The sequence below is a fragment of the Pinus tabuliformis genome, chromosome Q (genome assembly GCF_031772625.1).
Source record: "Pinus tabuliformis cultivar Carrire ecotype Pingquan chromosome Q, CPIR1, whole genome shotgun sequence".
Classification (NCBI taxonomy): domain Eukaryota; kingdom Viridiplantae; phylum Streptophyta; class Pinopsida; order Pinales; family Pinaceae; genus Pinus; species Pinus tabuliformis.
This window is the reverse complement of record NC_142296.1, coordinates 1,285,110,247-1,285,182,335: the sequence shown is the minus strand read 5'-3', so window position 1 is coordinate 1,285,182,335 and position 72,089 is coordinate 1,285,110,247.

Below are 72,089 nucleotides of genomic sequence, written 5' to 3'. Positions count from 1 at the left end.
TTTCTTTTCTTTTCATGGGAATCCTATCTAAGTCTACCCTTATTTCTTCCAAGGGCTCAGATTAAACTGTTGAGCTCCTTTGCTTCTCTACCTAACTATTTATCTGCCAAGATTGAACAGTTTGGACAAATTTTATTCTCTATCTTTAAAACAAGAAATTGAAACATGAACTAGCCAAGATTAAGCTATTTGGCCATTCATCAACTGTGGCAAGAGTTAACAAACTGCACATAATTAGATTATTTGCAAAAATAGAATAGTAGTGGCATTTTGAACTAGCACACTTTCCTGGTCCATTTTTCTTTGGGGTTCATTTCTTTCATTTTTTTTTTTTTTGACCACTTATCTTTTTGCCCTTTGATCTTTCTTTTAGGGCATACCCTCTTTACATTTTTTATTTTTTTGATTTTTTGAAAATATGGGAAACCTTTGCAGTAGGGAAAGGATGAACATATTAGGGATTTTTACCAGTCAATCATGAAATATGAAACCTATTGGTATAGGAGCATAACACTGGCTCCACCTGGGGATGGCTTTTCCTAGTGAAAAGTCAAGAACAGCAGGTCAGATGGTCTTATGTACAATTCTTGTTGCATTCTAGAACCTTCCTTTGCTGTGAGTAAATAAAATTGTACAAAAGGATTATGTAAAACATACACATCTCTTGTAAGCTGATTCAAATATTTGCACCTCTATTTTGGATAGTTTGTCTAAATGTTTGTTCTTATGTTTTCAGATCCCAAGTCTTTTTCTACAAATTATGATAAACTATAATGAGGGAAAACAAAAAGTGGTAAAGTTCCTTGACTGTTGCTCAAAATTTTCTGCACATTCCTTCCTATTCTTATTCCTGTAATAAACTGCAGAAACTGGACTTCACTATGTACAAGTTAGAGATAGGATGTATCAACAAACTGAATCAAAATAATGTTTTATCATTCGACCATTAACTGGTCTATCTTCTGCTTCCATGCCAGCTAGGATTTTCAGAAAATAAGTATTGTTTCCTTGTGAGGTCTGAATAACAAAGGGTCCCTTCCATAGGATGTCAAACTTCCCATGTTTTCCTTTATCTTCTCTTTTGGAGTCCCATTTAAGAACTTTGTTTCCTATGAAAAAATCTTCTGCCTTAGTCCTCTTATCAAATATATTCTTGAGTTTTTCTTGTAGCACTTGAGATCTTTGATATACCTCTTCTCTAGTTTGCTGCAAATGTATAGTATGATTTATCCTTCTTTGAATGTCATTGGGCTGTACTTGAACTTCTTGCAATAATTTCATTACAGGTACCCCTAGAGATGAAGGAAATATAGCCTCCATACCATAGACAAGCTCATAGGGACTAGTTCCAATGGATCTCTTGGTAGTTAACCTGTCTGCCCATAGTGCATTTATAAGCTTCTTATGCCAATTTTTCTTGTTTTCTTCCAATACTTTCTTAATAATACTTATCAAGCTTTTATTGGAGGACTCAGCTAGACCATTACCTTGAGGGTAATATGTTGTGGAGTGGCCTAAGGTAATGTGGTACTTGTGACAGAAACTGATCATTCTCTTGGATTTGAAAGCAGCAGCATTATCAGTTATAATCTTTTCAGGACAGCCAAATCTGGACAAGATGTTGGTTTCTAAGAATTGCATGATCACTGAATCATTGGCTTGTCTACAAGGGATGGCCTCTATCCACTTGGTGAAATAGTCTGTAGCAGTCAAGATCCATTTATGTTGGCCAGAAGAGGGAGGATGGATTTCCCCAATAAAATCTAAACCCCATTGTTGGAATGGTCTTTCAGTGGAAATTGGTTTAAGGGGAAAAGGTAAAAGTTTCCTCTTGCCTTCAAAAATTTGACATTTATGGCAAGATGTAACAAACTTTTTGACACCAGCAAACAATGTGGGCCAGTAAAATACAACCCTTAGGATTTTATCAGTAGTTGATTTTCAATACAAATGTCCACCACAGTCCCCTACATGAAATTCTTTGAGTACTTTGTCAGCTTCATCTTTTATTAGACAATTTAATAGAACACCTTCATGATTTTTCCAAAAGAGGGCACCATCTGAAATACAAAACTTTGAAGCTTTCATTTTCATAAACCTTTTCTTTGTTCTGGATAACCCTAGAGGAGCCTGCAGGTTTAATAATACATAACATATGTCAGCATACCAAGGTGATTCTAGGAAGGCCTGGCTGATTTGTGGAGTCACCATCTCCTGTTTATTATCCAATTCATTGATATCCAAGGCTTGGCAATTGGTTTCAATCATGAGTTTAGCCAATCCCTGTCCTTTTATAAGCTTTGTAGGTTTTATTTCAATATCATACTCTAATATAGTAGCAATCCATTTACCTCTTTTGCCTTCAATCCCCTCTTGGGTTAGGATATCTTTCACAACAGTGCTTGGTACATAAGCTATTATATGAGAGTATAGTATGTAGACTCTGATATCTTTGATGGCTTTCACAAGTGCATAAGCCTATTTTTCCATGATTGGGTATTTTAGTGGTGCATCCCTCAGTGCTTTGCTGAAAAGGGCTATAGGTTTTTCACATCCTTGATCATCTTTCTATAGTAAAACAACACCAATAGTATGTTGTGATGCAAAAGAAAATATTATGAAGTCTCTGTCAAATTTTGGGCTTGTAAGGACTGGTGTTTTGGTCAAATCTATTTTGATTTTTTCAAATGCCTATTTGGCTTCTAGTGTCAATTTAACCTTGGAATCTTTTTTCAGCATATTATTCAACAATCTAATTAGCTCAATCATATTGGGTATGAATCTTCTTAAAAATTTAATTTTCCCTACGAAAGCCTGAAGTTCTTTGACACTTCTGGGGTGAGGTATTTGCAAAATGGCTTCTATTCTGTCAGGGTCAATTTTAATGCCATCTTTTGAGATTATGTGGCCCAACAGTTTGCCCTCCTCTAGGCCGAATAATGACTTCTTTGGATTTAGTGATATGCCATATTTTCTGCATGTTAAGAACACCTATCTCAAATGATCAAAATGCTGCTGGTCTGATTTGGAAAATACAATGAGATCATCTAGGTATATGACTAGGAAATCATGAATTTCTTTAGCAAAAGCTATGTCCATTGCACGTTGGAAGGTTGCCCCTGCATTCTTGAGTCCAAATGGCATTTTCACACATTTGAAAGTTCCCCATGGGGTTGTAAAAGCAGTTTTTTCCTGAGCATCAGGGTGAACTAGAATCTGTTTGAAGCCTGAAAACCCATCCAAAAGTGAAATTCTAGAGGCACCTACTACCCTTTGTAAAATGTGGTCCATCTTAGGTAAGGGGTAGTGGTTTTTTAAAGAGACTTTATTCAAATTCCTTAAATCAACACACAGTCTAATTTCTCTTGTTTTCTTCCTAGTGGGCACTAAATTAGAGACCCATTCTGAAAATCTGATAGGTGCAATTATCCCAGCTTCATACATTCTTTTGACTTCTTTTTCAATTAGAGGGAGGAGTACAGGGTTGACCCTTCTGAGTTTTTTCTTGAAAGGTTTTTGATTTTCTTTGAGGGGTATTGTATGTTGAATCACAGAAGTATCATAAGATTTGAGATCTTCATAGCTCCATGCAAAAATGTCCTAGAATTCCTTGAACAGTTCAACATATTTAAGCTTTTGGTCAGGAGGCAAAGTTTTGGACAGTTTTATCATCTTGGGATTTTCTTCAGTTCCTATGTTACAGTCCTCAATCTCTGCATTTAGAGGCTGCATTTTGGGCTTCCTTGGAATATCATTAGAATCAAAGAAGTCTTCCAGAGGAGTTAATCCTGTGGGAAAATAATTGTCCTTTTAATTAATAACTTCAAATTCTCCTCCAACGGCCTCATCAATGTCTATTTCTTTAAGCTCTTGCAACTCTTTCTTGGTAAATTCTGTTGGGTGAAGTATTTGAGTTTCCATTTCTGTTGAAATTTTTGTTTCAATTTTGTCTGTTTTATCAACCTCTCCAACAGCGTCCGTGTCTATATTAATGTTACAAAATTCTTCCTTTAAGGTCAAGAAATTGTTAATCTGAGTATCGCTGTCAAACACTTGCCAGTTTTTCACATTGTCTGGTACAATTGGCCTATGTTTAATTTCAGCTGTAAACTGATGATTGGGCTCAAATGGTAGTTTACAAGTGCTGGAAAATGTTGCTAAACTGTGAGCATGCAAATTGTGTTACCTTGGAATTTTGGCAAGCTGTGTTTCCAGAATGGTATTGAGTATTTCAATTGCTTCCCCTCTGTAAGATATTAATCTTAGATCATTTGTGAGGAAGTTTCCATTTATCTTTTGAATAACTAAATCATAATCTCCCAATACTGATACCCTGGTGGCCCCTGAGCTTTTGATCAATTTGATTCCTAGCAAGAGGGCTTCATATTCTACCATGTTATTAGTGCATCTAAAATTCAACTTGTATGCATGTGATTCAGCATGATCATTTTCTATATTATGTACCTAAATTCCTGCTCCTACTCCTAGTTTATTGACTGATCCATCAAATTCCAAGTACCAAAGGATCTTATGTTCATAGTTTGTATCAGGAGTCTTGGAATTTTTTTTACTAGGGAAATCGAGATTTTTAATTTCATCTAGTTTCTCTTGAGTGTCTCTTATATCAATTATTTCAGAAATTTCTTGGGTTTGAGCACTAGGTCTTTCATTTATGTTTTTTTCTTGTACTAATGCTAAAGCATTGACATCAGTTGGGGATAAATTTCAGCATTGTATAGGATGAAGGAGTCCATGTCAGAATGCATGGAATAGATGGGAAAATTCTAGGGTTTCTCCTGGCTACTGACCACGTATTTCATCAAAGTTTCTCGGTACAATCTCTTTGGCCGGCCAAACACTTAAATGGTAGCATAGGACATGTCCAATTATAAAGATACTTGGAGCTTTGCACCCCAAGATCTAGACAGCAACATGCCATATTTTGGTGGAATATCAGCTACCACTACATCCATTAAAATTCTCTTGGCAGGGTATTGAACTAATGATACACATAAATCTTCAATCAATCCTAGACATTTGACCTGGTGTTGTGGGGAAAAGTATCCGACTCGGATGACCCTATCCCTACTCTAAAGGTGACAGTCTTTAGCAACAACTGAAAGTAAAGCTTTGATATTTTCCTTTATGAAAGTACAGAGAGAAGGAAGAAAAGATTAACCAACCTGGTGTCTTTCGCTTAGTCGATCCTTATCCTCTCTCTTTGTCTCTTGTTCCTAGCTCCTTGCTCTCTTTGCCGGTCCAGCTACACACAGATCCTGCACAGAACAAGAGAGGAAACTACAAGATACATGTACTCATAACTGATGCATGGATTAGAGTGAATCAAATATACAAGTAAATACAATACATCAATGCAATACAAGTATATAGGAGAACATGCAAAACTTTATTGATAGAAGTAACAGGGTTCTGAGAAGGTTACAACCATTGATGGCTCCAATCCAGCAGCACCTCCCCAGCAGCAAGAACTCTCCTCTTCACCTCTAGTAAAACAATCACCCAATAGCTCTAACTGTAAACCAACAGCACCTCCTTGCTTTACACAAAATTCCAGCCTCCTTAGACCTCATAGAAGAGCTCTATATATAGGAGAGAAGAAGAGAGGATGAGTCAGCTTGAGGCTGGCATAGAGTTGACTAGTGTCCTCTCCCTCTTCAGTTAATCTTCAGTTCTTGAGTCCACTTGGAGATCCTTGCTTACACATGGTGATCAAGTACCTCTTACTCATCACAGGGCGAATCTCATGAACCAAGTGTCAGTTTGGAAGCTTCCTGGGCAGTTGACACTTTGCAGAATGACTGTGCCACTTGGCCAATCTCGCCCAGTGCAGGTAGCCTTCATTAGATTTGACTTCCAGCGCAGGTACAAGGAGGAGCAGTTGCATTCCAGCGCAGATGCTCAGTGGAGCAGCTGACATGATCCAAAATTAGCCTGTTTTGAAGTGTTTTCAGGTGGAGAACTGATTGGAAGTGCTGTTGTTTGATGACCTTGTTCTTTTAGGGGTAAGAACAACATGTTTAGGGACTGAGGATCCCTGTAATTATTGACATTTCATGCTCCATGCTGCGAGGCACAAAAATGTCTATAACACCTGGCTTGAATCAAAGGAGAACAAGTTTTTGTATGGCCTGGTAATATTTGGGTCTAACTTCTTCATCACAGATTTAGGCATTAAATTATGAGAAGCTCCAGAATCAAACATTGCATTGTGAAGTATTTTATCATGAATATTCAGACTCACGTAGAAAGGAGGAACCACTCCATCTACTGATTTTCCGTTTACCTCAGGGCCAAAAATTAATTCTGGTTGATCATCAAGGACATTTACTGCATCTCTATTTTCTGAAATTTGAAGTGATCTACTAATTTTATCTTTGTAGACGTCATGCTTGGCTAATTATGACAATGGAATTGCTATCTTTAATTTCCTATTTTGGTCTCAAGGTCTCAAGGTTTTTTTTTTTGTACTTTTTCATTTCGGGCAGTGAGATTTTCCTTTTCTGTTGTATTTTCTGTGTCTATCTCTTTTACAGGAGTGTTGTTATGAGATGAAGTTGCTTCTATGTGAATTTCTGGAGGTTCTTCCATAGTTTCTTTGGAAGGAATGGAAGTTGAAGGTTGTCTGTTAGGTTGTTGACTGTCTGATATATCTTCAACTGTTGGATGATTTAGGTTAGGAATTGTTTTAGGAGGGGTTTGTATAGGAGGGTTCTTGATTTTAGCTTTGGTAGGTTGCTTGGTTTCTGTTAGGCCCCTATACTACTAGAGTAACCCCTTATTGTTATTAGTATAACCCACTTATTATATTGATGTACCCATGTAGTGCCCATATTGTTACTATTGTGCCCCATAGAAGCCCACTATTGTTATTATTGTGCCCTTACATTATTATTGTTATGTCGGCTCTGATTATGTTATAACCCCTTAGACTCCTATATATAGAAAGGAGGTCTTTTCATTTGTATCATCCAAGAATTGTTCATTTATGTAATGTAAAGGAGGTTGCCCCCTCGAAGAGGCTGAATTCTAAGGCGTTGATCTTTCTTTTCTATCTTTTCTTGAGCTGGTTTCATAACATTTGGTATCAGAGCTTTGGATTCTAGGGTTTCGCTGCTCCAAACAGGTCATCGTGGCATTTTCGCTATAACTTTTTTTCTGTGATGTTTCAGAAGTCGCAAAAAAACCCATTTGAGAAGAAAACACGCTAAACCTTGCGTCCGAATTTTGGAGCTTTTTGCGTGATATTTTCGAAGATATGATCTGAGGAAGTTGGTCTTTTTGCAGACTCCTGAATTACACTCAAAACAGGTGACCTGGGGAAAATCATCATAACTTTCTTTGTGAGAATTGGATTGAAATTTTGTAAGAAGGTACCGAAAAAGGATGGACTGTAGTTTTATTTTATATATTTTTCAAAGTCAAAGGTTGAAACAGTGACACGTGGCACTTCATACAAGTTCGCCCTTCTGAAAAGGTCTATAATCAGGTCATCTTGGGAGATTGTGCATAACTTTTTCTTAGAGAATCCAATTTGGATTAGACTAGTGGCATTGGAAAGAGGACATAGAGGGCTACTGTAGCTCACAATTTCAGAACTTAAGGATCCAAAAGTAAAAATTACAATCGTTTCAAGGTCGAGCTCCTAAAATCAAGAAAAAGCAAGATGAGGAAGTTTGATGGCAAGGATCCGGTAAATTCGATACTTCAGATGGAGCAATATTTTGATCTACATGGTGTACAACTGTTACAAAAGGTATGTATTGCATCTTCATATTTAGAACCAGATCAATTTTTATGGTACAGAGGGCTTTGTTCTCGTAAACTACTTGTTACACGGTCAATTTTCACGGAGGAAATGATAGCACATTATGAGGATACAAAGAGCAACACCTTCTTTAGAGCAACACCACAACAATTGGAAAGAGTAAAAGGGCTTTGTGACATAGTGGAAAGAAAAATTATGGAAACCAGGAAGCGTACCCCTCACAACTATAAAGATGGAAGTGTTGTTTCTCCTAGCCTTCCACAGCCTAGAAGGGTTACACCACAACAATTGGAAGAAAAAAGAGAAAAAGGGCTTTGTTACAATTGTGATAGCAAATGCACTAAAGGTCATAAGTGTGATGAGAAGAAATTATTTTACATAGAATATGAAGAGGAGGAAGAAAAGGATCAAGAAACATCAAAAGAAGAAGATATACGCCAGGACCCCACCCCAAAGAAAGAAGAAATGAATCAGAGCATATCTTGTAAAGCATTGGCAAGAATTACCACTCCTCAAACTCTCAATATAGAAGGACATATCAAGAATAGAAAGGTGCAAGAAGTGAAAGATCACATCAAGAAAGAAGAAATGAATCCAACCATATCTTGTAATTCTTTGTTCGAAATTACCACTCCTCAAACTATCAAGATAGAAGGACATATCAAGAAGAAAAATGTTCAGGAAGTGAAAGATCACATCGAGCATCAAGAAATGAATCCTACCATATCTTGTAAAGGATTGGAAGAAATTACCACTCCTCAAACTCTAGAGATAGAAGGACATATCAAGAAGAAAAAGGTTCAAGCAGTGAAATATCACATCGAGCATCAACAACAAGTTCTCCAACTTTTAACGGATAACGTCACTTCGGTGCCAAATCAAATGAAACAACAGGTAGATCAACATCGTAGTGAAAAATGTTTTGATGTAGGTGATTGGGTATTTTTACTGCTACATATCAAGCAAGCTATTTATGAGAAGGAAATGTTGGCAATACTACATAAAAAATGGCGACCTTACCGAATGGGAAGACTCTTCAAGGATGAGGATGTGGAAGCATTGTTTTGTGCTATTTATATTATCCAACCAGATTGGATAAATGAAGCAAGGGATGAATGGAAGAAGGACGAAGAAGTATGGCCACTTATTCAAAAGTTGCAAAAGATCCCAATTCAAACAATATTGCCAGAAATTGAAGAGGAAGGAATAATCATATTAGAACCTAGAGCAGTCACAGAAACAAGAACCCGACAGCTACGAAATTGATCGATTTCAGAGTATCTCATCAAGTGGAAGAACTTACCTGCTGAAGATTCCACATGGGAGGACAAGAATTTTACGAGTCAGTGAAAAGAGCTCAAAGAAGACTCGTCTTTTGAGGAACGAGTGATAAACAGGGATAGCAGCAGATTCCAGGTACAGGTTGGAATTTTCCAATCACGACAGTGTCACAAGGATGGCTGAGTGAAATCACTCTTCGCAGCTGTTCCTCAAAATGGGTAAACAAACATATGGAGATGAACGATTGGCCAAATGAACGGATGGAGGTGATGGCATATAAACACGACCAAGGGTTTTTAACATGGCAGTCAAAGGTTACATTTCTCAAGGTTATTTACCGGTTCATTTTTTCTGGATGAGCTTGAACTGTAGGGAAAGATTGCTCACAATTTATGTTTATTTTTTAACGAGCATGAACTCCACACAAAAACTGCTCGATTTCTCGCGTTTATTTTTTAACGAGCATGAACATTGCTAAAACTGCTCGATTCTTGTGTTTATTTTTTAACGAGCATGAACATTGCTAAAACTGCTCAATTTATACCAGTCTTAATACAAGGAATGCCTTAGGTGAGGTAATCTTATTTAAGGAGTGATACCTCACTAATTACTCCAATTTGGCAGGTTTTAACTTTTGCCTTTCATCCTTTTTTTTATGCAAGCTGGAAACGGCTAATCCTACGAGTTTAACGGGTTAGACCTACAGGTTTAAAGGGAGGACCTAAAAATTTAAAAAAATAAATAGTCGTCCCGTGCTTGCACTCCAAAAGGTTTGCATGCCCCCAGGTATAAAGTATAATTTCGAGATTCTGTCCTCTTACTTATTATCTGAAAAATGGTTTCGTTCGCTGCCACAAACTAAACTCTCTTTTCGGCGATGTCTATCATTAGGTTGCTAAGGATGGTGACTACTTGTTTCAGCAATTTCATCTCTTTCTTTGGAGACTGCCCCTACTCTCTTTCAAAACATATTGTTTTAATGGGTGAGGCTTGACATTCAAAGATGGTGGCTACTTGCTGCCACAAGTGGATCTCCTCCTTAGGAGAGCCTACTTTTTTAGACAAAGGGAGCGATCCTTCCGCTTCACATAACTTTGACAAAAGAATTTTATCCTAGAACAACCCTCTCTTCCTTTTTCAGATGGGGTACGGACTAGTCCATTCTTCTGCGGAAATTAACTTTATACCCAAGGTTTTCTCTGCCCAAGGCAGGCCAGGGTGCATGCCCCCTGGGTCCTAGTTCTTTCTTTCCGAATTACTCGCATTCATCGGGAAGTAGAACCGGGGGTGGTGGCATTCCTTGAGTGAATAAACCGTTAAGGGATGGTATTTGACTATTTGCGATGCGTGATCCTGGAAATGAAAGTTGGTCTACGAGCTTGACCATTCTTCCTTCGTGCGGAAAACACATGACTCTGAAGAGGGAGGACACTATCGCCTCCATGCAATATATATAGTCTCGTCCAAGCAGTAAGTTATAAACCAAGGGTCCCTGGACGACCATGATGTTCATATGAACTGTCTTCCCTTTCAATGTAATTGGAACATTGGGGAGAATCCCTAACGGGTGACTGGTTCCTTTATCAAAACCTGATAGATTTCTCATCTCAGGTAAAAGCGTCGGGCAACCCAGTGCTTTCCAAGCAATAGAGGAAAGGATACTCACAGATGCCCCTTCATCAATGATAGTTCCAACCATCACCATTCTGTAGATTTGGACTATGATTCTGAATGGGATACTGGCTGGTAACCGGGGTCTGCCTAGTTGATTCCAATCAAAGGATACGACTAGGTTGCTTGGTGGTGGGACCGAATATACGGCCCGATACGACCCTGACGATGTTCCTTCCTGCAATAAAGGAATGGGTGCATTGCCCTGATGCTCATCAGAGTCTGTGTTGATGAAAAGAATATGGACGGTGTCATCCTTATCCTCTTCAGTGAGGGTGTCATTTGAAGATGAATCTTCAATGACGGTGTCATTTGAGGATGAAACCTCTGAAGGAAGAACCGGGTCAACTGCCGTTTCGACCTTTAGACTTTCGTCTGGTCTGGATTCAGCAGGTTCATTCTCAATGACCGACACTTCAGCTGACCACTTGAGCGGGTCAACTGGATTTTCAACTATCGAGGGATTAGGCACGAGTTTTTGGTATCCAGGAGGAAGTCGTAACGGTGATACCGGACGATCTTCCAAAACTCTCTTCGCCTCATCTAAGAATGGACATCGGTGGATGGCATGATCGCCTTCACACAACATACAGGGTGATCTTGGTCTCCCTCTTCGTCCTTCGCTCTCGCTAGTTGACGGACTGCAATCAACATGACTACCAGAGGTTGATGCTACCGGATTGTGCAACCTTGGGGACCAGTCCCTTAGTATCCGGGGAATACAAGGACAATCACGATGGAAGTGGGTCCCTTTGCAAATGACACATGGTGATTTAGGCCCGGTCGGTGCAGTGTGTGGGTTTTTGTCAGCTGTCTTTTGTTTGCCCCCAGTCGCCTTCGCCATAGGCCCCTTCTGCTTCTTTTATCTTTTCTTCTTTTCCTTCTTCTCCATGGGAGGCTGACTTTTGCCGGCTCTACCTCGTGAAGATGAAGAATCAGAGGAAGAATTGTAAGAAGTAGAAGGCTGGTGGGTAGTTCTAGACTGGTCTGACTGTTGATTCGACTGCTCAGGGTTAGTGGCGATCTGAACTACATTAGTTGAAAAGAGCCATACAGGTAGGCCGATTGTCAATCCTGGAAGTGACAATGTGGCCATATGAGGCGCACCAACATCTCCCCAAGAGGAGAAGGGATTTGGACTTCCACCAAGGTTACTTCCTTGGTTGGTGGGCTCCATACTTTTCAACTGAAAGATCAACGTGGGAATAACAGGTGATTATGTTCCGTTTAAAATAAATTTTATTAACGACGCTTTTAGACACAAACTTGCTTTTTCATGTTTTAAGAGTCGAGAAAAAGCTAAAGATGACTCTAGTCGCCTTCGATGTTTTAACGAGCCCGAAGTGACAAATGCTCGGATGGACTTTTTCAGTTATAGAGTTTGAAAAAGGCCAAAAGAAACTTCTCTGGAGTTCTAGGCAGAGGGTGTGCCAAACTTTTCGCGAAACCACAGAATACATTTTACAGTACAGGTGGTCGATCTTCGTGAATGTTGTGTTCACTGCATCGCGATCAGCAGGGCGGCCGACACGGCTTCCTATGGATAAAGGATAATTGCCTATAGGGGTCTCCCAATATATACTCGACGGTACGTGGGAGCACAAGTCCATATTAGTGCCACTGACTCTCAGGAGGAATCACCCACCTTCGTAGAGATCGACAGTCACTATGTTTAACGACGCCGGAACACGTCTCTACCTAGACCTCTATGTGTTTGCGTTATGTTACAAAGCGTTGTTATGTAAATTGGATTTATTTTAATGTTGATCTTGCTTAGCAGTTTGCCTTTAAGGATCACCACGAGATGTATATAACAAATTCCTGAATGCAGTCTAAGATGAGAAGCAAACTTTTCAATCTTTCAACTTTGAAAACCTTAACTACTGAGGGAAGAGAAAGGCAAATCTTTTCTCACAGATCATAGAGCACACACTAAATGCAATTTTTTTCTAAATCGTCAAACCAACAGTCAAATGCAAAATGCACAATGCATGTATTTTCTTTTCCCTTTCTTAATGTGGATGGATTACAAAAAGAAAGTGGTTATATAACTTTGATTTCAATTTAGAGCGAAAACAAACAAGTTGTCCAAAATCAAAAGACACCTTAAGATTCACTTGCTTAATCACTGGAAATATATGAAATCAAACCATACTGACGAAAGTAAAAATGACTAATCAGCTATGGACAGCAAACAAGCTAACTCTTTAGACCAGCAAAATGCCTAACACAGGTTCAGATCTAAGAGGCCAAAAGCAAGACTAGTTTACTCTTCATTATGGGAAATTGTAAATGAGTAAGAAATACAAAGAACAAGTACAATTTCGTTATATAACAGAGGCAGAATGATGGCAAGTAATATTGGTTTCAGAACAGGTGCAAGACTGGTAACTGGCAGCCAAATCAATGGTGAAAACAAGCAAGAGAAAAGGAGGAAACCCCAACAGCACTAGGCAAAATTGGGCCAACGCAGGTGCTGCACAGCCAGTCTGGCTCTCAGCGCAGGTAGCCCCTTCGGGACCTGCGTTGCAAAGCAGGTAGCCTGTGTACTACCTATTTTGGAAAACGAGAATTGCGTTTTCACAGTTTCCGGGTCATAATTTTCTCAAAAATGCACAGTTTTTGCTCAAATCAGAGACAATCAGTCAAGCACACTCAAAGGGATGATTAGGAAGGTGAAAAGCTATCACTAAGAGCTTACAAGGATCCTTGTAGATCAGCTCTTCAAATCATGAACTTGCTCAGAAATGAGCTAGAGTAGCTGCCCTCTACTTCTCTTTTGATATAGTCAAAAGCTTTTCGATTTGGTACTCTTTTGTTCAGGAAATGAATAGCAAAATACTACAAACACAATCAAACGGATACGATCCCCAGCGGAGTCGCCAGTTTGTTGTAGGGAAAAGTATCCGACTCGGATGACCCTATCCCACTCTAAGGGTGATAGTACCTCAGCAACAACTGTAAAACAAACTACTTAAGGTTTACTTCTTTATGAAAGCAAAAGAGAATGGAGAAATGCACTAACCGTTGCCTTGCGCTTAATGTCGAATCCAAACTCTTCTCTTTGGCTGCTTGCTCCCAGCTCCTTGCTCTTTTGCTGGCCCAGCTACAATGAGATCCTGCAAAATAACAAAGAAGGAAACTACAAGAAGCATGCAATCATAACTGGTTCAAGGATTAGTGTAAACCAAACATGCAATTATCACAATATATTATTGAAACAAGAGCACATAGAAGAACCTCAATAGCTTTTATTAATGAAGAAGTAAAGGTTCTGAGAGTATTACAACCATTGAAGGCTCCAATCCAGCAACACCTCCCAGCAGAAAGAATTTCTCCTCTTCACCTCTCTCAAACAATCACCCAATAGCTCTATAGTGAAACCAACAGCATATCATTACTTTGCACAAAATTCCAGCCTCCTGAGCTCATAGGAGAGAGCTCAATATATAGATGAATTGAGAAAGGATGAGTCAGCTTGCAACTGATGTGTAGCTGCCTTGTGTCCTCTCTCTCTTTAGTTAATCTTTAGTTGATCTTCAGTTCTTGAGTCCACTTGGAGAACCTTGCTTCCACTTGGAGAAACAGAGCCTCTGACTCATCACAAGGCGAAATCCCTGATCCAAGTGTCATTTTTGGAAGATTCTAGAGCAATGACTCATTGTGCCACTTGTCCCATCTCGCTCACCGCAGGTGGCCTTTGTTCCACTTGCTTTGCAACGCAGGTACACCATGGAGCAACTGAGTTTCAGCGCAGAAACCTAGTGGAGCACCTGCTTTGATTTCAGGATTGCTTGTTTTTGAGTATTTTCAGGTGGAGAACTGATCTGAGAGCTGTTGGTTTGCTGACCTTGTTCCTCTAGGGGTAGGAACATCATGTTTAGGGAACTTTGGATCCCTTGGATTATTGACAATTCATGTCTGTTGCTGTAAGGCACAAAATTGTCTATAACACAAGGCCAAAAGAGACAATAACATTCAAATAATGATGGAAAAGTATTATTTCCAAAGAAACAAAATAGCAACCTAGCAAATCTCAAGGCTGCTAAGGCAAAAATTGAAGCCGTTAGTCACCAAGAAGAGAAGAAGAAGCTCGATATACTTGCAGAGGCTTCACTCCATGCCTAGACACACCAAACATTAGCTACTTAAAAAATTTTGAAGACTCTTGGCTCATTTTTTGGTAATACTACCTTTTCTATGTTTTTTGAGGCAATTTCATATCAGCTGCATGGTCAAATACACAATGCCCTAGGCACTGTACACTTTTTTGGGACACGTTTTGGAGGAATGGAAGGCACCAATGGATTTAGAAGGACCAAGACATCTAGGAAAACCATGTTTCTAGTCCTCGAATGAAAATTTGTCAAGTGAAAAAGGCAAAAAACTACCAAAACATCATGTTTCTGCCTAATTTTTGGATCAGACGTTGCTCGTTTGACTAGTCTTGGGAGAATGGACTTTTGGGGGGTCAAATCAAACCTATTTTGAAAACCAAATGCAGTTTTAGAAACTACACATGATAAGCTTTCCAATGATCTATAATGGGATTAATTTGGTGTTAGATGATCCAAAAATAAAATATTATCATAGGTTATAAAGTTGGAATAAAATAATTATTAATTTAAGATATTAAATTAATAATTATTATTCTAGAATATTTAATTATTTAATGGAGACATTTAAAATTAGTATATTGTTGTAACAAGATATGACTCTCCAAATGTGTCATATCTTAGGCTCTATTTTAGGAGATTAGTTAGCTAGTTGTTTTGAATAACATTTATTGTAAATGGACACTTGTTATTTAATAAGTGATCCATAATTAGAGGTAATTAGGACATTGAGCTTATAAATATCTCATTACAAGAGTGTTTTGTTGTTCGGGTGTAAATTCTTGCAAAATCAAATATGTAATTATTTTTTTCTAATTAATAAAATTACGTTTCTGAGGACACTTCTACCATTATTGTGGTATCAGAGCTCCAGTAATGTTGCAGTTGATGTGAGGAGGAGATTCCAGCTCTACAAGTTTTTGGAAAACTCCATTGAATTTTTCAGCGAATGATTGGTATGAAAATTGTCCAGTTTTTGTTCAAAAGAAAAGAAATTTTATTATTTTATTGATTTTAGATTTTTAAATCTGAAAATCAATTTTTTGTATTATTATCAAAATTGTTGTGTCTTGAAGTTCTATTATTTTCTCCGCTTCAAACCATTTTAGTGCCATATTCGATGGCTTGTTCTGTGTGAAATGTGCCATTTGTGCCAGTGATGCCCTGGCAAATGACTCGGGTATTCTTGTCAACGAACATCGGCGGGACTGTGGAGCTAGCGCAATATCTAATATTCTTCTAGCCTTCCGCTTCCTCTCCGTAGGTAAAAACCAGCCCCCGTAGACAAAATATTCAGACTAGGGGTTTTATATATTACTATTCTATTGCATATTATCAAGCTTCTATTGGGTTGACCTTTGTGACCATCCTGGTTTCCTATACATCAAGGATTTAATTCTCCAGACAACTTCTTTGAGTCTTATATGCAAGACTTGCCCTTTTTTTCAAGTTTTATTCATGGAAGGAGTTGGATTAACTATTCGTGCAGCTGGAGAATTAACTTTTACCGGTAACAAGGAAATTTTAATCATACGTTATGGTAAACCGTAAAACAGGTGGAGGTAGCTTCAATTGCGTTGAACTGCCTGTTGAGCTGAAAATGATTCAGTACCTGATTAAAGCAGGTTATGATGAGATTGACGGGGAAAGAAATATTGTGTTTGTTCTTTATTTCTACAGATGAGCTTCTACTAGATGATTTTGGGATGTATCTGTCATCAAACAAAATAAGTTCCAGACAAGGAGGATTCTTGTGTGAAAGACTTAATGTGGTACTGAGAGAGACAAGCAGAAGCAAAGAAAAGACAACGCCGGCGATGTAATGCATACACACGCATTTGTGTCATTCAAACCGAGAGGACCAGTCCATCAAGAAAGTGCAAGGTTGAACGTATGGAAGCCGAATCAAATTTGTAAATTTTGTGGAGAAATAAGGAATATTGTATTTTGGAGTAATAAGGGCATTTTAATTGTAATTTTTGGAGGGGTAAGGGTGAAATTGTAACTCAAAGTAATTCTACTTTGGGGGGTCGGGGGCGTAACTTTTTTTACCAAGTCTTGCAAGAGCATCGTTGTAAAAATCAAATTTTGAAAGCTACCTTGTACTTTTTGAGAAATTGACTAGAGCAAAGTGCAAAGCTCCATCATTTTTCTCCTGTTTCAATGACTATACAAGGGTCAAGGCTGAGCCCTGATAGATCATGATTTTGCATGGTGTGTTGCTTGTTGTGTTGCCCATCTTGACATTTTTTTATTTCTGATTCTTGGTGCGAAGCTTCAACACTACAATGTCTAAGTTAATCAATTTGTTCTCTGATTCCGACAAAATTGAAGGTACAAAATCCTATAAAACATGGCATCGCCTCATCGAAAGAACTCTTATTTATAATGAATTATAACATGAAATATGTGATGGAGATATTAAGAAAAATAAACCCACAGATGCAACTGCACTAGAAAAATGGGAAGTTAAGAATGCCAAAGCATTAGCTCTCATTAAATCTTTTGTCAATGATGAAATGTATGTCCATACAGAAAATGCTACAGATGCATGGTCTACTTTGAAAAATTTTAAAGACCTCTTTGATACTCAGCCTAAATCAAAGAAAGTTGATCTACAATTACAATTATTGCAACAAAAATTGACTGAAGGAGGTGATGTTCTTAAATATATCTCAAGACTTAAGAATATCAGGTAGGAAATCATTAATGTTGGTTTTCCAGCAATAGATGATAGTTTTATGGTCACAAGTGTAATTGCTAGACTTCCTTCTTCCTACACTCATTTTTTGGAGACTCTACAATTAAATGGGAAATTAGAGAAACTAAAGTTTGATGAGCTCTGTGAAATGTTTGACCCAACATGATAAAACCTTTGGGAAGAAGAAGAAAGTTGGTGAAGATGTTTTTTTCACAGAGGCTAGCACTAGTAAATCATCGACTGACCGTTCTCAAGGTAGAGGCAGAGGTAATTTCAATCAGAATCAAGCAACACATAATGTACAAAGTCAAGGTCGAAGCCAAAGCAGAGGAAACAACTTTAATATAGGCAACAGTTCAGGAAGGAGTAATTTTCAAGGTAGACGAAACAACCAAGGAAGAGACTACTTTCAAGGACAAGGAAATAATAATCAAGGTAGAGGATAATCTCAAAATAGAAGTCAAATAAGAGGTAGAGGACAATCTTCAGGAAGAGGAAGAGAATTAAGTCAAATTGTGTGTCAAAGATGTAACAAAGTTGGACATTATGCTAAACATTGTCGAACTTCTCTTGATAAAATTCCCAAGTTTCATCAACACTCAACACAATTTGCAAATGATCAAGATGATGATAACTCAGAATATGTTTTTACTTCCTCGCTAGCGTTACAACTTTCATCCTGTCTTAGAAGTGACCATGAAGAAGCGTGGATCTTGGATTCAGGGGAAACTCAGCACATGACTTGTTGACGTGACTTTTTTTGGAATTTTCAAGATTACCAACTTAATTCCTTTTTTCTTGCAGATGATACAAAACATACTCCTTATCGAAAAGGATCAGTTAAAGTTTTTCTCCCTGGCATTGGAGAAAAATGATTTCAAATGTATGGTATGTACCAACCTTTAAGAAAAATTTGTTGTCTTTAGTCACGATTAGACAAGCAGGAAATTAGGTCATTATGGAAGATGGCTTAGTTAAGATTAATTCAGTCAAACAGAGCTTGAAAATAGTGATGCCAGGCTATGAAGATGGAAAACTGTTACGAATGAAAGGGACAGTTATTCCAAGGCATTCTGATTTTGCAGGGGCAATCACTACAAGAATTTCACCTATCAGATTATGGCATGTAAGATATGAACATTTAAATTTTGATAGTATTTCTCAATTGTAGAAACAAGGAATGGTTAAAGGACTTCCCACTTTCAAAAAGGAAAATTAAAAATGTGAAGCTTGCATTTATGGCAAACAAAGTCGAGAAAGTTTTCTAACAAGTTCATGGCGTGCAAACAGGTGGCTACAACTAGTTCACAGTGATGTTTGTGGACCACTACAAACTTCATTTGGTGGTTGCAAATATTTATTACTATTCATTGATGATTTCAGTAGAATGACTTGGGTTTACTTCTTGAAGAACAAGTCAGAAGCATTTGAGAAGTTTAAAAATTTTCACCAACTTGTTGAAAATGAAGTCAAAGAAAATATAGGTACTCTCAGGACAGATAATGGGGGAGAATTCACTTCAAATGAATTCAAAACTTATTGCAGTGAAAATGGCATTAGATGACATCTTACAAATGTTTACACTCCACAACAAAATGGAGTAGTCGAAAGAATGAATTGCACCTTGTTAGGAATGATGAGATCCATGTTAACTTTCAAGAGGTTAAGTCCAACATATTGGGAAAAAGAAATACATATAGTTGTCTACTTAAGAAACAGATGCTTGTTTAGACGGAATCACACCTTATGAAGCTTGGTTTGGTTTCAAACCTCGAGTTAATCATCTTTGAGTTTTTGGATTAGTATGTTATGCCTTAGTTCTGAAAGAAAAACAAAATAAGCTTGACTCAAGAAGTTTGAAATTCACAATGATTGGCTATTCTAATGAGAAGAAAGGGTATCATCTTTTGAAAAATGGAAAATTCATTGTGAGCAGGGATGTCATTTTTTATGAAACGGAGAGTAAGCGTGCTAAAGAAATTGAAAGACTTCTTCAAAAGTTATAAACTAAAGTTAGTCGAAGAAAAGGAAATACACAAAGTCAACCAAATTCACCAAATTGGTATGAACTTGATTTTCCTTCATCTGAAGATGATTCATCAAGTCCATCAACTTCAACAACACCATTTGGATCTTCTAGCAGTTCATCCACATCTCCAAGCAGCAGCAGTTCTTCTGACAATGATTCTCCACCACCAGAATGAACATCAGTTTATATTAATCCTCTTTACAATGATGGAGACTTTTCAAAATCTCAAACAACTGATCATCAACTACCAAAATGGGCAGTTCAACTTTTGAAAGATGTAAAGTCTCATGACGAAAATAAAATAGGCACTAGAAGGGTGGTGGGCTCTAGTATTGCAGCAATGATGCTACAACTCCTGGGACTCCCTTCTTTACTTTTATCAACCTGGTAGTTCATAACAAACTTGGAAGCGATGGTGCTATATGCACAAGCTCTTACTGTAGGTTGTCACTTGGTCAGCTGGCACAAGTTCGCTAGGAGCTTAAACCAACTTCTATGAGTTCTTAGAAGAGGCTTTTAACTGTGACGGATGAAAGCTAACTCAAAAGAGGTAATCTACTTGCAGAAAGAAGCTAAAAGCTGAAAGGAAATGAAAACCCTAGCAAACCCTAGTTTTTCCAACTAACCCTACTGGTGCAAGAAAAGAGATGAAAGTTACTGAAATGGATGCCATTAGCTCTTGGAAAGGTAAAATGATTGTGAATAAGCTACTTCTGAAGTAAAATCTTGAAAAAGCATCTTTTTGTATTTTTGAGTAAGTTGGAAGAATTGTTATGCATGTGCTTTAACTGTTTTTTACTAAGCAGAGGTTGATTGGCAAAAGGAAATGGAGTAGGCACTTGTAGAAGGTTGGGAAGGTGAGAAGAGATCCTAAGGGGTCCCTAGCACCGTTTCAGCGAGTTTCACAGCGATCAAATCTCAGAAAACTTCTCTTATGAGCTTCTACAGGATGTCTGCAGGGGTTCTATAGGATCTTCTATAGGAACAACCGAAAGAGGATTTCAGAGGGTTGATGGTGGAAAAAATGGTGGGAAAGTGGAAATGAAGGATGGATAAGGATTTGAAGGGGTCTAGGACCTGGTACATGAAGCTAAGGAGTGATGAGGGTGGTTGGATTTGTTCAAGGATGGAGGGAGAAATGTTGCACAAGAATGTAGAAATTAGGGCAAATTGGAAAAGTGTGGCAAATTAAGGGAAGGAATCTTGGATTAGGGTTGGAGCAGGTTGTATGATGGAGGAAGAATAGGCAGGGAGGCATTACAGGTGTTCTGCACACTATTTTCCAAAACTGATCGAACAAAGACTAGGAAAACCAGAGATCTAGCTATTTGACCTCATCTGACCTAAAAACCAGAAACATGATGAACAAAAGTTTATAGATATGAAATCATGCAAGATAACTATGGAAACTAAGCAAGAACAGATCTAAACATGCAAGTACAACTGGTATCAACTTTTCCAACTAAAAATCTAACACTAGCAATTGTATTGGAAGGCAAAAACAATGTTTTTGTGGCTGCAAGTATGCCTTAGTCTCAGCTCATGGTCCCAAGGATGGAGAGATGAGATCAAGGACTGCTTGATGGCCTTTTTGTAGATCTTTTCTATTACCAAACTATCAAATCAACCTGAAGCATGAAAAACTATCTTAATCATCAAAAACAACCTAAGTAACAAAGCAAGATTTTAACGTAAATAATAGAAATTATTCTATGAATGTCGCAAAGACAAATAAAAGTACACAAAGGAGGTACTGGCACTTGGGTTGGGCCCAACCCCAAGAGCTACAGCCTCCTAAGAAATATTAGAGCTGGTGCAAAGATAGATTCATCTTTATTGATAAAAAAATAATAGTTACATCGCAAAAAATGTCTACAAGAAAAAACTCGAAAATGTGTTGATACAAAGCTGCACTAAAGTGCGAAAATAGACTAATAAAATAACTAACCTATTGACCAAAATCTAACTAACATATAACTAACCAAACTAAGTCCCTAAGCCTTCTTATTTATACAAATTGAGGACCCCAACAATCCTCATAAACTTTAGGAACTCAGCTGCCATAACTTGCAGTTAACAACAACTTTACTAGCCTTGCTCGGCTGCCCTTGTGGTCATCGATGTGGTGGCCCTTGAACTCCAAGCTGCTAGTGGATAATTCAAGGTAAGGGCTCATAAATGAAGGGGACACCTTCCTACAAATCCTCTCCCTTGTTCTTCCATGAATTTGGCTGCCAAGTGCTCATTAAACCTTTGATTTTGTCTCAAAATTGACCAAAAATTTGCATAAAGCACACATTAAACTTTTTGGCATAATGAGTAACCCAAATCACTCTATTAGCATAAATATAATAAAAAACATGCAGTAAATTAATGAGAATGGTGGATTAAGTCGAATTAGGAGGCTAAATGAGCATATATAATTACCCATTTCTGTGGCTCATCATCACCCCCTACTGAAGGTGTTGCTCATCCTCTGAGCAACTAATCCATCTCCTCGTCCTTTATGGCCCTGGTGGCCTCCCTATCATCCCAAGCTTCTGAAGTGGTTTAAACATGTGTGCCATAAAATTTTGCCTTCTTGTCTATGTCCTTCCACTGCTCCTCATATTCTGCTTGTTTGAATTCTTGTGCTTTTCCTGGCCTTAAAATACAAGGAGGCCTATCTTTTTATTTTTCCTTTTTGTTTTGTAGGTGTGCTTAATGTAGCAGGCATAGCTGCTGCTTCCCTTTCCAACATTTCTGGGGATTTCTCTTTCTGTTGTTCTTTTTCTTCACTTCTTGTAGAAATCTTTGTGCCCCCTATTTCTGATTATGTCACTGATATCTCAGGGAGTGCCTATTCTTTCTCTTGTTGGGTGCCTACCTTGGCTGTGGTAGCATTCTTTGGGCTTTCTTGGCCTTTTTCTTGCCAATCTTTGTCCTTTTTCCCTTCTCTACTTTCGTTGTTTTTCCGTTTTCTATCTTAGGCTCGGAAGTCTTATCAAATTCCTCTTTTTCCTTCTATTCTTCCTATGTTTTACCCTCTGCTTGAATGTCTTGTGCTCCCTCATCAATGTTCTTTTCAATTTCTTCAGTTTGCTCCTCCTAAATCCTCCTGGCATGGTGTTGAGTGCTTCTTTTTATGTTTTAACCAGAAAAGAAATTGCTCAAGTGGAAAAAAAAATAGTCAATCATTGAAACAGAGGATAGCTGAATTCAATTTTTTTTAGATCAAAGATGGAATTTCTCATGTGCTCCTTACAATATCAAATGGCAATAATTCCCCTCTTTGAAAACTGCTATCACCCAAAATTTGGTTTGTCTGTTTATGGAAGAACAAAATTTTATTCTTTTTTACAGAACAGAGCATAAGGACACATGTTTTTTTTTCAGCACATTGATAAATATGTAAATTCGGGTTTTCTCACACACACGGGTTGGCCTCTACTGCTACATGTATCTTCTTTACAGGAAAATTAAAAATGATGAGGAGATTTCGGATGCAGAGAAAAAATTTGGGTAAACTTAGTGAAATATGCAGGAAGACTTTCACTTTTTTCTCAATGCACAGGCAGACTTTTTACTCTCATTTTTCAATTTAATGCCATGTTTAATTCACTATTTTGCACCAACAAATCATGTACAGAGAAGTTTTCCCGAGCCTACCTCATTTTGAGCTTGAAATTTGGTGAAAGTCCCGAGTTTTCTTTCTGCAAGGCTGTTCTCTGCCTTTCCTGTAGAAGCCTTCCTATAGAAGTCACCTGGCTCCTGTAGAATGAAACTGTGCTTCCTGTAGAGCGCGATAGGTGGGAGATTTTCAAAAAAAATAGGTAGAAATCTGGTGGAGTACGACTGGTTACCTGCTCTGGAAGTGGTAGATGTGTACTCTAGTCGAGAACGTCGTGAACGCATAGTGAACAAAGAGTGGTGAATGCGTTAACTGAGGTGTTGTTTAACTGCTGGCGTGATTCATGGTGAGGAGATGAGGTGCCCGGATGTACGTTGGCCCCATGCAGACTGCAGTGCTGTTATGAAACTATATGATGCTTGCCTGTAATCACTTCCACCAATTACGTTTGAGTTTAAACAGCCACCACTACCTATTTTCAGTTTTCTTCCCGAGATGGCTGAGCACACGTGCTGATTGCACCCACTGAGCACTGTTTGAACTAGATGAGGCACTCTCTGAACTAGATGAGGGTGGTCAGTTAGCTAGCCACCGATCTTGTTTAATCACAACCATCTCACTGTCCATGCAGTTCTTAAAATACATTCATGCAATAGAGGAACAGGTTTAGTCATGTACCTGGAAGTCGAGTGCGTTTACTGTGAGGTGTTGTGGCCTTTCCTTCTGCTGCATGCCTTTGTTTCTATGGATGCATGCCAGTCTGGTTGCTAATATGTGGCTACTTTTATTTTGCAGGTATCCTCTGGCTGGATCTAAGCTGCAGGAGTCTACTTCCACCTTTAGATTTTTACCTTCATGCTGCTGATGCTAGATCTTTGCAGGACAACGACTTTTTTTCTCCATAGCTCCCAAACGATGGATTGGATTGACCTAAAACTTTTTGAGTGTGTTTCTATCATCGTTATGCACCTCCCATAGAAAAATTGTGGTCAATGGATTTACATATTTTGAGAAAAATGAGAAATGGCTGAAGGTGACAAAGGTCAATTTCTCGAAAACCATGCACTAGAATTGGGTAAAATTGCTTGGGCAGGTTACTATCACCCATATGTATCTCCCCATGAAACAGGTTTTTAAATGGATGGACGGATATGGAGAAAATGAAAAAATGGTTGAAGGTGATGGAGGCTGATTTCTTGGAAACCGTGCATTAGAATTGGTTGAAAGTGCTTGGGCATGTTTCCATCATCCCTATACAACTCCCCATACAACAGTTTTTTAAATGGATGCACGGTTTTCAAGTTAGGGAAAATCAAATTTCTGCTCTATGTATTTTTGCATCAGAGCATTGTGCAATTTTGGCACAGTAAGGAAAAAATGAGCTTGGGCTTTAATGTAGACTTGGGTCTCGGCTGATGAGGAATCTAGATGGAGGGTAACAGGTGTGGTGGGTGAAAAACTGCTGCTTGATTTGTCATTAAGGAGTTTTCGCTGGCGGTATGAAGAAAATAAGATTTCTATGTGTCACTGTGCAGGAACATAAAAAAATGAGTGCAATAGAGGTGTATGGAGATGGGAAAAGGTGACATATGGCGATGGATGGAAACATGGATGTTTACAGGCGTCATGGATAGATTCCCAACCTTCAGGTCCTCTTCGGAGATCAATTTTGGCTTGTTTGTAGGCTCTACAGGATCTTCTTGTAGAAGACACATAACTTCCTATAGAAAATACAAAACTTCTCGTAGAAGGTGAAATCTCAGTCCGAATGAGACCAAATCTTGGGAAAGGGTAGTGGTCATGGAGGAATGGATTGTGAGGGATGCTTGCAGCCTAGTGCTGACCTCTGTCTTTGTTTTTTGCAATCCTCCTAACTTGCAATGTCCTTCCTACAACCTGCAATTATTCAACAGAAATTAGGTTTATTTTTATTTTTCTCTTTTCTTCTTTCTTTTTCTCTTTTTCTTTAAACCAACTAGGGTGCCTCACGGAGGTTTTCACCCTAATTGCCTACCCTAGGCGTCTCCAAGGGAGGTTTTCACCCAAGGATCTTATTCTCTTTTTATTTTCTCTTCTTTCCAACCCATTGACTGCATCATGGAGGTTTTCAATCAATGAGCCAATCTGAGGCGCCTCTGAGGAGGTTTTCACCTTAGATTTTTATTTTCCTCTTATTTTCATTTTTTTCTTTTTTTTTTTCCTTTTTTTCCCACCCTACCCTACTTGAAAAACAAAATTATTTTCAAGTATAGGAATACTTCCAATGGAGCCATGTGCACATCAAGATTAGAGACAAAATGATGTGGAGGGTTGAAATACATGCTTTGACAGGTATCCGGATTTCAGAGACCAAATGATTTGACTTTGAAGGGATCCAACATAGCTGAGGAAGAGAGTACTGCTGCAACTTAGTGACCATTTGGAACCATATCTCAATATAGCTCTGATATCCTTGATCCTTTCGCTGATCTGGATTATTCTCCATGTCACCATCTACCATGACCTTCTCATCTTCCTCTTTTTGCTGATTTTTCTCTGGAATACATGGAGGATTTGATGGTAACCATGAGGGAGATCTCTTGATCTTTGATTCTATTGTCTTCTCTTTATCAAGTGCAGCCCATGGTTCTTTGCTCTTCTCTTTTCCATCTTCTTCTACTGGATGTGGTCCTTCAATGATATCAATATAATCTCTTCCTTGCAATACTCTTCCTTAGCTATGGTGAATATCATTGAGCTCAAAAGGAGTTTTTTAGAAATGTTGTGCCTCAACATTGCAATTGAGTTGAGCTACTCCAATGTGCGGGTTTGGAAATTATGGTACGGGTAGTTGAGTGGGGGTGTATATTTGAGATGGATGTGGATGGGGTTATGGTTGGGCAATTGGTTTCCCACTATATACTTGTTGAGCCTGCCTGTTATTTGGGTTTGGGTTTGGTTGAGCAGACATTTGGGGCTGTCTTGGTGGAGCACAAGGCGATGGTTGCAGTTGAGTAGGTGGTGGAGGCAAAGGAGTTGGAGGAGAGTTGTACTGGGGCCTCCACCCCTGATGAGGTGCATTCCACTGAGGCTGTGGCTGAGCATAGGGGTGGATGAGTAGCTGGTTGAGCATGATATTGAGATGGATACGACCAAGGAGGGGGTGTGGACCAGGAAGGATGAGTAGGGGAACCCCAAGAAGGCATGTAAGTGGCTTGTTAGGGGTTGTAATAAGTCTGATATGACCCTTGCATTCCCTGCTGGTAAGGCATGGGTCCATGTGGCCTCCTTTGGTTCATATAATAGAGTGGTTCAATGGCTCCCTCGACCCTCTGATATGCAGCTTTAATTCCGGGCAAGGAAGGGCACTGGTTCGTAGGATGGTCTTTTTCATAGACAAAACACACTTCTATAGAGTGCAATGGACATTCGTTCCTAGGATTCTTTCTAGTGCACCTAGGACAAAAGATGGCCAAAGCCTTCTCTGCTTCCTCTTGATATCTTTTGATATGCATGGCAAGCATCTACCTTATCTCGCTCTTGCAATCTTCCCACATGTTTGCAATTTCACCTTCAATGGATGAGTTAGAAGAAAATATACTACTCCCAACATTTTTGTTTCAGGCATTTGCTCCAGAGGAATGTTTTCTTCTTCTTCTCCCCTATAGGTTCTTCAAATATGTCTTGTTGTTACCTAAGGGTGTTTCTTGATTACAGCCACCGAAGAAGAGAAAACGTTGGCTGTGTGAAGCAGTGGGGGTGTTTGGCAAGCATTTTTCTGAATTATCTCTACCCTTACGAGGCATGAAAGGAAATCTTTTTGGTTGGTCTTTATTTTTTTCTCTGCTTGTAACTGCAAAATTGAAATTGATTGAACAAAAAATTGCAACTAAATAAAATATATCTTGCTAAAATGAAAATGCAAAATTGAAATGAAAGTAGGAAAGGACTAATCTATTTTGCTGAAATGAAATTGCAAAATTGGAATGAAAGCATGAAATAGCTAATCTACGCTTGCTGAAATGAAATTGCAAAATTGAAATGAAAGTAGTAAATGTCTACTCTACGCTTGCTGAAATGAAATTGCGGAATTGAAATGAAAGAAGGAAATAGCTAATCTACGCTTGCTGAAATGAAATTGCGGAATTGAAATAAGAGCAGGAAATGTCTAATCTATGCTTGCTGAAATGAAAATTGTAAACTTTGAAATGAAATAAACTACTTAGAAAAATGTTGCAGAAAAAATATAAGAAAGCAATAATCACAAAGTACTCTGATGCTTCCCCAGCAACGGCGCCAAAAATATGGTGGGCTCCAGTATTGCAGCAATGATGCTACAACTCCTGGGACTTCCTTCTTTACTTTTATCAACCTGGTAGTTCGTAACAAACTTGGAAGCGACAGTGCTATATGCACAAGTAATAGCTCTTACTGCAGGTTGTCACTTGATCAGCTAGCACAAGTTTGCTAGGAGTTTAAACCAACTTCTATGAGTTCTTAGAAGAAGCTTTTAACTGTGATGGATGAAAGCTAACTCAAAAGAGGCTAATCTACTTGCAGAAAGAAGCTGAAAGCTGAAAGAAAATACAAACCCTAGTAAACCCTAGTTTTACCAACTAACCCTATTAGTGCAAGAAAAGAGATGAAAGTTGCTAAAATGGATGCCATTGACTCTTGGAAAGGTAAAATTCATGTGACTAAGCTACTTCTGAAGTAAAATCTGGAAAAAGCATCTTTTTGTATTTTTGAGTAGGTTGGCAGAATTATTATGCATGTGATTTAACTGTCTTTTACTGTGCAGAGGTTGATTGGCGAAAGAGAATGGAGTGGACACTTGCAGGAGGTTGGGAAGGTGAGAAGAGAGCGTAAGGGGTCCCTATCACCCTTTCAGAGAGTTTCACAGTGATCAGATCTCGAAAAACTACTCTCGTGAGCTTCTACAGGAAGTCTGCATGGGTTCTACAGGATGTTCTACAGGAACACCAAAAAGAGGATTTTAGAGGGTTGATGGTGGAAAAAATGGTGGGAAAGTAGAAATGAATGATGGATAAGGATGTAAAGGGGTCTAGGACCTGGTACATGAAGCTAAGGAGTGATGAAGGTGGTTGGATTTGTTCAAGGATGGAGGGAGCAATGTTGCACAAGAATGTAGAAATTATGGCAAATTGGAAAAGTGTGGCAAATTAAGGGAACGAATCTTGGATTAGGGGTTGGAGCAGGTTGTATGATGGAGGAAGGATAGATAGGGAGGTATTATAGGTGTTTTTCACACTATTTTCTAAAACTTATCGAACAAAGACTAGGAAAACCAGAGATCTAGCTATTTTGACCTAATCTGACCTAAAAACCAGAAACATGATGAACAGAAGTTTATAGACAGAAAATCATGCAAGATAACTATGGAAACTAAGCAAGAAAATATCTAAACATGCAAGTATGACTGATATCAACTTTTCCAACTAAAAATCTAACACTAGCAATTGCATTGGAAGGCGAAAACAGTGCTTTTGTGGTAGCAAGTATGCCTTGGTCTCAGCTTATGGTCCCAAGGAGGGAGAGATGAGATCAAAGACTGCTTGATGGCATTTTTGTAGATATTTTCTATTACCAAACTGTCAAATCAACCTGAAGCATGAAAAACTATCTTAATCATCAAAAGCAACCTAAGTAACAAAGAAAGATTTTAACCTAAATAACATAAATTATTTTATGAATGCAGCAAAGACACATAAAAGTACACAAAGGAGGTACTGGCACTTGGGTTGGGCCCAACCCCAAGAGCTACAGCCTCCTAAGAAAGATTAGAGCTGGTGCAAATCTGGATTCATCTTTATTGATCAAAAAATAATAGTTACATCCCAAAAACTATCTACAAGAAAAAAATCGAAAATGTGCTGATACAAAGCTGCACTAAAGTGCGAAAATAGACTAACAAAATGACTAACCTACTGACTAAAATCTAACTAACATATGACTAACCAAACTGAGGCCCTAAGCCTTCTTATTTATACAAATTGAGGACCCCAATAGTCCTCCTAAACTTTAGGAACTCGGCTGCCAAAACTTGTAGTTAACAGCAACTTTACTAGCCCTGCTCGGCTGCCCTTGTGATCATCAATGTGGTGACCCTTGAACTCCAAGTTGCTGGTGGAGAATTCAAGGTAAGGGCTCATAAATGAAGGGGAAACCTTCCTACAAATATTCTCCCTTGTTCTTCCATGAATTTGGCTGCTAGGTGCTCATTAAACCTTTGTTTCTGTCTTAAAATTGACCAAAAATCTGCATAAAGCACACATTAGACTTTTTGGCATAATGACTAACCCAATTCACTCTATTAGCATAAATATAATAAAAAACATGATATAAACTAATGAGAATGGTGGATTAAGTTGAATTAGGATGCTAAATGAGCCCATATAATTACCCATTTCTGGGGCTCATCAAAGGGCACATAGAAGTGAAGGAAATTTTGCCTTGTTAGCAAATGATTTTACTGAACCTTCCACATACAAAGAAGCAGTAAAACATAAAGAATGTCAACAGGCTATGGTTGAATAATATCAAGTAGTTATTGATAACAACACTTGAAAACTTGTTGATTGTCCACAAAATGTTCAAACCCATAGGGTGCAAATGGGTTTACAGAATTAAGTATAATCAAAAGGGAGAACTTGAAAAGTATAAAGCACGACTTGTCACAAAAGGTTTTGCGCAACACGAAGGCATTGATTTCTCAGAGTAAGTATGCAGCAAAGGTTCTTCAAGAATTTGGAATGCAGGACTGCAAGCCTGTTCTTACCCGCATGGAGCAAAACTTAAAACTTTCAAAATTTGAAGGGGCGGCAAAGGTGGATAGTACAACTTATAGACAGTTGATTGGCAGCTTGATTTATTTGACAAATACTCACCCTGATCTATCTTATGCAGTCAATATTCTTTCACATTTTATGCAGGAACCACGAGACTGCCACTGGAATGCAGCCAAAAGAGTTCTTCAATATATCCAAGGAACAAAATATTTTGGTCTTCATTACACAAAGACTAAAAACTTTGTACTTGGTGGATATTTCGATGCCGACTTTGCTGGAAGTATTGATGATTGAGAATCAACATCAGGTTACTTAATGAACATGGGGTCAGCAGTAGTATCTTGGAGGTCTAAGAAACAAGCTACAGTGGCCTCTTCTTCAGCAGAAGCAGAGTACATTTCAGCATGGGAAGCAGCATATGAAATTGTTTGGTTGCGCAAACTTTTGTAGGACTTAAGCATTTCTCAGGCAAAAGCTACATCATTATTCATTGACAGCCAATTAGCCATCAAACTTGCCAAGAACCCAGTTTTTCATTCCAATACAAAGAATGTGGAAAACAAGTATCATCATATAAAATATCTCATTGCCAAAGATGTCCTCAAGCCAATTTATTGTCCTTCCGAAGATCAGATCTCAAACATTTTCACGAAACCGCTTGGCAGAATAAAATTTACTAAGTTCAGGTATGAACTTGGTATCTATTGTAATGTATATTTGAATCATAGCGGGGAATGTTAGATGATCCAAAAATAAAATATTACCATAGGTTATAAAGTTGGAATAAAATAATGATTAATTTAATATATTAAATTAATAATTATTATTCTAGAATATTTAATTATTTAATGGAGACATTTAGAATTAGTATATTGTTGTAACAAGATATGACTCTCAAAATGTGTCATATCTTAGGCTCTATTTTAGGAGATTAGTTAGCTAGTTGTTTTGAATAGCATTTATTGTAAATGGACACTTGTTATTTAATAAGTGATCCATAATTAGAGGTAGTTAGGACATTGAGCTTATAAATAGCTCATTGCAAGAGTGTTTTGTTGTTCGGGTTTAAACTCTTGCAAAATCAAATATGTAATTATTTTTTTTAATTATTAAAATCACATGTCTGAGGACACTTATGCCATTATTTGGACATTGAAAAGGTAGGAAAAAGTGGGTCTGAATATGGCATTGCATATTTGACACTAGCGTCGCGTTTGACACAGGCACTGCACACTTGACAGTTGGCCTAGTTTTTCACTGTTCTTCTCCAGATTTGATTTTTGCCTATTTAATATGATAAATGTAATATTTATGTTTTTACTATTACCGAGGGTAAATACATTAGGTGAATACTCTTTTTGTGATGTAATTAATCAGTTTCCAAAAAGTGAGGGATGAGTCACTTTGACCACCCTAACTCTAGTTATCAATTTAGCTTTTGGTGGAACTGATACTCCTCTCATGGATCTGGCCCCTGAGGCTAGGAGGATTTTATTTGAGGCCTATATCATGTACATTTTGATTCATTCTACAGGTTGGACCCTATTGGATGTTGTACTAGTATTTTAGACTTTGGCATGGAATATATTAGATGAGTTGCAGCTATTTTGGTGGGATTCTCGTGGCATGGTATTTTGATATCATTTCTTCTTTAGTTACATGTGTGTGAACGTTTTTTTATCTTCCGTGATCCATTTCAATTCTAAATATGTTTGATTTTCAAGGTGTGATAAGTAGAATTCATATTCTATGCTCTATTTTGGGAAAATCATCAGAAATTGTTTCATTTCTTCAGTTTAAAAATAATTCATGATTTTCATGCTCTTTTTAGCACCTCACCAGTCTAAACCATTTCATCAATATACTACAAAGTGTCAAAGTAACTTTCCTACCTTGCTCCATCACATGTCTGCATTTCAGAGTTTCTTTTGCCTTGACCTAGTTCACTCTCTGACCTAATTCAATCATCCAGTGACTACCCTAATCAAATCAAAACAACCCTGAGCTACTATATCTAGCCTAAAACACTAATCCATCCAACCCTCTTCGTTGTGATCCCTTGGCGAGAGCCCTCTCCGGTTTGGTAGGGTTAGCTACCAAGCTAAAAGATTGGTCTGTGGTTACCTTAGCTGGACTCTTCCTTAGCCTTGGAGATCTGGAGGAGTGATAACACATTCCATGTATCAACATGAAACTTTTATTTATTTATTTAAAGTTCTGCTTAATTTAATATTTCTCTTAATTTAACTCTTTCTTATTTTATTCCTTTTTACTTTTTGTTAACTTTACTTATTTTTACTATTTTTTTAGTTTACTTATATATATTTAGAATTCCAATTTATTATTTACTATTTAATATATTTATTATTATTATTATTATTTCTTTATTATTTATTATTTATTTACTATTTTATGTTTTTATTATTTTTTACTATTTATTTACCATTATGATCTTTTATTATTGTTTATTATTTATTTACTTATATTATTATTATTATTATTAGTGGGCATTACATACTCCCCCTCTTTAAGGAACTTAGTCCAAAAGTTAAGTTGAATCATTTAAAATTTTATTTTATCTACTTATCTATTTATTACATTTTGTTTTACCTACACCCTCTGTTGAACTAGTATAACCAACAGGCATAAAAAATTTCATATCACTAGGAAAATCCCAAGGAATCTCTGTCCTTTTTCCCAAATTTTGGAACTAGGCATAAAGCCTCATTATTCTGTACCATAGGTCAAGACTGACCCCAAGGCTCGTGTCTGGCCCCAAGGCTCGCGCCTGGCTTAGACCTCATCTTCCCCAAGATAGACACCAAGATCAGAACTCCATGAAGTAGTACTCCAGTCATATCAAAAGGATGGCCCACTCCCTCCACACTCACTAAGGTGCATAGCCCTAGGCATCAAGGTATTTACACTCCCACCAGACTTCAGTATCCGAGTCCATTATCGGACAGTTGGCCTACAATATCAAGCACTTTCCCCAAGGTTATCCCATAGCCACTCAACAATTATCCATCAAGATTTATACAAGAAAAAGGAACCACCAACATATCTAGTGTTGATTGAGTATGTCCCCATCCCATATGGTGTTACAGATTCACCCTCACAGGTACGGACTCCCATGATATCATCAAATAAACCATCCCTCTTTATCCATTTGGTGGAGTTCCTATAAGTCACCACATCTCAACATGCAACCAATTCATTAGTTATAATCATAGTATCACATAAAAGAATCCACATGTCAACTCTTGCATGTCATCATGATTTCATAACATCATTGTTAATCACAAATTTCAGAATAATAAAGAATTGCATGCTCATGGATGTCATAAAATATACATGTATTTACCACATGCTTCACATCATGAAATATCATCATGAGTTATAACATCAACATATATATATCAAATATATAGCATGACATCACATAATAAATGGAACCACACATCAATAGAACCTTGTACCATAATGAATATCTAGTGAGAGTGCGTTGGAACAACCGAAGATGAATGAAGTCATCGATGAGGGAGTTGCATGAAAACCACATATGGAAGGAGTGGATGTGATTGGTAGGGTCCTCTCCAAAATTACCCTCAATCTTTGGGATGTTGGAGGGAAGCTTAGTCGGCATAGCTGGCCAACCAATATCGTGGTGTACAGGGTCATTTATCAACTTGCTAAAATATGGGAGAATTAACCCAGCCATAAAAGGTAGTATGGGAGCTACTAGAACTGTTCCTCAGATGGTTCCGCTAGATGTGACCATCGGGGTAGAACCAGAGCCAACATTAGGTTGGGTTCCTCCACCTACAGTTGGTCCTCACATGATGATGGTATGCAGTGAAGGAGACTTGGAATTAGATGAACCAGAAGAAGAGTCAGTATGGGGACTCGGGGGACTATGAACTCAAACCCTACGAGGAGGAGTAATATGCCCAATTGGAAACTGGGGATGAAGGCCTAAGAGTCTTCGTGACAAACACCTTGGTGGCACAATGGTTATAAGACACAAGTGACATGGAAATGTTGAAGGGATATCAACAAGATGTTTTTGTATTTGTGTGGAGAGATAAATTAATTAAGTCTTGGCTTGACAGTGAAAACCAAGCACCCTTCACTTAAGGTGTGCTTGTGTGTAAGTGTGATTATTAATTAAGCGCAGATCATGTTTGAAAAAAGAAAAATATTGTTGAAATAAACGGAAATTAAAAACAGAAAATGAAGAGAAAATCAATTAACAAAACCCCACCCAAACTGGGTTTGAAAACACTGTGCTGGTTGGTGGTGGAATCAGCTAAAAAAAAAAAACTAAAAAGGTGAAGAGATATAAGCATCGGTGTCACTGGGATCAAATGGCACTATGCTGTTGAAAAGTGGTATAGTAACAAGAAAAAACCATGGGGGGAAATCACTCCACAAAGATAGGGAGATAAGTGAGAAACCTAGGGCAACCAATGGGACCCTAAGGAAAATGACCAAACAAGGTTTAAGATGAAACTTTGGATGAAAACAAACCTATCTTTGAATATTTGAAACAAAAGGGTACAAATCTGGAAAATATGGCTGAAAGTGTTGCAAAAAGTCAAACTTCTTACTCAACTAAACTCCTCCTACAAAGGTGAAAGAGTACTAGAAGCCTTAAGGGGATAAATTACACTTCGATGATAAAAATATAGTATATCAAAGCCTAAGCAGGATAGGACAATGGTCAACCAACCCAACAAATAGCTCTCGGCAAAACCCACAAACAAACCTGAAAAAATCCCATAAACCCTAAAAATCACAACTACTGAACTGATTCATAGGAGATCACACTTTTTGGGCTATAAGGTGTGCTTTGGACCTCCAGATCACACTTTTGGGGTAGACTAGTCCAATTTCTTCTCTTTGATTCCCGGTTGGTAAGTCCTAGAAAAATTTGTCGTCTTTGTCACGGCTAGTTTCTATGACCTGTGGAAAAGACAAAAAAACTTACGGAAGTCAGAAATTTGACAGATCTAGGATTAGAAAGATAGTAAAAAACATTAAGAGATTGAAAAAAGAAGAAACCCTAAGCTAAAAATTGAAGGTCACCCAGGTTTTTGGATCAAAAGGAAAAACCCAGTGGAGTCACCAATTTTGTTATAGTGTTTTCTTCTCAAAGGTGTACAAAAAGAAATCACCTAAGACTATGGACAATAAACAATGTCAACAATATAAATGGCTACTAAACATTGTAGATCTGCAACAAATGATAGAAACAAAACCTACCAAAGTCCTGATCTATGCCACAATCATAATTAAACAACAAAATGAAATAGTAATAAACGCAGGTAACTCCAATAATCTAATGGAAACCAGATATACAAAGAATAGAGTTTATTAAACAACACCTATGAAGGGAACACATAAATGTTACTAGTCCCCCTCTATGGGATGGGTTCTTGGCTATCCTCAAATGTCTTCAGCTTTTGTACAGTCTCTCTCATGTATAATGTGTAAACCTAGCAAATAAAATGTTTGAGCTAAATGGGAACTCAAATGGAAAAGAAAAATGGTGTGCAACAATGATAATAATCAGAGTTACAACTGTGAGTGCAATAATGAAAATGATCAAAAGTGACTAATGAATGGAAAACCCTTCTATTTATAACAAAAAATTGAGTAATCCTCGAATAATGAGCAATAATAAAATATTATTAACCCCATTCTAGAAATAATGACTTGGAATATTTTACTATATTTGGTTAGGAGGGAAAAAGTATTTAAACTTTTATTTATAAATAATAAATGAATAAATGAATAAATGAATAAATGATTTATTTATCATCTCAAGAAATATGGTTAAGGAATAATAAACAAATATTGATTTATTTAATTTTTCCTAAGGGATTTAGTCAAACTTGAAAAGGAACAATAATTAATTATTCATAGAGAAAAATAGGATAATTAATAATTTATTTGTTTATTTTTCATAACTGGGTGAAATATGACAAGAAATATTAATCAATCAATGGTTTAATTAATTATTCCTAGAAGATAATTAAATAAATAATGATTTATTTAATTATTCTTTATGGATTTAATTATAAATTACTTAACAAATGTAGTTTATTAAGTAATTTCTCACAATGAAAACAATTTTACTATGGTAAAATTGGCCTTACATGGTGTACTTTGATCCATCTAGTAAATTAGGCTAGATGATCATTTTTTTGTTGATAACAGATTGGCCCCCATCGTACGACTGTTAAGAGGAAAATGTATGACCGAAGTACATTGTAAAGACACAATCACTAGACAACAAAGTGGAGTTAGAGAGAGAAAGCGAGACCAATAGAGCTGAAGCGAAAGAGAATAGGGACAGAGGGGGTGAGACCAATGCATGTATCCTTTTATGTTATGCTACCGGATCTCAGTGAGGAGGGGGAGGCATAACTATACCCGCTGAGATAACTTAGTACAAAAATAATGATGTGCCTAAACATAAAACAGAGAAATGAAGTACATGCTAAATGGTACATGACATGTTGGCATAATTGAGCAAAAAAAGATACAATTTGTCACATATGCATAATGAACCTGGAAGAAACATGAACCAGGGCTAAATAAAATATCATCTGAGTACATGAGATATAATGGATCTTCCCTCAAAAAATGGGTGGGATGGAGAGTAAAACAACCGAAGAAGCCCTATTGAATAGGGAAGGGATTTGCAAAATTGAATGGATCATTTGAAGGAGACGTTCATGTTATGAACATTGCGATCAGTAGGAACCGAACCCATCAAATATGCAGAACTGCATCTGAGGTTATAGCATAATATGAAGGTATCTGTGCATGTGGGGGGGCTACCTGAAGGGCCACCCCCTCATGAGGTCTGAAACATCTCACACACACCCGAGAAGCACTGGTACAATCAGCTACATCACTAGACCATCAAGTGTATGAATCACAAACATGAAATAACCAAGTCAAAGGGAAATGATGAGTCCCTTTTCTTGATTTAAGGCACCGAACAAGGGTGGAAGTTGGAACCAAGATACATCGCCCTCTAGGCCATTCTTCTGGAATAAATGAGTTGATGTTGACAGAATAGGGTCTGTTATAGGTGAGGAAATGAGGATCCTCAACTAAGGCACATGGGAAACTAGTAATGTCACTGATGGACTGACACCAGGGACAATGGAAAATAATGGGACTGAGGGACAAACATATGTCCTCCCTTGTCAGAGCATAAAGTGAATGGTTGAACTAGCAGTGACGGACTCAACTCCAGAGGGGATGGGGGACAGTATAACTGGAGGCAAAAATGGGCAACACAAAATGAACAGTATGCAAATGTTGATGGAATACTATGACATGATATAATTTGATGTGAAACAGACTCCATGAATGCAAAGGTGACCCATTGCGGATGCTCTAAACAAGGGTGACTCGATGATGCTGCCACACAGAATAGGCCCGGTGGGGAACATGAAGACATGAGCACATGATGGTTACTCATGAAAACAATCGACACATGAGATGCCAAGTATTAAGAGGAGGTGGACCTCAAAGTAAAAGTCTTTCTTGATGAAGAAGTTCGATTTTGAGAGGCCACGAAGTGACCCTTCTTGGAAAAATGGCTTCCAGGTGAAGTGTCAAATCATTAAAAAATATAAGAGACCCATTGTAGTACTCGATGAGAGATTTCCAATGTTGTTGATGGTTAAGAAAACTGAGCTATGATTTGGTAGCAATGGGCGACATAAAAACTATGGGTTCTCCTATGAGAGGGCGATTTTCCTCCAATCTGAGAGGAGGAGAAGGCCCTAAATATTGTGGAGATTGTAGAGGACAAACAAACCATTGGAATCAAGATATACGACCTTTAGGAAAGTGGCCTTACTTTTCTAAATATGGCCTTAATGCTTCTTGGAATGATGGTTCCTTGTGAAGAATTAAGGGAAAAGGAAAACATGAATGAACTACTAGAGGAGGTCTAGAATCATTCTCACCCACTAAGTCAAATATGGGGACTATGTGGAAATATAGTATAATATTTGAAGATATGGTATCAAATGTTTACAATATGCGATGTGTATATGGCTTGCCAAAGACGCCGGTAGGAAAAACTATCCAAGGAATGGGAGGATAATCAACCATACCTAGATCCAGTGGGATCTAGGCCGAGACTTATGTTAATCAATTGAGAAGATTGCCAGGGGAAAAACATAATGCCCCAAAGCATGGGATACTACCCGCAAATGTATGTGATGGAGGGGACTGATCTAGTATCCAAAGGTGGGAATGATGCCCCAAAGCAGGAGTAGTTTGTGCAACACCATTTTCTTCCAAGTGCTTGAGAAAGGGATTCAAGCATCGCAACCCAACTTGGCACGAGATCCTCCAAATGATGATATTGAGATGTAGGGGCCTATGTGCCCCGTAGTATGCTATGGGCATACTAGACGTATTTAGAGTGGTGAACTCCAAATACGGGAGGAAGTACACACAATGGTGCATATCGTTCTAAGGATAATTAGGGGTAGACATAGCTTCCATGATGTCCTCATGAGAGTGGAATATGGGCAGATGGGAGGAAGACTGACTCCATGATGTGGTGGTTGTACCTCGTGCATCATCCTGAGAAAGAAGGTACACAAACGCATCATCCGAAATGGTAGACGATGAGCTAGTAGATGGAATATTTATCGATGTTGAGACCTGGGTTTTTGTCGAAGGAGGTTTGAAGGAAGCGTGTGCAGAAACCTTAGAAAGTTTTTCCTGTGAGGAACTCAGGGATGATGACAAGTAAAGGATATGGCATGTGCAGTCGGCCATCTCGACATCGAGGGGAGGGATCACGATGGTGGGGTTAGAGTCCCTCTGTTCTATTGTACTAGTGGTACCAAAATCCATGGGTAGAGGAGTCGGTGATCCATGATGAGTGGTCCTATATTTGTGAAATGCTTGAAGGAAATCACGAAATTTTTTGATACAAGGGAAATAATGGGAATAATGACCATGATGATCGCACAAGGCACAAGGGTGATTTGCGCATAATGTTTTGAGTTTCTTGGCTGGTCTTGCTAAGGTAACTTGGACCTTAGGGATATTCGACTCAGGGAACATTTCATGAACGTGTTGTGCTATTAAGAAACCCCCCATTTATTAATGATAGTAGTTAATATTACATTAATAAATGGGGACCCTTTAAAAAAATCTATCCAAAAAACAAAACTTATCATTTAGGCATTTCTTTTATTTTTGGAATAAAGAAAAGATATCAATCAAACCCCCTTTTTAGAAAACTACTAAATGCTTACCTACCCACATATAACATGATTAAGCACCACCAAAAGACCTTTCTAACCCTCCAAAATCAAGTAAAATGATTAAATAAGGACTCCATGCTCGAAACTATCATAAATATGACATAAACTAAGTCCTTAAGCTTTTTAGGCTTAGTCTTACATCGCATGTCACCATTCATAAAGGAACAACCTTAAAAGGGTTATTTAAAAACATGCGAGATGCAAAATTGCGATGGCGTTATAACCTTTCTCGCATCGCATTTCAAACATTCAAACGAGCACCACAAACTTACCACCAACCGATATTGCGAAATGCGATCAAGACATGGACCCACTCCTTAAATATATCATAAGCAAATGTTTTAGGTCTGCCACTCATTAAAAAGGGCCTTTTACATAGATAAACCTGGAAAGTAGCTATGTTTTGAAATGATTAACAAGCGTCTCACATATCGCATCTCGCAAAAAAACATAGCAAGAGGTAAGAAAGGCAAAAAGGCATAATGCGATATTGCGATTTGTGATATTGCTTTGCGAATCGCACAATCGCTATCATCGCAGTTCAAAGGCTCGCCACCCTAGAAGTTTTCTTCCCCATTTATGATGCAAACATTTTTGAGCATTGAAGGCAAGGGATAACGAAGCATTAGTGGGAATTTAGTAAGAGATAATTGCATTTATGTGTGAAAATCCATTTAGCGTGATATGATATCTTCTTACGTGCATTCGAATAAAACTCCTTTTATCACCTTTACAAGTTATCTGCATTATTTCATTTTACGTTCATATCATCTTTGTGTGTTCGATAGTTGTTGTTCTTCACTTGCAAGGAAAATCTGTAGAGCAAATCGTTGAGAACAATGGTGAAGAAAGGCAGGGTAGTCGGCTCTAAGAAGTCAGAAATGACTCCTTTGTTTACTGATACCACATGCAATAGAGAGGGGGGAACCTCTACATGGGAGGTCATGTATATTATATTGAAGGAAGAGAAGCGAAGGATTTTGCAAATGAAGATTATAGTTGATGGAAGTGACTCATCATATGCTTCCATGTTAGAGATGACATGCTCATTTTTTCATTGCATAACCATGCGCCCGAAGATAATCACTTATACTGACATGGTTAAATGGGTTATTTATGAAGCCGACATCTCAAACAAATAATTCAAGACAAGACGCCAAGAGGTTATGGGATCTTTTACCCTAGAAAACCTACGGCTTATGTACCACCTACCAGAGCCGTAAGTCATCTACAATAGGCAACTCATTGAGAAGTTTGCCAAAGAGAACAATGTCCCAACACACTGCGCCCGAGCCTAGTCAAATAATGAGAAAAAAATAAATAAAGACAAAAATGGTATGTACATTACTTCATCTATTTTTCCCCCTCATAGTTTTGCAGCGGCCATATTATGTAGACTATTTGGCAGACCTGATAGTACTAAGTTCTCCCCAGAGTGGTTGTCGTTAATAGATGCAGTTGTTAACACAACTGTAATGAATTGGGCACAAATTTTGTCTGACAATTTAGCCAAAACAATTATCGAGTATAGAAGGAAAAGAAGTGTTGCTTTGAGGGTTTACCCTCCATTTTTTATGAGCACCTATGTAATGGATGCAATTTGTTTTAGTTCGAAATTCCCTATCATGGGATGGAAATGGACTGATCGAAATCCACTTCCCATTCACATATACCATAAGGACATGTGGGAATTGAACTTTCAACCACTTCTTTTCAAGATTTGTCATGGAATTATGCTCCCTATTGACAAGCGACTTTATAATTGAGATGCCCCCAGGTTTTCCTAAGAAGCTGAAGTAGATATCCTCCCAGTGGCCAGATGGTTTGGGGAGGAAACATTTACATATATCAGTGTTTTTAGCAGCATCACCTCCCCCCATGTCCACCCATACTATGTTCCAGACAAATTAATGGCTAGAGAGATAGCCTATCAAACAACTAGTGAGGGAGGGATGAGAAAGACATTAAAGGAATCAAAATAGGCCATTTGGCCTACATTCCCTTTACAGTGTGGAGCATTTGCATTACACAACCTAGGGCATGCATTTAGAGAAGCAAAGAACATGCTATCTCTATGATTACCTAAATTCCCTGGAAGGCAATATGACCCATTCGGCACAGTCAAAAATTTCACCACCTTGGTGAAAATAAAAGTATTCAGTAATGAGGAAGATGCTTATGATGACATCTTTTTGCAGGAAAACATCTTTACAGAGGTGGAGCACATGGCACAATTACTTTTTTACCGTGAATATCTGTAAAACATTTACATTTACAAAGAAAGGAGGTTAGCAAAGGTCCCATTGGACCAATTATTGACTGAACTAATAAGGGAGCCTACTCCCAGTGTGACTATAGAAGTGACTCCAAAGAAAATTCTAAGACCGATTCTGGAGCAGAATCCGAAGAGAAATCTACCAGGGAATCACAAAAGTCATCACAAAATGGGAAAAGTAGAAGCATGGAGTTGGTAAAGGATACAACCCAATCTAAACAGAATATAACTGAAGAAACTTTAGTCAGCAAGTTGGCTAAAATATTTTCCACCTCCACACAACCAATAAAACCCCTGGTAATTGATTGAGAGGAATAGTGGGACAATTTTAATGAAAGTCTCAACATAGAGGAACAAGCACCAGATTTGCAAACTCCACAACAAAAAACAACTCAGGAAATTACAGCAGAAGAGACTGTAAATACTCAAGAGGTAGAACACATCCCTGTTACCCCCACCTTCGAAATAGTTTTGAGAATTGAAGAAATTCCCCTCTAGATGTGTTTTATAGCCCACAACATAAGGTAGTGGTGAACGAAAAAGAAAGAAAAGGAAGTTGGGCTCTATAGCTACTACTACCCATGAAGATGAACTAATGGATGTTCTCTGGAAAGACTCACCCATTGACCAATCCGTCAATCTTACGAGACTCTCATAATTTGTAGGTGCTTACGCTACAATGACCATGGACAAAGAAATAGAAGTACAAATGTTGCTTAGAGAAAAAGAAGATAAAATAATATCACTTGAGCAACAATTACAACAAGCAAAGTCTGACCAACAGGCAGAGATACAGTTAGTTAAGCTACAATCGGAATTCGAACAAATGCAAATAGAACATCGAACCAGCTTAGGTGAGAAGGAAGAACAAATATAGGCAATAACTGATCTACACAAAGATGAGCCAAAAATTGTTCAGTTTGTTACCAAAGCACTTGATCTTAACTCCTAGCTGATGCACCAGAAAGAATTATTGTTCAAGAATATTTCACAATGGAGATCTTATTGCGAAACAAGAGACAAATTGACAAGTCAAGTCATGGAGATGAGACTTGAGTATGATGAGATATTTAAAAAGGTCTCCGATTTCATTGGCTGGTAGAATACAAAAGAGGGGAGAAAAGCCGACTTGCCTAAACTAGAAGAATCGCATAAAGAAATCCTATTTGTGATCTGGTATTCTCGGCCTAAAGAAGTAGAAAAGGCAACAACAGATGCGGCAGTAGCAGCAAACAATGTCATAGAAAATGTCAATGAATAGCTACATAGCACCAATCTTGTGGCATAATTCATTCCATATTTTCTTCCTAATGTGAAACAGTTTGAACTGCAGTGGAAACAGACAATAGAAGAAAAAGTAGAAGTGATAAGGCAAATGACTAGGTTAAACTTGGAAGCATATTGACAACATTTGGTAAAACCTCACAGCCAATGGATGACCCTATGATCCCTAACCACTTCTACAGACAAAATGGCACCAGTACTAACCAATGCCATATTCGTTGGACAGTTGAAAGCTAAAATCGGCCAACCAACACAACTCAAGCCCATGATGGACATTTGCGATCTGAAGGATCAAATGCAGAATAGTTAATCACCATGTTTATTTCTATTTTTGATTTTATTTTTGCATAATTTGAGGCAGGTCGTTTAAACCTCCTCAACTATTTTTGTAATAATCTAGTTTTAGTTTTATAGTTTAAGTATTTAAACCCCTCTCATGCATTTAGAAAGGGGTCCAAGAATTTTATCAAAAACATTCTTCAAAACATGCACTTCTGCCCCTTTGAGGAAGTTCTGGTGAAATTATGGAATAATATTTATTTTTATCTGATTTAGAATCTTCTACTGAAATTTCACTTTTGTGCTCTTAGATGGTGTTGAATGGACCGAGCATAGATCAATATTGTTGAAACACATGTGTAGGACGTATTATAAATGGTAATTTTATCTCGTAATCCTTTTTACTTATGTATTAAGCAATGATTTCTTTTCGAATTGTTTATGTATGAAAGTCTGAATCTTGATTTCCATTATTGCACTTCTGTATGATGTTAATTTATATTTCATGCCAAATATATGAATAATTCCTTATGCGATATATCTTTCACAATCGTTTCGGCTAAATTTTTATAAAAAACGATTAGTGTTAAAAAGGATTCATTTCTCGTCGCATTTGAATGATCTTTATTATCAATTGCTTTTAGACATTATTGTAGATCACATACATCAATTTAATCCCAGGTATAGTTATAATTAGATAGTGTTTAAATTAGGATAAAATGCATGTTATTGTTAGTTTAAATTAGATTAATTTTATCTTAGACATTACTTCAAAACATCACATATCACCCGATTAGTATAATCATTAAATAGATTGGGAAACTGGTCCCATTATCCCTAGTTGGAGCCACTACTCCAAGCAAAAAAGGAGCTACCAATCAAGGTTTGGACTGGGTGGTTTCCCCCCATGTTGAAGCAACGATTTTTGGGGCTTCAACAGAACCAAAGGTTTGAGATGAGGGAGGTTAGGACAATTATTGGTGGCATGCCAAACAACTTTCCACAAAGTTCACAGAGGTTATGGATTTGGGGCCTTGGGGGCTAAAGGAACTTGGGGAGCTTGGTCATTAGGTTCTTTCCTCTTGGCTTTGCTCCCTTATCCAGATGCTTTCTCAAGAGGAGTGGGTTCCTATTAAGGCTATGATGGAATTAGAGCAACGACAGGGGCTGTAGGGACTGGTTGAACTGGGGTCAAAGCAAGATATGACCTTAGCTGACCAAGGGGAGTGCTTGCAGGGGGATCAATGTACCAGACTAGAATCCCAAAAGTCATATTAGGGAGGATCAACGAATCCATGACAGGGAAAGAAAAGATTCTTGGAGGAGGAAACAAGAAAGGTATCTATTCTGTGGGGTAGTGTCCTGGTGGAACAACTCCTGGATGGTTGAGACCTGAAGGAACAGTTCCTGGTGGGAACATAGGAGAGGAACCCACAAATGAAGGAGGTCTTGGGGGCTAAAATTGGATGGCTCAACTGAGAGGGTAACAACAAGGTGTTGAGGAGCTGGTTGTTGATCAAATGTAATCGACTGCTTGAGAGAAGCTTGTGGTACTTGTAACATGCAAACATTCAAAGAGCTAGGCTCGGTGATGAAAGGAGGAGGACCAGGGAAAGCACCCAACAATGAGGAATCTTTATAGACTCCAGGTGAAACACCTGTGGGAGTAGTGGAAAAATGTTTATTGGATATCGACGAGATAATGGACTCAGGGGAGGTCATGGATGCTGACTCGTAGTATGTCAATTGATCGATTGTAACAATCCTCCATTCATGGGGGAAGCAAATCTTGCAAAAAACTGCATATGCGACGAATGAGATGGCATAAGTGTAAGTACGACACAAGAGAATGTTGTAATATAGAGTGGTATGAATAACCTCAATGTCTGCATGGACAGTCTTGCCTGTAAGAGTCATTGGACAATTTGATACATGCCAATAGGCTGGGAGGAGTGCTCGTCCCAAGCACACAAAGTGATGGTCGATGGGGACAGTTCAGGTGACTTAATTTGTTTCTAGATGACAGTGGACATCACACAAATGGATTCACCTTTGGTAATAATGCATCGGGAGATGTTGGCATTATGGACTCAGAATGGTATCTGGAAAGCAACAAATGAAGGTAATGGGGGATGCTCTGATGTGTCAACTGGGAAGACAATCAAACGATTTTTGGAAGGATCTACTATGCTTAAAGTAGTTAGTAGAGCTTTATTTTGAGATGGGCATGACTGGAGTAACTCCAACGTCAACATGGCTACCGGTGATTGCACCAAGTTGTTTACTATACTATATGTATCACTATCTTAGTTAGAAGTAGCGTTACAGCGTAATGGACCCTTGTGGATCTTGGGAAATTCCTCAACTTTAGGTTTAGGTATCTCTAATGGCCTATCCAGTGTCATAAGAGGCTAAGTAGATGTTTTGGTTTTGGACTCAGTGGTGGACGAAGTCGTTGGCTTGTCATATTGATGCGACCAAGTTTGCAGGTTGATATCAGAGGTATTAACCTCATCAGAATTCATCATGAGGATCTGGTAGTCACCAGAACCAGAAGGTTGGGAGGTATGGGCTGCTTGACCTAGCTAAGGTTGAGCAGCAACAAATAATTTCTGAGCGAAATGATTTGTAAGAATTGCTGGTTGACATGACTTAGGATTCTAAGACAATTGTTGGATGAGCATTTTACCTTAAGAAGCTGCTTGAACTTCCCACATTTGACGGATTTGGGGTAAGAGAGGACACTCATGTGTATAATGGCCATGTACACCACAACATGCACAAGGATTATTCGTAAAAATAACCTTGTTCTACTTGGGTTGGCTACCCTACTGTTGGTTATTGGTGTTAGGTTAGCTCCCCTCGAGTTCACTAGGCTAATTACCTTGATTACCATGGTTACCCTTGTTCCCTTCTCCTTTTTCTTTTTCTTTTAATTTTTGGGATTGGTCGCACTCTTCTACACAAACACTTGACCCTAAGGGGTAGTTTTTGCTGGGGCTGAGGATGCATGGGAGGTTGCAACATGAATGCTTGAGGGGCTGGAGCACTCGACTGTACATAGGGATAAGACAACGGAGGAGTAATGGTTTGGTAGATAGGTTGAGCATTGGATGGCCTTGAAAACATGTTGCTAGCAGGAGGGGCATAAGTGTTGGAGGAAATGGTGCCCCCCGTGGATAACCATAACTTTGTTGAGCATATGGTGAAGGATGTGAAAGGGTTCCAATGATACCATCGACGACGTGATATGCCCCTAGTGCATTGGCCCCTCTAGGACGGGGGAGGTCTCGAATGATGGTATAGACATAACCAGATTGCGCATAAATCAAGTCATATCTCATAGTAGTTTGGAGGGATTCTTCCTCGATTTGAGGAAATGGGATGCAACACCTTTGGCAATGGGCAATAAAAGGCTCCTAAGAAACCAATCAAGGTAGACATGGTCTTCTAAGGGCGAGGCATAGCATGTGCTCCTCCTTCTACACCATTCCTAAACATGGTCAGAAAGGAAAGTGGCAGAGGACTAGCAAAATTTGGTCAAGAGCTCCGTACCAGTGTCGTATCAGAGAGGTAACTGAAAAATATGAAAGGAACTCTTTAGGAAGCATCGCAAAAATAGAATGAGAGGTGGCAGGTTGGTCTACATAACATTTTGCAGCATCTCTAGTGAGCTTGCATTAGAACAACCAAAGACGAATGGAGTCATCAGTGATGGAATTGGATGAACACCACATATGGAAGGAGAAGACAAGATTGGTAGGGACCTCTCCAAAATTACCCAAAAAATTTGGGATGTGAGAGGGAAGCTTAGTTGGCATAGATAACCAATTAGCATCGTGTTGTATAAGGTCATTTATCAACTAGCTAAAATCTGGGAGACTTAATCTAGCCATGGAAGGTAGCATGGGAGCTGCCGGAACGGTTCTTGAGACGGTTCCGCTAGATGTGACCACCGGGGTAGAACCGGAGGCAACACTAGGTTGGGTTCCTACACCTGAAGTGGGTGCTGACATGATGACGGTATGCGATGAAGAAGGCTCAGAATTATATGAACCAGAAGAAGAGTTGGTATGGGGACTCGTGGGGCTATGAACTCGAACCTTGCGGGGAGGAGTAATATGCCCAAGCGAAAACTGGGGATGAAAACATAAGAGTCTCTGTGACAAATGCCTTGGTGGCCAATGGTTATAAGACACAAGTGACATGGAAATGGTGAAGGGAGATCAACAAGATGTTTTTGTCTCTATGTGGGGAGATAAATTAATTAAGCTAAGCCTTGGCTAGGCGGTGTAAACCAAGCCCCTTCGCTTAAGGTGTGCTTGTGTGTGTAAGTGTGTTTATTAATTAAGCCTAGATCGTGTTTGAAAAAAGAGAAAGATTTCTAAAATAAACTAAAATTAAAAATAGAAAATGAACAGCAAATCTATTAACTAAACCCCACTCAAACTAGGTTTGAAAACATTATGCTGGTTGGTGGCAGAATAAATTGGAAACAAACTAAAAAGGCCAAGAGATTTAAGCATCAGTGTGATTGGGATCAAATGACACTATGCTGCTATAAAGTGGTGCAGCAACAACAAAAAACTAGGGGGAAAAGTCGCTACAAAAATATGGGGAGATGGGTGAGAAACCTAGGGAAAACCCTAAGGAAAATGACCAAACAACGTTTAAGATGATACTTTGGATGAAAACAACCTATCTTTGAAGATCTGAAACAAAAGGGTAAAGATCTGGAAAATATGGCTAAAAGCATTGCAGAAACTCATACTTCTTACTCGACTAAACATCTCCTATAAAGGTGGAAGCATACTATAAGCCTTAAGGGGATAAATTTCATGTTGATGAGAAAAATAGAGTAGATCAAGGCCTAAGCGAGATAGGACAGTGGTCAACCAACCCAACAGATAGCTCTTGGAAAAATGGAGAAACAGATCTGAAAAAATCCCAGAAAGCCTAAAAATCACTGGTACTGACCTAATTCTTGGGAGATCGCACTTTTTGGTCTATAAGGTGTGCTCTGGACATATAGATCACACTTTTGGGGAAGAAAAGTGCAATTTCTACCCCTTGATTCCCAATCGGCAAGTCTCGGAAAAATTTGTCGTCTCTGTAGCAGTTGGTTTTTGTGACTTGCGGAAAAGACCAAAAAACTTATGGAAGTCAGAAATTTGACAGATATAGGGTTATAAAGACAGTAAAAAATATTAAGAGATTGAAAAAAGAAGAAACCCTAAGCTGAAAACTGAAGGTCACCCAGGTTTTTGGATCAAAAGGAAAAGCCCAGTGGAGTCACCAATTTTGTTATAGTGTTTTCTTCTCAAAGATGTACAAAAAGAAATCACCTAAGACTATGGATGACAAACAGTCTCAACAATATAAATGGCTGCTAAACTTTGTAGATATACAAAAAATGATAGAAACAAAACCTGCTAAAGTCCTCATCTGTGCCACGATCATAGATAAACAACAAAAGGAAATAGTAATAAATGCGGGTAACTGCAATAATCCAATGGAAACAAGATATACAAAGAATAGATTTTATTAAACAACAATGTGAAGGAAACAAATAAATGTTACTAGTCCCCCTTTGTGGGATGGGTTCTTGGCTATCCTCAAATGTCTTTAACTTTTGTAGAGTCTCTCTCCTCTATAATGTGTAAACCCAACAAATAAAATGTTTGAGCTCAATGGGAACTCAAATGGAAAAGAAAAATGGTGTGCAACAATGATAATAATCAGAGTTACAACACTCAGTGCAACAATGAAAATGATCAAAAGTGAATAATGAATGGAAAACCCTTCTATTTATAACAAAATATTGAGTTATCATCGAATAATGAGCAATAATAAAATATTATTAACCCCATTCTAGAAATAACCACTTGGAATATTTTATTACATTTGGTTAGAACTTAGGAGGGAAAATTGATTTAAATTGTCATTTAGAAATAAAAATAAATAAATTATTTATTTATCATCTCAAGAAATATGGTTATGGAATAATAAACAAATAATGATTTATTTAATTATTCCTAAGGGATGTAGTCAACTTTGACAAGAAACAATAATTACTTAGTGATTAATTAATTATTCCTAGAGAAAAATAAAATAATTAATAATGTATATGTTTATTTTTCATAACTGGGTCAAATATGACAAGGAATATTAATTAATCAATGGTTTAATTAATTATTCGTAGAAAATAATCAAATAAATAGTGATTTATTTAATTATTCTTCATGGGTTTAATTATAAATTACCTAACAAATGTGGTTTATTAAGTAATTTCTCACAGTGAAAGCAAGTTTACTATGGTAAAATTAGCCCTACATGGTGTACTTTGATCCATCTAGTAAATTAGGATCAATAATCAATTTTTTGGTGATAACACCCTAGAGTTTTTTTGTCAATTCCAAGTGTTTAAAACTACCTAATCTCCCAATTAGTGGCCTATAATAAGTTTAAAAATTAAAATTTAATCTCAATATATATTTTTAACAAAGGTAATAATCCAGCATATATAACAAGTTTTAATAAAATTAAGCATACATGTTAGGGCTTATACATCTAAGGGTGGCAACTTAGGTTCAAGTAATTTAATTTTAGTATCTATATATATATATATATATATATATATATATATATATATATTGAATGTATATATTGTAAAAGAAAAAAATGTGCATTATTTTTATTTTTCAAATCCCTTTTTGATTACTTTTTTTCTTATCATAGGAAACAAAAATCATTCATAAATCCAATTAAGTATTTGACAAACATATACCTAGAGATTACACAAAGTTGAAAGTCGCTATGATACCATATGTAACAACTGTGATTTAAAATATACAAATAATTATATCAATTTATATGCTTAATAATCAACACCCAATTATTCAACTATTTAACATAGAATTTTTGAAAAACATGAGGAGAGATACCCATATCGATGATATTTCTTACTTATGCTTTTGGACTTGAATTCTCTTTAAATTATGTTAGCCATAACAAATATTTTGGGGATGGCTCTCCACCCAATCATAGGATCAGTGGCACATAATATTTCTACAGTTGGCCACCCACGAGCCCTCATTCAACGTACTATTGCGAGGGAATTCCATGTCTCATAACATTTTTCTCCCATGAGAATGATGAATTTCATCTTCCTCATCATCCATTAAAATACCAAACAATGGAAATGGGTCGCATTCACACATTCCATGTGTCAACATGCAACTTTTTTTTTTTTAATTTAAGTTTTAGTTAATTTAATATTTCTCTTAATTTAACTTTTTTTTTTTTTTTACTTTTTATTAAATTAACTTATTTTTACTATTTTTATAGTTTACACACACACACACACACATATATATATATATATATAACTCTAGTTTATTATTTACTATTTTATTTACTTATTATTATTATATTCTCTTCATTATTTATTATTTATTTACTATTATTATCGTTTATTTATTGTTTATTATTTATTTACTTATATTTTAATATTATATTATATTATTTATTGTTATTATTATTATGGGACATTATAGATGGGGTTTTACACATTAAAACCCACTTTCACCTTAGAAAATATTTTAGTAAACTATTCTCCTAAATTTTTCCTCATTAAAGTCCACATGAGAAGAATTAAATAAATCATTATTTATTTATCATTCTCCAAAAATAATTATTAATTCATTATTTAATGATTATTTCTAACTATTTTTTACTCAACCACTCACCAATAATTAAATAAATAATTATTTATTTATTATTCCATATCTATTATCTATTTCTCTTATGCTATAATTATTAAATCATTTTTTAATAATTATTTCTAATTCATATTTGACTTTATCACCAAAAATAATTAATAAATAAATAATTTGTTAATTGTTAATTACTTCAACTACTTTCTAAATAAAGATATTTGATCATTTCAAATATAAAATATAATAAAATAATTCTAACGACTATATCTTGATTTATTCCAACATTTTTTATTATTATCTTAAATCTAGATCTATCATAATATTTTGTTATAAATAGTATGGTTTTCTCCTCATTCTTCACCATGACCATTCTCATCGTCCTCATTATTGCCTTGTGAGATTTGAGCTCAAATATTGAGTTCAAACCATCATCACTTCCTTTTACCCATAACATACATTATGAGAGAGAGAACTACATATACAACTAAAGCACACGGTCTCAAAGGACACATCCCACGAAAGGGGATTTGTACACCCAAGTCTGCACATCAGATGTAAAATTTCCATTCTGATTTAATAAAATAAAATTTATTATCTTTCCATTGGGATTTTGTCATTTCATTTGCTATAATAAGTCTCTTTTTATATGTAGTCGTGAGTGGCTCGGTGAAGGATTTTGGTACACTTGCTAGAAAACTTCATATTGACATTAGTGTCTTCGTGGGTTGGTTGTGATGGGAATTTTTATATATGGTGCGTGGAATTTCAATCTGATGCATGCTTGGGTGAATTTTTTTTAAGCTTGTTTCCTATGGAAGCAATCGAGCTCACTATGAAGGAGCACATTGTGGTTTTGATTTTTCTTGGGTTGTGGTAAGAGAATTCATCATGCTTATCACTTGAAGATTATGTTTGTTTGATGATGTTCATTGTTGGGATCCATTGTCAAAGGAGATAGAAAGAGAGTTTTGTGTGGATGTCTAGATAATTTTTCTCATTTTATGCACAACCTCATATGTATCTATGTATTATAGAGAGTAAACTATTTCTAGTCTTATTTAGAACCTTGATGTTTAGATCTAATGATGTAGTTTGTAGTCTTGATATCTGGATGTTAAGGAAATCAATATGGCTATTTATCATGTACTAAATGTTTTTGAAATTAATTACAAAGATCTTATATTTAAAAGATAAAATCCTAAAATCTAAGTATGGTGAAGAAAGGATATCTTAAAGTTGAACAATTTTTCATCCTTTCTTCCATTCATCCTTGCCTTTTTTTTATTCGTATCCAACTTTTCTCCATCCTAAAAATCCTCATAAAAAAATCTCTTTTCATGAAACACCTAATAAAATTAAGATACACAAATCAAGTTTAAAAAGAAATCAAAATACCTCTCATAAATTTGTATTAATTATATGTGAATAGACATACTTTTTTTCTTTTTTTTATTTCTAAGGCACTTCAAAATGTAAACATAATTGTGCTTCCTTTGATAGAGTTATTTTAACATTTTGTCTTATGTAATCTATTTCTTTTTGTTAGATGAAATTTTAGCTTAAAAGTTCCCATGAAATTTTAATGTAGTTTCGATGTCTTAATATGTAAATGAATAGAAATCTTTTAAATTTAAAAAAACGTGCATGTAAATATTTTTCAGCTTGTTTTGTTTTTTAATGTATCTTTATTTTTTTTATTAATTTGAGACTTCTCATAAGTATGCATAATGGATAATGTTGGATCTGAAATTTCATTCTACATCTAATGAGTTTGTACACTTGAATTTTCAGTAAACCTATAAGCACGTAAGCAAAAAATACAATTAAAAAAAAAAGTATTTTTTCTTTTTTTCTTCCAAAATTCTATCTCTTATTTTATTATTTTTCCTTAGGAACATTTCCTCTAATCAATATAATAATTTACACTTTTTCATATAATATATACAATTCATTATCTATATATATATATATATATATATAATCTTACACTATTTATATTTGATTAAAAATATATTTTTATTATTTAAAAAAAATAAATTAATAATTTAAAATCTAAAAATATTTAATAAAAATAATATATAAATCATCATAATTATGTTGATAAGTGTATTTATTTCAACTTATGGATGTAGGCTTTAGGAATTTTGGTTTTTTTAATAAATGAATAGACAAATTTTTTTCCAAGAAAATATTCTTGGTCATATACACCATTAATGGATGAAATAAAATTATTTCAATAAGTTTTCACTTTCAAAACAAATAATAGCATATTAAATTTAAATATGACTTATTTCGCCACCCTTTAAGCATATTGGAGAAATGTGGATTGTGAGTTCACATTTACGTGTCCCTCCCATTTGGGATTCAAGTGTTTCAATTGATTTACCTATTTGTCTTTTTCAATCCATATCATTTCAATTCATGTACTAGTTTATTTGTTTCAATCCATTTAGCTAAGGTATCATTTGATTTGTTCGTTTCAATCCATATCGTTTCAATTCATTGATTAGTTTGTCTGTTTCTATTTCGATCCATTTAGCCAAGGTATCATCTAAGTTGTGTTAGATATGAAGAGAAAATAAGCACAACAACATCAAGCACAGTCGCATCTAGTCGACACCGCATCTAGGGTTGGGACTTATTGCCATAGTATGTAATGTTATATTTGTTATATAATGTTTATAGGGTTTAATCTTTGTTCTCGTGTATAGGGTTATAATCGTTATATTGATGCAGGGTTGATTTGTAGGGCTAAAATTCGTTGAATGAGTTATGTACCATAGATCTGTATGCAGCCTACGAGGGTAGCCTAACTATTACATGGACATTGCAAGGTTGGAATAAGTCTCTGGGTAGCTAGCACATATATGGGCAGACGAAGAGATGTTTGTGCATGATGAAGGAACAAATCTCAATTTCTTGGGTAGACGTTAGTTTGCTTGAATAGCCAGTCAATATAAATGTTGAGCACTGATTCTAGAGATCGATCTATATAAGAAATTAGCAGGTTATGGGAGCTTGACTTATTAAAAGAGGATATATCTATCAAGAAGAGGATATATCTATCAAGCCAAAGAGAAAATAAAAGAGGCAAAGTGTTAATTGGTGTTTTCATGTTCGAACCCATGGCCAAATTATAGATGTATCAATCCCACCAGGGGCTATGAGAAATCACTGAATTGCAATAATAAGAAATTTGAAATGTATTTATGTAATTGATATGGTGAAACAATTGCATATAAATATATTTATGGTGAAACAATTGCATATAAATATATTTGCTTGTTGTTTGTTATGATCAAACTCAACTTACCATCATCTACAATACTAAATTTATGAAGACATCGCCAACATATGCCAAGTTGGTGAGGTATCAATGTCATCTTATGGTGTGAGTGTGATATCCATTAGTTTAATGATTTGATTATAATTAAATGTGTAAGAGTTTATTTTGATTAAGTATGCTACATTCAAAGACAATAAATATTTTTAATTATCAGTAATTATTACTAATCATGGTTGTAAAGTTGTAATTATGTTTTATTTTGTAAGTAAAGGAAATTTCGGAAATTAATGACTAAGTACAAATGGCTGAAAAAGGAAAAAGGTTATATTTAATTATGGAAAAGTTATTATTATTATCCATCAATAAGTCTTAGGCATCTAATCTAGGTGATTAGATTTAATTAAGAAATTATGATATTGGTCAATTAAATGTTTGGTGGAAGATAGGGAGTTGTCCTCATGAGTGGGAAATATGAGTTCATTAATGAGTAGACAAATAACTGCCACATGTTGGTGAGGTGGAGGCAGTTATTAACCACCAAAAGTGTGGTAGATGGATAATAATTGTGTTTTTATATTTTTGTGTCTCATTATTTTGAGAGTAGAATTGGGAGAGACTGAAGAAAAATAAAGAATTAATAGATAAAACGAGAAAGTCATAGGCATGGTTTTCTCAAGGAAAAGGCAAGGTTGGGAGGGTTCACCTATTTAGCTATCAATTTCTCAATTATTTGTTCAAATCAGTGTTTCTATTTGAATTATTTATTTGTTTGCTCATGAAAGGAAAAATGTCTAGAATTACTTCTTTTTTAGAGTTATTTAATCTTAGTTTGCACAATAATGACAAATATTGTAGAAAGTTTTGATTCTTATAAATATTAGATCAAAGAAGAATCTAGGTTTTATTATTTTTCTCTACAAGTTAGTTGTTAAAACAAATGGTAAAGTAGAGAACATAAATGTTAGAATGTTATTAGTGAAACCTACTTAATAGAAATGACTATAAATACATATTAGTTAAATTCCATGATTGAAGTATGGGTATAAAGTACAAGATTATCTAGTATGTAAGAATACATATAATTAAAAATAATATTTTCTTGTTATGAGAAAAAGAAGTTTTGTTACACACTATAAAAATGATAATAGCATATATATAAAAGTAGAGAAACATAATATTACTCTTTTTAGAATAAAAGTTATCTTTTTAGTTCATGATATTGCTATGTATAAACAAATACATGCATAATATATAAACAAATGAAATTAACAAATTACATAGTTTGGCGAATTTATGAAGGAAAGAAAATAATACTACAGGAAAAGAACTACCTAATACTATCGAATGGCTTTACATATAAAGAATAAACTCCATACAAGAGCACAAAAACTAAGTAATAAATTTATACAAATTATTATTGCTATACAAAGAATCAAAATAATGTTGAGAACATATAGACGTTTAAAGTTGAGAATTCATAAGAAAATATATGAAGAACTGTATAATTTAGAAGTAAATTATATTATTAAAAAAAAAATGTATCTTCATGAACATAGCTTGGACAATATTATACTAAAGGATTTTGGAAAATTTCTGGGAATAAATTAAAGAAAAATGAAAATTCTAGTACAATAGAAGCTTTAGTCCTCTAATGTGCTTCCAATATAGAAAAGGACACAAAAATTGTGTCAAATTTAGAGTACATTAAGGCCAAATTAAAAACCATCTATGAAAGCATCACGAGGTTAAGAAAAAGCTTTAGTCCTCTAATGTGCTTCCAATATAGAAAAGGACACAAAAATTGTGTCAAATTTAGAGTACATTAAGGCCAAATTAAAAACCATCTATGAAAGCATCACTAGGTTAAGAAAATAAAATCCAAACAGCTTACCTGGAACAAAAAGTAAGAGCTTGGGGAGTGTTCAAAAGCTTTCACAATCTAGACTGGTTCAAAAACAAAATTCAGGCCCAAAAATATTAGTTGTGTGAGAGAAGATATGGAAAAATAGCTAGTATTTGTGACTTATTATGCAAATAGTAAAAGTAGAAATAAAAGAAATTTAAAGCAAAGATTGTTGAAGAAATGAAATGTTTACCTGGGGCTAATGAGAATAACACTTGGGTGTCTTTTTATTTATGCCAAAAGATGCTAAAGTAAGACTAGGGGTCCAATATGAAAATGTACGGGAAAAAAATTTGTAAATACTTAACGAAAAACTTGAAGAGGAATAAAACCCTCTCAAGGAGATGCTTATTATTAAAAACAGAAATTATCCCTTAGAGTTGTTTGGAAAACTAAAATTTTTAACAGTATAATTTTCTCCACACTAAAGAAACCCAATGTCTCTCGTGTAAATAAAAAAATTAAAACAAAAAAATTACTTAGGAAAATTTAATTTTTGAATAGTATAATTTTTCCATATTAAGAAAACCCACACTAAAGAAACCCAATGTCTCTGATGTAAATAAACAGACTAGAAACAAAAAAAATTACTTGGAAAATTTAATTTCTGAATAGTATAATTTTTCCACATTAAAAAACCCAATGTCTTTGGTGTAAATAAAAGGACTCGGAACAAAAAAAAGTTAAAGACTCGGAACAAAAAAGGTTTACTTGTACCAAGAGTTAAATTCGACATAAACCATAAACAACGATAAATAAAAGAAATGCTACATGTCTAGGGTTTGATAAGTAACTGTAATTCCAAATATTTAATTAATGGTCTTAAAATGGATACACCTTTTAAATCGGAAAAAGAAAAATGAGAAGAAATTGTACATGTTTGTCTTCTTAAATAAGTGGTTCATGTAGCTATCTACAAAAATTCAAAGTTCACAATATAAACCCTGCAAGTAAAATTCTTCGGATAAACCCCAAACTAGTGATTTAGTTGCTAGGAACAAATACACATTGTTAGAGTCTTTCATGACAGTAGCGAGACCATCACCTGGATAGGCTGACTGGGGCGAATGAATGTGTGAAAATACCTCTATGGCCTAGAAATTCAAATGACTAAAATAATAAACTACACTATAAATTAGGGTAACGTTATGGAGATGTTAAATCTCCAAATACTTGTACTCTTTCTGGAAATTCAGAAGGAAAACCTACAAAGGACAAAAAAAAAAAAAAAAAAATTGAATATACATATATATAATATAGAACTATGAAGGAAGATATGAAAGAAATTAAAGACTTACAAGGTAGTTATACAATTGTTATAAGACAATTCATGAACAGCGTTACCATTGTCGACAAGAGCGAAGGTGAACAAGATGTAGTATATGCATAAAACGTCAAGAGAAAATGCAAACGTGGATACATTAAAATGGCCTTGGAGTGGATTCTCTGGCAAAATACCCTCAACAAAATGAATGTTTGAATAGAGCGGTAGGGTAGTCAATAGGATACATTAAACCATAGAAATATCTTACGTCATTGATCAAAATGAAATTGATTCCCATCATTGATAAGATATGTAATTTTTTTTTATCATGGACCTCTTTGGTAAGGGCCACGTAAAAGATGGAACACCCTCGAATCATCCTAAAAATCAATCTTTTCCTTGTGTATTTATCAACATTCGAATTTATCCAAATTAAATACCACATTCATTGCAATATAAAGGAGATGAACCATTTAAAAGGTTGGGTGAATTCCCAGCGTCCTAACAAAAGTATTTGAATTATTATCAAATCAAACCAAGAGGGATATCCATGTGAAGAGTTTTATGTACATAACATGGTTGTGATTAGAAAGTAACAAATATTAATGTAGGTTGAAATATAATTTTACATGTTTCATATGTCTATGTGAATCAGCCAAAGAATATGATAGAACAATAGTGGTAATCTCTATAGTGGATAATTTGACAAAAGAGAAGTGTTGAAACCAAACCCTTTTTTATATGGTGATAGTGACAATGCATATACATGCATACATTAAGCATTTTCTATTTAAGGTATATTCCAATAGAGTTTAGTGTTTAATTCTTTCACTATTAAAACAAGGGTTGTCTATTTTTTGCATAGACTTTTTTGTTAAGAGATTTAAAACAGATATTTAGAATGTTGTTGTGTATATGATAGAGATACTACTCTCTTTTAATATGCAAATCATACACACTATGTGAAAAATGTTATGTAACTAGTTCATAAAAAAATAGATCAACGAATTAAAAATTATCCTTTTTGATGGGGAAACCTCCTTTACATTACTTAAAATGAACAATTCTTGGATGCTACAAATGATAAGACCTCCTTGGTATATATAGGAGTCTAAGGGGTCACAATATAATCAAAGCCTACATAACAATAATAATTTAAGGGCACAACAATAACAATAGTGAGCTTCTATCGGGGCACAACAATAATAAAAGTGGGCTTCTATGGGGGCATAATAATAACAATAGTGGGCTTCTATCGGGGCACAACAATAATAAAAGTGGGTTTATATGGGGGCTCAACAATAACAATAGGGGGTTGCAATAACAATAAGGGGAATACACTAGTATTATAGGGACATAACATGCCCCTCTCCAAAAAACTGGTGTCCTCAACACTTGAGTAGTTTAGGAAGCTTCTATATAAAATTATCATTCTCTTACATGGAATCTTCAGCGATTAACTTCTTCCACTTAATGAGATACTCTAAAATTAATCAACTCCATATTTGTTGGGTTCTTGTTTCTATGACTAATTTAGGCTCAAATATGATTTTTCCTTCTCCGTGAACTTCTGCAACACTGTTTGAACTGGGAACTTATCACCGATAACCTTATTAACATGGAAAACTTGGTGTACTCAAGAAGATGAAGACAACTCCAATTTGTATGCCATAGTACAAATATTTTGAAGCACCTTGTAAGGACCATATTACTTGGGTGATAATTTATTATCCTTCTTAGCTTGGTTGAGGGACATTTGTTTGTATGGCTGTCGTCGTAAAAATACCCAGTCACCTACATCAAAACTTATTTCACTGTGATGATGATTTGATTGTTGTTTCATTCAATTCTATGCAAGAGTGAGTTTATCCTTTAAGAGTTATAGAAATTTTTGTTGATGCTCGATGTGATCTCTCACTGCTTGAACCTTAGAATTTTCTCTTAAAGTTGATGTGATGGATGGTGGATGATATCCATAAACTGCCATAAATGGGGTCATTTTTACTGCAATATAGAAGGAAGTGTTATACCACCATTCAACTAGAGGTAATCACTTGACCCATTGTGTTTGTTTATCAGATACAAAGAAACAAAGATATCCTTCCAAACTTTTTTTCACTATCTCAATTTGCCCATCAAAATGAGGATTATAAGATGTGTTATGAGCTAATTGAGTACAAAGACAAGAAAATAATTCCATCCAAAAATTTCAAGTGAAAATGGGATCTATGTCACTTACAATAATATTTAGGTCTCCATGTAGATTTTGAATTGTTTCCATAAATGTAGTAGCAACTATACTGGATTTAAAAGGATGAGATAATCCACAAATGTTTTCATACATGGTAAGTCTATCAACTACCACGATGATTAAACTCCTTCCTTCAGACATGGGTAAAGCTATCATAAAATTCATTGAGACCTCCTGCAAATGTTGACTTGGAATGGCTAAAGGTTGTCAAACCAAACATTGTTCCATAAAATTATGAATATCATATTTAAGGCCATCTCGAAGAATTTCCTTCTTGACCCTGTGATAAATTTTTAAAAATCCTGAGTGCCCTCCTAAGGGGGTGGTGTGCAATTTGAAAAGAATATTTTTCTTGGGTTGGGAACTCTTACAAAGATATAAGCAATCTTTGTACCATAATGAATCAATTTTCTAGCTAAATGTATCAGATGTACTGCGATCTTGCTGTAACTTTTGAAAGAGTGTCCACGCCTCTTTGTCATTCTATCATTCATCCATTTCTTCGGTTATCCAATCAGGTTGGATAATGTAAATAGCACAAATAAATACTTCCGCATTCTCATCCTTTCTTGAGAGTGCATTTGCGACAACATTTTTCTTCCTTTTTTTGTAGATGATTTCAAAGTCATAACCCAACACCTTTGTGACCCATTTCTGCTGCTCTTCTAAAGATAATCTTTGTTCCAAAAATTATTTAAGAATATCATGATCTATTTTTACCTTCAATTTTCTTCCCATTAGGTAAGGTCTCCATTTCTCTAATGCATGTAGTATTGCCAACATTTGCTTCTCATAAATAGCTTTTTGCAAATATTTTCCTTTGAATGGAAAACTTTCAAAAGAAATGGGTCTTCCTTCTTGCATTAAAACAACACCAATTCCATTTCCTGAGGCATCACATTCTAGAATAAAGTTTTAAGAATATCATGATCTATTTTTACCTTCAATTTTCTTCCCATTAGGTAAGTTCTCCATTTCTCTAATGCATGTAGTATTGCCAACATTTGCTTCTCATAAATAGTTTTTTGCAAATATTTTCCTTTGAATGGAAAACTTTCAAAAGAAATGGGTCTTCCTTCTTGCATTAAAACAACACCAATTCCATTTCCTGAGGCATCACATTCCAGAATAAAGTTTTTTGTGAAGTCTGGCATAGCTAAGACCAGTTCTTGGCACATCGCCTCTTTAAGATGTTCAAAGGCCTTAGTTACTTCTGGAGTCCATGAAAATGCATCTTTCTTCAGTAACTTTGTTATAGGTGATGTTATCCTCCAACAATTCTTAACAAACTTGTGCTAATACCTTGTCAAACCGAGAAATCCTCAAAGATTCTTTATGGTTGTGGGGATTTTCCATTCCCTAATCACTTTAAATTTTTTAGGGTCTACCTTAGCATCCTCATGAGATACAATATGACCCAAATATTCCACTTCCTATAATCCAATGAAATATTTGAAGGTTTTTCCATATAATTGTTTCTCCTCCAATAGTTTGAGCACCCTATCAACATGTTGAACATGATCCTTCCAATACTTGTTGTGGATTAATATATCATCAAAAAATACTAACACAAATTTTCTAAGGAAGTGTTTGAAAATGGAATTCATCAAACCTTGAAATGTGGAAGTTGCATTAGTAAGGCCAAAAGGCATCGACAAAAATTCATAATGACCCTCATGAGTTCTAAATGTTGTTTTCGGAATGTCTTTAGTCTTCATTTTAGTTTGATGATATTGTGAATGAAGATCTAGCTTTCTGAAGTAAATTTCTCCATGTAATTCATCCAACAATTCATCAATGATAGGAATGGGAAATGTATTAATTATGAATGGTGAGCTTGTTGAGCTCCCTATAATTCGAACAATTACACCATGATACATCCTTCTTATGCACCGATACTATTAGAGCAGTGTAATAAGTTTAAGTTATTAAATTATACCAGCCTCTAGCATTTCTGGAACCACACGTTCAATTTCCCTCTTTTGTGCATAGGGATATTTTTAAGGTCTAATGTTTGAAGGAACACTTCCTTGAATAAAATGAATAGCATGATCATCATCATGAATAAATGGGAGATGTTTGGGGGTCTCAAATAACTTGGAATGATTTCCCAAGACTTTTTGGAGATCTAGAGAAATAGATCATTTTGATATTTGAACCTTTGGTGAACATAACTGTGCAATTACACCTTGTTGTTCTTTCTTTAGAATATTTTTCATGTCATTAGAGATTATTATATTTGTTGGTTTCCATGTGATACCCCTCAATTCAACTTCCTTTCCTTCCCAAAAAACATTCAAGAAAGTTTGTTGAAAATTAAAAGTTATCGTCCCCAAAGATTGTAGCCATTGGAATCCTAGTAAAATATCAGCACCACCCATTGGAATGGAATTAGAATTGGAATATTCAATATATATTACCTCATGGTTAGCTTGATATTATGGCACTTTCTAGAACAATTTAGGGTTTCTCCATTTGAAACCATCACTTGCCACTTTGGTGCTAGATATAGGAAGCAATTCAATTCCTTGTCTATCTTACAATGAATAAAAATATGGGTAGTACCTGAATCAAACAACACTACTACCTTTTTCTTCTTGATATATCCTTTTACCTTGAGAGTTTGAGGAGTGGTAATGATTTCCAATGCATTACAAGATATGGTCGGTGTTGGCTTGATGTAGCCTGACCCAGATTGAACATTATTTGTGCCAACCAGCAAAACCCTAACTGTTGGCCCTTTCGGAAGCATCCTATGTAACGCAGGCTGCAGTCTCACCCGAAGTAGTATTGGGGGATGACAGAACCAGGTTTCTACATCCAAAGGTCAATGCGATAGGCTCATGTGGTTCCTAGGGCTTAGATCTATCTTCGCAAACAATTAACCCTTCCAAACAAATAATTACTGTAAATGCACATAATAACTTCTAGATCTTCACAAAGGATTTTAACCATTCATAAACATTTCTGATCTACTACTTTAGCGCACTAGATAAGCATTAATTCATATAAATTTTAGCATAGAGAAAAATTATAGACACTTACAGAAATAAGAAATAAACATAGATGCATCAAAATTGTCTTTATTAAGTATAATTGTTCAAGTACATACTTATTTTCCCTGCGCACTCAGCTGCAAGGGTCCACACACTCAGCCTGCGGAATTACCAAGGTCTCCACACACTCAGTTGTAGGAGCCTTACCCTTTGCCTAAGTATGGGAAACAAATGTTTCCTTCCTTAGCTTACTTTCCCTTAGACAAATTCTTATTTATTAGTTACTTCTCTAGACTTGTTATGACTTATCTCTATATAGCATTTTTCTTACAATACCATGGTCTGCAAATCATGGGTGTGTCTCCAAACCTCTTATCACCTACACACCGAAGGGAATAATGCCCCTTTCACTCATACTATCGTCGTGCTATGCTTCCACATTTCGCGGAGACTTTATATTTTATATAAAATTTAACCCCACAATTTGACAAAAATTTAACCCCAGGGACCCCATCCCAATGGGCCCCCAACACAAATTGGCTGACTCACCCTCAAGTCACTCGAATGGCACTAGAATCTTATCCTCAAGTTCACAAAACTCCATCTTCAAAACCTGCAATTTAGTAGTACCCCGCACCACGACCTACTGTACTTCTTCGACTAGCTTCTCAGTAGTAGGGCCTTCCACGGTGAACCCATTATCCTTTGTGTCTCCTAAATGATATTCAACTTGTCTTGAATGAATAGAGTGAGCTGGGTTTCTTCCTCTATCCATGTTTGTGTTATGGCCCTTAAGATGGCCTCTTTACGATGCAACTCTTCAATTTCCATCTGCAGTTTTTTTCCTTCCTATAGCCATGCGAAGCACTGGACTAGCACCAAAGTGCATGCAATCGACCTGATTTCATCAAACTAATTCTTCTTTTCCCTAATATCAATACTAATATTCTACAGAGTGGGGTCCTCTTGTAGAGATTTCTAGAGTTCCATGGCCTGCTCGAATAAATATGTGAACTCCTTGATTGTTGTGTCTAATGTGGCCATTCCTTCATGAATTGTTGCTCCTGGACTTCTGGTGGAGTGGTCAGCTTCAACTTCAACTGCAACTCTGAGATCTACAACTGAAGTTCAAATCGGACTCAGTTAATTTCATCCTTTGATTCCCTGACTGTTACAACCAATGTCTGAATATTTTCTTCTAACTCTACCTCTACGGGAATGTTGAGCTCAGGTAACGTGTTACATGCATGTGTAATTTCTTATTCCAATTTCTGGCTGGATGTGATGATTTCGTCTTTTTCTTTCAATGCCGTTGCCTTTTCTGCAAAGATATGCTTGTTGTTGGCCTTGACCTCGTTGATCACCAGTAGTGTGCACTTCTCCCCAACCCTTAGCTTGTCGGATACTACTTGGTGCAATTCATGGAGGGTCTGGATAGGGAGTGTCATGAGATTGACACCCAGATCCTTGAGTTGTGACAACTGAGTTTTGTTTCCTCTCACTGTGTGCACAAGGATGCCTCCAGAAATTGAATGACTCTGAGGACCAGAGTCCAATATGTATCTATCACAATCGCAGTCTCTTACTACAAGCTCACCTGAATCCCGTTCGCCTGGCCAACTCTCGCTTGTAGCCATCCCGTTTGAATCTGTAGGTCATGCAGATCCTCTTTCACATTACCCAGCGCGTACTAGTATTGTTGCTCGAACTGTGTCCACATTTCTGTTGTGGTGACGCAGACCTTATCCCCAATTCCTTCCAAGTTCCCCTCAGTGACTACCATTAGATCGACATGTGCATGTTTGTTGGCCTTCTGCATCTTCATAGGTCCTAAAGTTTTCTCCTTGGAGTTCTTTTGTACTCTAAAGGGGGTGCCATGCTCCGCGCCCTTGACTCCTTCAACATGAAACTCATCCTGGTCCTCGATGTGCTAAGAAGAAGACTCTTCAACATCGATAGTAGTCTTGTTAGCCACCCACTCTTTCTCATCAGTTACCTTAGCAGAATTTGCCTTGGTAGTAGATTCCTTCTTCTGTTGCGTAGCTTTCTCTCGAGCTACAGCCTACACAACCTCCTTTTTCTTTTTTGTTGTTGTAGTCTACGTGGAGGAACTCTTCCCAGCCTTACCTATACTTGCACCTTGATCGAAGGGGTTTATCCACTCTCTTGGCCATTTCCCAATGACCTCCTACACATATGCCTCACTCACCAGGTAGGGTAACTTGTACCACGTTTTCTTCAGATCCTATCTCATGTGGATAGACACATTGTGAAAGTCTACCTTGAACTCTACATAAGCTTCCAATTTTTCATATAGAGTCAGTGATAGCCTCGGCCTCTGGCTGATCACCATGCAGAGATCCATCTTGACCAACACCCAAAACATTTTAGTCTCCATGACCCGTGCAGGGTCCTTTGTCACCCATAGTGAAGAAAACTTCATGGCTTCTGGCAAATTACATTCTTGTGGAGGGAACTGATTGTCTTCTGGCAGCCTCCACGTGACTAGCGCAATCAATAATAACAACCAAACATAGTGAAATGCCTTGGCCTCATTTTGTGCTTCATGAAATTTAGCCAAAAAATCCTTGCAGAGGTACTACACCCAGTTGTACTGAACATCTTTAGCACATTGGGTAGCTAATGAAATGATCGTCATCGGAGCCTCGTCCGTGTGACACCTCCTCATGATCTTACAAGCCAAGATCTGGGCAGCAAACTGTACCACCTTTTCTATAATTAAGCGAATGGAATATCCATGCAACTTCTTTACCAAGCCGAACTCACTCTTCATTTGGTCCATGAGTTTCTTTTCTTTAAGTTTTCCTCCAAACACCTCGGCTAGATCCAGCCCTTGATGGGGCAACATAATGATCTTGTGGATCAGCATATCAATAATAAGGATGGGTTCTCCCAACCAGAGACACCAATCATACAACAGGGTGAGCAGTTGTCAAATATAGACTGTGTTGGTGTTGGTTCTGCTAAAATGCGACACCTAGAGCATGTTCAACAGACCTTCTTTCTCAAGCTCTGAGACCCACTTCATTGGCTCCAGTCGTGTTACTCTGATCTCTTCATAATAAATCTTCACCAAATACTTATTCAGTGCAAGCTATGGGAACTTCTCATGGTATCCTAGATCATAATCCACCAGCTTGAGTGAGGGACTGCGCCCCAATAGTGTGCCTTCAAACACCACCTTTTCCAGCAATAGTGGTGAAGAAACCATGAATTTGGTAGTATCTATGTATTTTGGCACCTTAGCTTTGCCTTTTCATAGTGGGATATACCTCAGGCACCAAGTTGTAGCCTCACCCTCTTCAACATCCATCTCCTCGATGCCTCCACAAAGCTCTTCTTCATGAAGATCAAGGGGTTCATGTGGTTGTTGTGACTTATGCATTTTCCCATTTTGGTGAATCTTAGAGGTGTTTTTCCACGATGATTGCCTCACTAAAACTTGCTACGACTTATTTTGTTTCCTCTCAACAGTAGATGGCTTAGGCCTAGGCAACCTCGACACTATAGGTACAAAGGGTGTGGCTTCCATTTCTGGGACAACTTCATGGTTTGCAGCTTCAGAACTTGTGGCTTTAGAATTTGTGGCTTCTGTTGGGAAAGTTTTAAACATTTTGTCCAAGAAGGCCTTACAAAATGTTTCAAACACGTTAGCTAATCCTAGATGTGAGAAAAGTTCTTCCCAATCTAGCTCGGACACAGAATTCAACTCTTGGAGCAACACAAGGCCAGAAAACTCAAGTAATTTTCAGAGAGCAAAGTGTTCTAATGCTAGTTGACCTGCCAGATTTATAGGTGATTTCAATTTCAAATCTGACCATTCCCTCCAATTTTCTATCAATAATGCATCTTTGACAAATGATTTCCAAAGATTTTCCCCATAAATGTAGCCTCCCCGCTCCTTCTAATGGAAATTTTTCCATCCAATCATCTACAACATATTTAATGACTGTTTCTTGAGTGGTCTACATAGAACCCCTTAGCGTAATGCAACTACCTTAGCGCATCTCCCCTTTGCACCCTTCTTTCTTCCATCACGTAGCCCTTTTTCTTCGTCTGTTCAAGATTTGGGCAGAGTATTTTTAAAGTCCCATACCTCCTTACGGCTACCTGGAGTATTAAGACTATCCTGCCATCATATAGTCATTGCGCAGGGGTGGGATCACCCTTGTACAACTTCAATTTACTACCAGTAACTCTTCCTAAAAATATTTCCCCATTCAGCTTCACGAGCTGAACTACTCCACCATTTGTAATTTCTTTGATGGCATATGGCCCCAACCAATCCATTTGAAAATTTCCATGAAACTTTGTGAATTTTCTATCTTAAAGTAACACTAAATAATTTACCTATAAGGTTTTATTCTTAATATGTCGATCGTGCCAGGCCTTTTCACACTCCTTTTGCACTTGCTGGTGAAATCCTACCAAAAACCTATCTTCCTCCAATTCCATTAGCTGTGTGAGAGGCTCCTCCATCATGTCGCGGTCAGCAATATTAGAGAGTGTTGAAATCTGTAAACTGGGCACAATGTACTCCATGGACATCACATCCTCTATCCCATAGACCAATCTGAAGGGAGTTTGGTCTGTCAACGTTTTACACATTGTCCTATATGCTGAGAGGACTACTAGTATGCGAACATCCCAATCATTTCTTTTCGCATTGCAGACATCCATTAATCTGCTCTCCAGGTTTTTATTGAATTCTTCAATCGTACCATTAGCTTGAGGGTGATAGGGCATGCTCTTCTGGTGATAAACTCGAAACTCATCCAACATCGTAGCAATAGTTTTGTTCAAAAACTATGTACTCCTTTCACTCATCAAGATCTTTAGGCAACCAAACTGAGTTAAGACTGGTAGTAGTAATGCTACAATCTTTGACCGACAGTGCTTCTACCCATCATGTCAAGTGCTTGGTTGTAGTAATAATGTATCGTTCGCCAGTCTTTTTGACTGGTGGCTATATCAGACCCACAAAGTCAATTTCTCATTTTTCGAACACCTACAAAGAAATTTGCAAGTTTAAGGGAAGTTCATTACTCTGCGATGACTTTCCCTTCCTTTGACAAGCATCGCATGCCCTACAATATGCCTTAGAATCCTTATGCATCGTTGCCCACCACAACTTGCGCATAGGATCTTCTACATGGTTTCTCTACTAGCATAGTGTCCTCTTGCCACTCCTCCATATTCTTTGGCGAGGATGCTAGATCATTCAAACTCTGAAACATATCCACACAATATATCATTGGATCCCATCTTATACAAGTATTTAGCGATCATAGAAAAGTCAGTCATGCAGACAACCAATTCCTTTTTTTGCTGTGTATAATATCCCTTTAGGGCTATGCTAGTGGTTAAAAACTAGATTATGTTAGGAAATTGATCGTTTGCAACACGTACAACAAAGAATTGTGCATCCAACAACCCTTCTTCCATACTATTGGGCTCTTCATCTGTCTCAATTTTGGATAAGTGATCTGGTCCCGCATTCAATCATTTGGGCTTCATAGTCACCACAAAGTCATATTATTGAAAAAGAAACAACCATGTGGAGATATTCCCCCCAAACATAGGATTGTTGATGAGGTAGTTAAGAGAAGAGTGATCTATATACATTTTGAGGTGTGTGCCTAATAGATAATGTTGAAATTTTTGTAGTGCGTATACCATCGCCAACCCTTCGCGCTTTGTAGTTGAGTAGTTCTTCTCGACATTTGATAATTTCCTGATCGTGAAGGCTATAGGATGATTAATTTTTCCCTCGCCTGGTTGAGTTAATACTGCACCTAATGCAATACAAGAGGCATCCGCATGAACATGAAATTCCTTCTTCTAGTTTCGGAACACCAAAATGGGTGCAGTCACCATTTTTTCTTTTAAAACATCCAAACTATTATGACACTCCTCATCCCAGTAGAAACTCACATCCTTTTTTATTAATTTCTCCATATGTGTAGTTATCTGTGCATAAGATTTGATGAACTTCCTGTAGTATCTAGTGTGGACTAGAGTTGCGTGCAGTTGATTTACATTCTTTGGAGCCTCTAAATTGACAATGAAAACCATATTCACAAGGTCTACCATTAATCCTTGCTTGCAGACCACATGGCTTAACAATATCCCATAGGGTACACAAAAAATACATTTCCTCAAATTCAGGGTAATCTCGTATCTGTGACAAGTATCCACATAAGGCTTATACTTGCAACGTGACATTTTACCAATCCAAACATAGTATAGTCATTAAAATAAACTTCTAAGAATTTATGGATGAGCTCCTTAAAAGCTACAATTATAACCCTTGAGAATATTTCGGGCACATTCTTTAGCTCGAATGGCATCACTGTGTACTAGAAGCATCCCCACTCCATTACGAAGGTAGTCTTCCTGTGATCCTCCAACACGATCTTAATCTAATGGTACCTCGAGAGCACATCAATGAATGAATAGGCCTCCTTCCCTCCAAAATTCTCCAAAACTTCATCTGTAAATGGCCTTGGGAAGGGGCCATGAATGCATGCCTCAATGAGATTCCTTAGATCTACGCGTATCCTAATTTCATCTTGCTGCTTCTTCTCCTGAACAACCATAGGGCTCACCCAATCAGACTCTTCCATTGGCTCAATGGTTCCAGCCTCCAGCATTGTGTCTAGATCTTTGCATACCTTTTCCTTATACTTGGGATTTAGACGGTAGGGTATATGTTTCATGGGCTTCACATTAGGCTTTAGGGTGATCTTCATTGCACCCAAATCCCCTACTATTCCTTTTACATCTGAGTACTTGGTAGATAAGAAATATTTGTATTCATGTAGTAGTTCCACAACCTTATCGACTGTATCTTCATCCCAATAATCGCCTATCTATTTAAACTTAGGATGTGTTTTGGATCCAATGTTCACTTTCCTAGTATTTAAAGGTTCTGTTATATCAGGGATTGCTCCTTTGGGTCTTTCAACCTCGCATTGCCCCTCGGACTCTGGAATGTTGATATTTCATGGATCTTCTTCTTCTTCTTCTAAAATCACGATGTAATATTCCAGTGCATGACGTAGTGGTGCATTCCAGTCTAGCTAAACCCATTATACCGGCTCCTTAGGTGTCTTGAATATTGCGGCCTGAATTTCATCAAGCACTTCATCAATACATGTGAATCCATCCTCAAAGATGAAAGCTTACAAGAAACTTTCCCTCAAGATATCCCAGTTAGTTGTCACACGGGGTAGCTCCGTCTCCAATTACCAGCTCATCAGCATAGTATCTAGGATGTGACAAAAGATATGTACCCAGTTTGGTTGAGGCTCCTCGCCTCATACTTCAGTCCATTGAACCAAATATTTTCATGGATCATCCTTGCCTGAGTATTTCTCTATCAGGTGGGTATTAACCTACTCTAACCTTAGCTTCATCATTCGCTTGTATTATTTCCAGTCAGCAAAGCTATGCTTATGTGTCCCCCACCATCGTGTAGGCATAGCGCACATCGCCATATTCATAGTCAACAAAGCACCTAGAACCGATATTCCTCTGGAACCTCCTTTTCAAACTGGTCCAAAAATAAGTTAAAATTATTTAGACCATCATAATGAGGTAGGTTTCGTACCTCTGTAGATACGTAATGAAGCGATTTTTTCATCATATTGTAGTGTAGCGTTGAGACTTAATGCAACCTATTTTGCTAGTGCTCGAGTTCTTAATCTGAATCAGAGTTACAAGAGTTATCTCTATCCCATGTAATTCACCCATCTACAGTGGGATTGATCCAATCTCCATCACACATAGTGATCTTGTATATTTAATCCAAATCGTCTTCTTCTTCGTAGTCGCAGACTGGTTCAATGTAGTGTTCTCCTTCAGTGGGATCCAACGGGATAATAACCCGGGGTGCCTTCCTTTCAAATATCATTCTTTTCTTTTTTAGATTAATTACCGTATCCATGTTGAAGGCCCAATCAATTCCTAATAGCGCATGGTAAGGATTGTTGTCATCCACTATTTCAATTACTTCAAAGTCGGCTAGAGCGTTTTCTCCCTTAATGTCTATTGTTACCCTCTACAAGTGCCCCATTGCAATGATCTTTTGTTGATTAGTCATGCGTAGCTATATAGGATACCATTGTAGTGCAGGTCTCCCCATCCTTTCCCACATCTGCTTTGGTATCACATTCACATCAAATCCCAAATCTATGCTAACTTGAGCCATTTTGTACTCTCCAATCTGAGTGTCAGCCTCATTTCACGCCCTGCCCACCTCTTATGCTTACCCAATTTCCTCACAGCACGTTGTTTGGGAGGAGTCTTCATTTGAACTGTACAATTGTCAGTTAGCTCCTAGAGCCCTTCCACCACCTTCCTATCTCACAAAAACTTCATATAGGTTTTCATAAAAGTAGCCAATAGAGAGGCATCCATGTCCTATGCTTCATTGTTTTTAGCTGGTTTCTCTTGACTTCTTGATGTAGAAAGACTCAGAAAAGTTCTTCTTCCCTTTCATAAATTTTTCTTAGCCTTGTTGAGATCAAATCCGACCTCTTTTTCGAGAGCCTTGTGCACCCAAAATTTTGTTTATGGCTACTTTCCTTTATCCTATAACATGGCAATACCACTTCGCTTCATGATATTGATGCTATGGTCCTCTTCGCGAGGCTCCACCCTCATCATATATATATTTTGTATGGTTGGTTGAGTATTTTTCTCCTGCATTTTAACTATCATCACTAGTCAACCCTCTATCACATGATCAAAATGTCTACAATACTGGCAGGATGGATGCGTTGGGTTCTAACAGTCACGCGCAAAATTTCCTACTTCTCCACAGTTTTAGAAAATAACTTATCTACAACCTCTTCAATACCCTCATCCTCTTCCTCTTCCAAAGCCCTGGAATCCTCCACCCACTGCACCTGTGCCCTAATCCTGGGGCCAAGTTTCAAATTGCATATGATATGAAGGTGTCTGCACAAAATTTTTCAAGAGGTGACAATGATTAGTCACATGCTTCCCAACTATCTAGTAGACAGCACACCATCAAGGTACCTCTATGCTTGGTCTCACAATGTTCTTAGGCTTTAAAGGAACATGACCCCCTTCAATTAGGCAATTCTGATAGATAGGAAAATGATCCTTATCATGTCCCTTGTCTTTACACTTTATGCAACAGACTTATGTACGCACCTCATATTGAGCTTCCTTTCCTCTCTTCGAGCTCTACAACTCCATCTGTAGGCTTGCCAGCAATGACTGAATCTATTGTACTCCAATTTTCGTATCTTGCATTGGTGAGGCTTCCAACCTCAGCGCGATCTCCACAACCTCTACTTGCATTCCTATCTCATGTCATGATAATGGAAACCTTAGATGACGCAATAGTGAAGAAATGTACCAGTGTTTGTGTTGATCATCTATGATCTTCATATTAGCTTGTCGGATCAAGAATTTTAGCCTCTAAGTGAAGTCCCACATAGACCCATTTACCCTCTGTTTTATTTCCTCAAACTTTTTTACAGAC